The following is a 72,089-nucleotide window of genomic DNA, read 5'->3' as shown; positions in this document are numbered from 1 at the left end:
ACTCAAAACCCCAGAAATGGGGTCCTGAAGCTTTTGCCTTGGGTCTCTTCTATTGATCTATTAAACATGAAGTTGTTGAAAGGAGTAAGTAGCATTGGAAAGGTCTTGGTCCCTTGAGTATAGTGGTGATATCAGAAATCTAATCCGAACCCCGAATTCATAAAGATAGGATCCTGAAATTTTGGGGTCACGTTCATTCTATTCGACTAAAACCCGTGGGATTCTTGGACGCGAGTGGATTTCGTTAGCGAATGGAAAGGTCTAGATTTCATTAGCACATTGGTGATGTCAAAAATGGAACCCGAAGCCTGAAAAATGAAGGTCCGAAATTTTGGGTTCGAGTCCATTCTATTTGCCTATTAAACATGGAGTTGTTGGACGAGGATAGTAGCGTTGAAAAGGTTTTGGTCCCTTGAACACAGTCTAACATCAGAAATCGGGTCCTGGTCTCAAAGCTTCAGACCGAAATTTTGGATTCGGGTCCATTCTATTTGCCTATTAAATGTAGAGTTGTTGGACGAGAATGGTAAAGTAGGAAAGGTCTGGGTCTTCTGAGCACTGCGGTGATGTCAGAAACAGAGGATCGGACCCTGAAGCCTCAGAAATGGGGTCCTAAAATCTTTGTCTCGGGTACCTTTTATTTGCCTATTAACACTACACTGCTCGCGCGGATTACTATTGTAGTCCAGTGGGTTTCAGTTTTCTGGTATCTGAGGATTGGCAACACTTGTGATCTTGAGCGGTCGTTTACCTTCCTCCCCCATTTCTAGAACACCATTAGTCGAGTGATAGCACCCAAAGTCAACGCACTGATGTTATACGAATTGTTATTTTCGCATGGACTACTATTGTAATCCGTACGAGTACTGACGTGATAGTTTGTTTTCTGGCTAACGTTTTAACTGTTCTCGTTTTGAATGTATGACTTCACATTATTCGCTCAAATATATGTGATATATATGCTAGTTTAAAATTTCCGAGCAAGAACAGATACGACAGTGGCTAACAGAAACTGAAAGTGATGACGAAAGTGTTTTGAGTATAGAACACTAAGATGAAATAGAGGACAATGTTGTCCATTAGTGACTGAAGAAAGTGGTAGTGACGATTTGGAAGAAATAGAAAATGAAGAAAGGAACGGTGTCATCCAGGAAGACAGGTTTCACGGAGAATATTACATTCGAAAGGGCAGAATTACCAGATGGACCAATTCAGTGCACCCAAGAAATACGCGAATACAGCGTCATAACATCATACCTACACTGCATAGTTATTACTCCATAGAACAACACTAAATTTGGAGTTGACATATTGGACAAATTGAGTCGCCAGTGTGATAAAGCCAGGAATTCGCAAAGATGGCCACTCACTCTCTTCTTCCACGTGTTAAACGTTGCTGGTGTAAACGCTCTCATTGTTTTCAAAGCAAATAACAATGATGCTATGATCAACCGTAGAGACTTACTGCAATTTGTGGCTATGGAACTTATCGAACCTCTTTGTGGAAGATGAAGAAACAAGAGTACCCGAAAAAAATGTTTCAGGTGCAGTAAGTGGATCTGCTCTGACCACAAGCACTGACAACTCTTTGCACTGACCCCTATGACTGAAGCACCCAAAAGTTTGCCTACTTTTGACGTTATTTTCAAGTGTAGAAGTTAAACTTCCAAACAATTTAACAACTTCTTTTTATTTTTATAACAGTTTTTAACACTTTAAATGCAAATTTCGTCTTTTATTTCAATTTTTAATCAAATAGCAAGAAAATAAACGAGCATTTACAAAAATATAGTAAATTGCATACGCATTCTGAAGTTTTGGCTCCTAATTCTTTTTGTGCATTAAAAAAACAAAATGTTTGCACTGAAATGTGTTCTTTATTGCTTGTAAAACCCACAAAAATAATGTAAAAAATACGAATTGAATAACCACTAAGATATATATATATATTTATCAAATGGACTACAATCGTAATCCGCGCGAGCACTCATGTTTCAACAATTTCATGCGAGTACTGTAGTGTTAAACATGGAGTTGTAGGATGAAAGCGGTGGCGTTGGAAGTCTTTGTCACTTGAACACAACCTTGATCAGAACTTGGTTCCGGGCCCCCATTTTTTATTTGTGTCGTAAACCTTTTTCTAATTTGATCTCAATACCTGATTGTGCAAGATAAAACCATCTTAATAGCTGAATTGATGGTTTTATCTCTCGCAATCAAGTATTGAGATTGAACCGTTGAAAAGGTTTACAACACAAACCAAACTTCGAGACCCGGACCTGATCTCTGACATCACCGCACTGCGGTGGCTCAGTGGTAGAGCGTTCACCTCCGGTGCTTGGGGTCGCGGGTTCTATTCCAGCCCCCACCAAGTGAACTTTGTGGTGGACAAACACCGTGTGCGTGGGTTTTCTCGGGGTTCTCCTATCTCCTCTCACTCTCCTCATCATCACCGTCTCCTTTGGCCTAACCGGCATAACCGTGGGACGTAAAACTCAAAGATTTCACTTTCCTCTAATTTTCATATCTTCATTTTCACCATTGTGATTAACAGGCTTGGGTACAAAGGCGTGATTAACTAAGCAAATTCATCACCATCAAAACACATTTTTAGAGTTTGACCGTTTGACTTTGAAAATGTTCCTGCGTAATCTATAAGACATTACTCGGCACCTTGATATCACATCGTCATTAATAAATCATATATAATTACTTACTTTAATAAGTGAAAAATTTGTGACTCTTATTGGAATGTTTAAGTTGCGACCGGAGCGAGCAAGAAAATTTTTAACAATTCCATTTCTTTGCTAACCGACAATATTGATTTAATAGGGCGTCAGAACTTTTACGGGGCGCCTCATCGTTTATTCATTTTCAACACTTTTCCTTTCTTCTCGCAAGTTCGGTGCCCCTTGCTATCAGCGCCCGGGGCAAGCGCCCCGCTGGCCCTTCTCTAGCTACGGCTCTGGTAGTCAGTGTCCAAACTTTGGGCAATGTACTGTTGTCTTGTTATAATTCTAAGAACATACCATAATGCCATTATACCAGGTGCAGTGGCGTATTTAGGGGGGTGGCTTCCGGGCTTAAGCCCCCACGAAATCTTACTTAGTATAGTAAAGTAAATGAAATATCTTGCAGAATTTTCACATTTCCAGGCAACGCCCCCCCCCCCCGAAAGTTAGCAAAGCCCCTCCAGAAACAAAATCGTAAATACGCCACTGACCGGGTGGAATTAAAGAACAGTTTTAAATAGGATTAACATTTCGTTTCCGTTCTGTTTTTAACTTTAATATATTAGAACGATACACTCCATGTCTTCTTGCTATTTTTGTTATGTGATATACGTAGCAGACAGTTTTCTTTAGTTACATTTCTCTCGAAAATATGTTTCATTTTGTTTGTGCTATAATGCAGTTTCCAAAATAAACCGGTTTATAAATGAAAAGTAGGAAAAAGTTTAAGAGAAGTACAGAACTGTTGCATTATTATTATTATTATTATTATTATTATTATTACTATTATTATTATTATTATTATTATTATTATTATTATTATTATTATTATTATTATTATTATTATTGATATTTAAAAACATTAGAATTACGTGCTTACGAGGATTCGTGTTGGGCCCCCTCCGAATAGCAAACCTGGATACGTGTCTGCACTGAATGATAGACGTATGAGTCAAGGTGTAGACGGGCGCGCTAGGCGATAGACTCCAGAGCATGAACAATAGATTAAGACCACAACTTGCAGATCTTCTTGCCGATTGGTGCTATTTGCAATGATATATCGGATCATACGGTATGTGGAACAAAGGATGGTCGGATAAGCGAGACCATAATGTATTGGTGTTTCACGCACCTAAACCTGTAAAATGTTTGTATAAACAATTATCTTTCACTCCCTAGCTAAATTTGTGGGTATGATCACACACCTTGCCTCATAAAGTATAGTCTTATAAAGAAAAAAAAATATTTTTTAAAGCTAAAACGTAAAGAAAAGCCAACTTCATTTTTTTAAATAATGGCAAACTAGTCCACTTCATCACGATAAATCACGTTTGGTACTAAGATGTCTTTTTCTGTCCGTATATATCCTTCACACTTCGTTGGAGACAAAGTGGTTTTTTCCCCTAAGAAAACAGGATGAGAGAAACTATACAACAGCATGAACAGAAAACAACAGCTATTAACAATAGTTCTCTAATCCTGAATAAATACGTCATTACAGGAAAATATCAGTAAGTTGTCCTTATTATATTGCTTCGGTTCTTATAAACATGAAAATTATAATGTTTTGTAAAAAAAATGGGATGGGATGGGATTCGATGTGGTGTAAAAATAATAAAATAACTACCACTCCGCCACTCTACCCACTGAACCACGGAGGCTACGTGGTGTTAGCTTCTTTTTTAAAAGAAATAATCTTCATAACCATGGTCCGTATCACTTCGAACCTTAAGATAAGAGATTTTCTGTTTAATTCTATATTTTCGTACGACATCTTAGTTACAGAAGCTAATTTATATTTGGCAGGCAATCTACACACTAGATTTTAACCAATAAATGCAACGTTTTAGTCCATTATCCAGTTCCTTGATCCAACACCTCGACTCCCCTACTGAATTCCCTCCGCAATTGTGATCTGCTACTGAAAAAATCCCTAGAAATCATCGTTGCCAGTATACACAAAACCGAGCTTAATTTTGTTTTTTGCTTATATTTTTATTTTTTATTATATTTTTTTGGAAATATCTCCTTAGATGGATTGCTTTCTATTATCTCCAGTAGTAGAAAATGGATCGATCTGGGCCAACATAGGACAACATCAATCAACTCACAAGCCACTGAGAAATCGACCACCGTACACCGCGAGCCCACGGTCTTTTACGACCTCTATTTTAGGGGTGAATTTACTCCCTTCTATGAGCACTTTTAAGAGGGTGTATTCGTTCTCTTTTACGAGCACTTTTTAAGGGGTGAACTCGTTCTCTTTTACGAGCCCCCTGAGTAATTGAGCACCGTACACCGTGAGCCCGTGGTCTTTTACGACCTCCATTTTAGGGGTGAATTTGTTTCCTTTTATGAGCATTTTTTAGGGGGTGTATTCGTTCCCTTTTATGACCACATTTTAAGGGGTGAACTCGTTCCCTTTTATGAGCATATGTTTCAACCCCTATTTTAACATATCAGAAATTACACTGAGACTATGAACTCATAGCAGAACAGATAATACATAGCACAGCTAATAAAAGAACATGGCTTATTTTCCAACCCCTTTTTTAACATAGCAGAGCAGATAATAAACACAACAACCTCCATTTTAGGGGTGTATTCATTCCCTTTTATGAGCATATTTTCCAACCCTTATTTTACCATAACAGAGACTACGAAACATAGCGGACATGGCACAGGGGTGTATCATTTTCTCCACCCCTAATTGAACATAGCAGAAATTACACTGAGACTACGAACACACAGCAGACCAGAGAATACATAAAATTCATTCCCTTTTATGAGTACATTTTAAGGGGTGTACTCGTTGCAACCCCTATTTTACCATAGCAGAAATTACATAAGATTTTTTTTCAACCCCTATTTTAAGACAATGAATACCTATGTAACATAGCGATTCGATACGCTCTTTGAACCGATTTGGATGAAACTCGGCATATGGGGGTTTTCGACCATGCTGAGTACGAATATCATACTTATTTTTACCTGGGTCCTATAGTTTATGTGGCATACGCCCTTTCTATGACAATTTTAACCAATTTGGATGAAACTCGGTATATAGGGGTTTTCGGACATACTGATTACAAATATCATACTTATTTTTACCTAGGTCCTATAGTTTATGTGGCATACGCCCTTTCTATGACACTTAAAACCTAATAACTCAAAAACGAAGCAACGTATTGAGATGCTGTTTCCACATTTAGTAATCGACCACCAACTACTACAAGTTCCAAAATAATGATCGTCGGGGTCAAAGGTCAACATACTTAAAACCTAATAACTCGAAAACGGAGCCAAATATCGAAGTGGTGTCTCCACATTTAGCAAGAGGTCATCAACTAGTACAAGTTCCAAAATAGTGGCCATTGAGGTCAAAGGTCAAAATACTTAAAAACCCAATAACTCGACAACTGAGCCACATATTGAAGTGCTGTTTCCAAATCTAGTAATTGCTCATCAGGTACTACAAGTTCCAAAAAAAAATGACCAACGAGGTCAAAGGTTAACATACTTAAAACCTAATAACTCGAAAACGGAGACACATATTGAGATGGTGTTTTCACATTTAGCAAGAGGTCATCAGGTACTACAAGTTCCAAAATAATGGCCATCGAGGTCAAAGGTCAAAACTCGAAAACGGAGCCACATTTAGTAATTGGCCATCAACTACTACAAGTTCCAAAATAATGACCATCGAGGTCAAAGGTCAATCTCGTAAATGAAACCATTTATTGAGATAACGTTTCCTCATTTAGTAAATTTGTGTGATCTATTCAATTTTGTACAAAGCAAAAAAAAAGTGAAGAAGGAATAAATTTGAGTGGCTTATTTACTTTTGTATTAATGAGAAAGAAATCAAAGAAACACAATTTTAACTAGCGAAGAATTTCTGTAACGCAAAAATTAATTTGGATGGAGTAACAAGAAAGCAAGCAAGGATATGCCATATTAACTATTTAAATAAACGAAGGAATATACCAATGAGAAATGCCATTTCCAGGCTATGTTTTACTATTTTAAACAAAACGAAGGGCTAAATTTGAGAAAGCGAACATGAACCATTTTACTCAAATTTGGATGGAGTATTTATCTTTGTATGAACCAGAAAAAATGAAGAAGATCCGTTTTAACTAGTTCAATATTTCTGTATAATTTTGTACTACCCAAATAAACGAAATTTTATTTTTGTATTAATCAGAAGAAAATCAAAGAAGGGTCATTTTATACCTTTTTGTGCTATTCAAATAATAGAGGGAACAAATTTCAGTGGTCTATTTTATTTTTGTACCAATCAGAAGAAAAGCAAAGATATACCATTTTAACTATTTAAACAAACGAAAAGATAAATTTGAATGACCTATTCAATTTTGTACCAACGAGAAATGCCATTTTATACCATTTTGTACTACTCCAATAAACGAAGGAATACCAACCAGAAAAAAGAAGTGAAGATTAGGTGGATTATTTTCTTTTTTACCAACTAGAAAAGGGAAGAAGATCCACTTCAACTATCTCATTAGGTACTGTTTAAACAAACGAAAATTGACTATTATGTAACTTTTGAACTACTGAAATGTTCTACTTTTGTATCAATCAGAAAAAAGCGAAAAAAGACCATTTTAACAATCTGAAAATTTATATACATTTTGTACTAATCAAATATACGAAAGAATAAATTTTAGTGACCTATTTAATTTTGTACCCATGAGAAATTGCATTTTAACTGTCTCAGAATTTTACTACTCAAATAAGCAATGGAGTATTTAGTTTTATACCACCGAGAAAAACAAAGAAATTGTATCATTTTGGAGTATTCAAATAAACAAAGGACTTATAATTTGTGTTAACTCTAAAAAGGGTCATTCTGTATTATTTCAACAAACAAAAGGAAAAAGCAAAAAAGGACCATTTTAAACTAGTCTAATAAACGAAGGTATAAATATGAGTGAGACCAGAGAAAAAAACGAAGAAGACCCATTTCAACTAACTGAGAATTTCCGTACCTTTTTGTACTATTTAAACAAACGATGAGATAAATTTGAGTGGCCTTTTTTTTGTACTAACCAGAAAAATCGAAGAACGTACCTTTGTACTAGCCCAATGAACGAAAGAACAAATTTGAGTGTTCTACGTTTTATACCAAACAAAGAAGAACCATTTTGTACTACTCAAATAAACGAAAGAAAAAAGTGAAAAAAGACCAATTTAACTAGCTCAGAATTTATATACGTTTTGTTTAGGTGTCCTACTTTTTGTACCAGCGTGAAATGCCTTTTTAACCAGCTCAGTAGTATTCAAATAATCAAAAAACCGAAGAAGGATCATTTTAACTAGTTCAGAATTTCTGTACTTTTGTGACCATTCAAACAAACGAAAAAAAACTAAATTTGGATGGAGTATTATTTTTTGTGCCAAGCAGGAAAAGAAAAGAATTTGTACTGACCAGAAAAGGCGAAGAAGGGTCTGTGCTATTCAAATAATAGAGGGAACAACCTTGAGTGATCTATTCAATTTTTTACCAATCAGAAGAAAAGCAAAGAAGGGCCATTTTAACTAGCTGAGTATTTTTGTGCTACACAAATCAACAAATGAATAAATTTGAGTGAAATATTCAATTTGGTATCAACAAGAAATACCATTTTAAATAACTCAGCATTTTATACCTTTTTGTGCTATTTAAATAAACGAAGAAAGCGAAGGAGGTCCAATTTAGTTAACTCAGAATTTTATACCATTTTGTACTAATCAAATAAACGAAACCTATTCAGTTTTGAAAACAAGCAGGAAAAGAAAAGAATTAACATTTTGTACTAATCAAATAAACCAAGGAATAAATTTAGATGGGTTATTTAGTTTTGTTCCAACCACGAAAAAAAAGCGAACTAGCTCAAAGAAACGAAAGAATAAATTTTGAGTGGCTTAAGCAAAGAAGATCAATTTGTTCCTTTTGTGCTATTAAAACTGAGTGACCTATTCAATTTTATACCAAGTAGAAAAAAAATTTGTTTGCAATTAAAAAAAAAACATAGGTCTATTTTATGTACATTTTAGACTACTCAAATAAACAAAGAAACACCATATTCTGCTACTCAAACAAACGACGGAATAAGCTCAGAATTTCTATACCTTTTTGTGTTATTCAAATAAACGAAGGAATAAATTTGTGTGACCTATTCACTTTTTGTAACAATCAGAAGAAAACAGCTCAGAATTTTATACCTTTGTGGTGTTACATTTTGTATATTTTGTGTCATCCAGAGAACAATTTAAATTGACTCTCACTGACAATTCAGTTGCCAGAGTCCAATGTTTGTAATATTACAATACTACAAATTGATTCATTTAACAGTTCAAGTTTTTCTATTTTTACACAATCAAATGCATTTACAGAATTAAATAATTGTTTATCTTTCTCTAAAAACATTTCTACTACTTTGTTAATATAATAATCACACTCTGTAATGTATTCATATACCAGATTAATTTTTTTCTCCAAAGTATAAGTGTTCTTAATATTACAACTTTTAAAATGCTTCTTTATATAAAGTTTATAGATTTTTTCTCTCATTTCACGTTTAATTAAGTTCGTCCACACCTTTTGCAATAAATCGTAATCATGCTGCAGCAAATAGTTGTGATTTTTTTTCATTTTCATTACGTTTAGAACATGCTTCACATAATAATACTGAATTAGGTGTATACTCATTAAATAATTGTATAACACATGTATCACTAATAGTTTCCCTAGTACAGTCGCACTCATTAGCTTCCAGTTCAAAACAGGTAATATTTGAAACACTGTCATCATCACTTTCCGGGAGTATTTCATCATTATATCTATTATACTGTCTAAAATAATACACATCTTCTATTTCCTGTGTTGGATATATGATTCTCACTTTATCACGTAATTCATCTGGCAAATCAGGGTCAGACGGGTGAATTAACAGTATAGGTTTTTCGTTTTCACGCTGAATTTCTTTTTCTCTAGGTGAAACATAAACATTCTCCATGCTCTTCAGCAAAAACAAATCAAATAAATAATTTTATATACATACAATACAAGCATTCTATGCATTCTCCGTGTTTAATAATATATTTCAAGGCGATATAACATCATGATGTATGTCCTATTATTTTCCAAATATACTCCATAAACTTATATTCCATTATAATAAAATACATAAATGCAAAAATATATATATTTGTCTTTTTGACTTAGACGAGGAAGGAAAATTTAAAATAATAATTGAATCGTTGAACAAAAGGCAGTACCTTAGGACCCTCACTATACTAGCAGTACAAATGTTAGGTAACGCATTCGTAACGTTGCTTAAATATCTGCAGCACTGTTTATAGATGGTATGGAACATGAAACTTTGAAAACGTTTTTTTTTCCTTGATGAGCTGATTCTTCTGTTGTGATAAAAAAAATAGTCAAGCATGTTGTTACGCTAATTGCTATGGAGTCTGCTCTACAGAATTAAGTTAAAATTCAATGTATAACGCAACTCTGGACGTTCAAATATGTAGTTAATGACCGGAAAAATTGAGACTTCAGTGTAACACCATAAAGGTATAAAATTCTGAGCTGTTTTCTTCTGATTGTTACAAAAAGTGAATAGGTCACACAAATTTATTCCTTCGTTTATTTGAATAACACAAAAAGGTATAGAAATTCTGAGCTTATTCCGTCGTTTGTTTGAGTAACAGAATATGGTATTTCTTTGTTTATTTGAGTAGTCTAAAATGTACATAAAATAGACCTCCTTTTTTTTAATTGCAAACAATTTTTTTCTACTTGGTATAAAATTGAATAGGTCACTCAGTTTTAATAGCACAAAAGGAACAAATTGATCTTCTTTGCTTAAGCCACTCAAAATTTATTCTTTCGTTTCTTTGAGCTAGTTCGCTTTTTTTTCGTGGTTGGAACAAAACTAAATAACCCATCTAAATTTATTCCTTGGTTTATTTGATTAGTACAAAATGTTAATTCTTTTCTTTTCCTGCTTGTTTTCAAAACTGAATAGGTTTCGTTTATTTGATTAGTACAAAATGGTATAAAATTCTAAGTTAGCTAAATTGGACCTCCTTCGCTTTCTTCGTTTATTTAAATAGCACAAAAAGGTATAAAATGCTGAGTTATTTAAAATGGTATTTCTTGTTAATACCAAATTGAATATTTCACTCAAATTTATTCAGTTGTTGATTTGTGTAGCACAAAAATACTCAGCTAGTTAAAATGGCCCTTCTTTGCTTTTCTTCTGATTGGTATAAAATTGAATAGATCACTCAAGGTTGTTCCCTCTATTATTTGAATAGCACAGACCCTTCTTCGCCTTTTCTGGTCAGTACAAATTCTTTTCTTTTCCTGCTTGGCACAAAAAATAATACTCCATCCAAATTTAGTTTTTTCATTTGTTTGAATGGTCAATAAAATTACAGAAATTCTGAACTAGTTAAAATGATCCTTCTTCGGTTTTTTGATTATTTGAATACTACTGAGCTGGTTAAAAAGGCATTTCACGCTGGTACAAAAAGTAGGACACCTAAACAAAACGTATATAAATTCTGAGCTAGTTAAATTGGTCTTTTTTCACTTTTTCCTTTCGTTTATTTGAGTAGTACAAAATGGTTCTTCTTTGTTTGGTATAAAACGTAGAACACTCAAATTTGTTCTTTCGTTCATTGGGCTAGTACAAAGGTACGTTCTTCGATTTTTCTGGTTAGTACAAAAAAACAGGCCACTCAAATTTATCTCATCGTTTGTTTAAATAGTACAAAAAGGTACGGAAATTCTCAGTTAGTTGAAATGGGTCTTCTTCGTTTTTTTCTCTGGTCTCACTCATATTTATACCTTCGTTTATTAGACTAGTTTAAAATGGTCCTTTTTTGCTTTTTCCTTTTGTTTGTTGAAATAATACAGAATGACCCTTTTTAGAGTTAACACAAATTATAAGTCCTTTGTTTATTTGAATACTCCAAAATGATACAATTTCTTTGTTTTTCTCGGTGGTATAAAACTAAATACTCCATTTCTTATTTGAGTAGTAAAATTCTGAGACATTAAAAATGCAATATCTCATGGGTACAAAATTAAATAGGTCACTAAAATTTATTCTTTCGTATATTTGATTAGTACAAAATGTATATAAATTTTCAGCTTGTTAAAATGGTCTTTTTTCGCTTTTTTCTGATTGATACAAAAGTAGGACATTTCAGTAGTTCAAAAGTTACGTAATGGTCAATTTTCGTTTGTTTAAACAGTACCTAATGAGATAGTTGAAGTGGATCTTCTTCTCTTTTCTAGTTGGTACAAAAGAAAATAATCCACCTAATCTTCACTTCTTTTTTCTGGTTGGTATTCCTTCGTTTATTGGAGTAGTACAAAATGGTATAAAATGGCATTTCTCGTTGGTACAAAATTGAATAGGTCATTCAAATTTATCTTTTCGTTTGTTTAAATAGTTAAAATGGTATATCTTTGCTTTTCTTCTGATTGGTACAAAAATAAAATAGACCACTGAAATTTGTTCCCTCTATTATTTGAATAGCACAAAAAGGTATAAAATGACCCTTCTTTGATTTTCTTCTGATTAATACAAAAATAAAATTTCGTTTATTTGGGTAGTACAAAATTATACAGAAATATTGAACTAGCTAAAACGGATCTTCTTCATTTTTTCTGGTTCATACAAAGATAAATACTCCATCCAAATTTGAGTAAAATGGTTCATGTTCGCTTTCTCAAATTTAGCCCTTCGTTTTGTTTAAAATAGTAAAACATAGCCTGGAAATGGCATTTCTCATTGGTATATTCCTTCGTTTATTTAAATAGTTAATATGGCATATCTTTGCTTGCTTTCTTGTTACTCCATCCAATTTAATTTTTGCGTTACAGAAATTCTGCGCTAGTTAAAATTGTGTTTCTTTGATTTCTTTCTCATTAATACAAAAGTAAATAAGCCACTCAAATTTATTCCTTCTTCACTTTTTTTTGCTTTGTACAAAAGTTGAATAGAACACACAAATTTACTAAATGAGGAACCGTTATCTCAATAAATGGTTTCATTTACGAGATTGATCTTTGACCTCGATGGTCATTATTTTGGAACTTGTAGTAGTTGATGACCAATTACTAAATGTGGCTCCGTTTTCGAGTTTTGACCTTTGACCTCGATGGCCATTATTTTGGAACTTGTAGTACCTGATGACCTCTTGCTAAATGTGAAAACACCATCTCAATATGTGTCTCCGTTTTCGAGTTATTAGGTTTTAAGTATGTTAACCTTTGACCTCGTTGGTCATTTTTTTTGGAACTTGTATTACCTGATGAGCAATTACTAGATTTGGAAACAGCACTTCAATATGTGGCTTAGTTGTCGAATTATTGGGTTTTAAGTATTTTGACCTTTGACCTCGATGGCCACTATTTTGGAACTTGTACTAGTTGATGACCTCTTGCTAAATGTGGAGACACCACTTCGATATTTGGCTCCGTTTTCGAGTTATTAGGTTTTAAGTATGTTGACCTTTGACCCCGACGATCATTACTTTGGAACTTGTAGTAGTTGGTGGTCGATTACTAAATGTGGAAACAGCATCTCAATACGTTGCTTCGTTTTTGAGTTATTAGGTTTTAAGTGTCATAGAAAGGGCGTATGCCACATAAACTATAGGACCCAGGTAAAAATAAGTATGATATTTGTAATCAGTATGTCCGAAAACCCCTATATACCGAGTTTCATTCAAATTGGTTAAAATTGTCATAGAAAGGACGTATGCCACATAAACTATAGGACCCAGGTAAAAATAAGTATGATATTCGTACTCAGCATGGTCGAAAACCCCCATATGCCGAGTTTCATCTAAATCGGTTCAAAGAGCGTATCGAATCGCTATGTTACATAGGTATTCATTGTCTTAAAATAGGGGTTGAAGAAAATCTTATGTAATTTCTGCTATGGTAAAATAGGGGTTGCAACGAGTACACCCCTTAAAATGTACTCATAAAAGGGAATGAATTTTATGTATTCTCTGGTTTGCTGTGTGTTCGTAGTCTCAGTGTAATTTCTGCTATGTTCAATTAGGGGTGGAGAAAATGAATACACCCCTGTGCTATGTCCGCTATGTTTCGTAGTCTCTGTTATGGTAAAATAAGGGTTGGAAAATATGCTCATAAAAGGGAATGAATACACCCCTAAAATGGAGGTTGTTGTGTTTATTATCTGCTCTGCTATGTTAAAAAAGGGGTTGGAAAATAAGCCATGTTCTTTTATTAGCTGTGCTATGTATTATCTGTTCTGCTGTGTGTTCTTAGTCTCAGTGTAATTTCTGCTATGTTAAAATAGGGGTTGGAAAATAAGCCATGCTCTTTTATTAGCTGTGCTATGTATTATCTGTTCTGCTGTGTGTTCGTAGGGGTTGGAAAACGAGTTCACCCCCTGCTATGTTAAAATAGGGGTTGGAAAAGGGAATGAATACACCCTTGTTATGTTAGGTACTCTTATGTGTTATCTGCTCTGCTGTGTGTTACGTAATGTTATGTGTTATCTTCTCTTCTATGTGTTCGTAATCTTATGTGTTATCTTCTATGTTAAAATAGGGGTTGAAAAATATGCTCATAAAAGGGAACGAGTTCACCCTTAAAATGGAGGTCATAAAAGGGAACGAATACAACCCCTAAAAAGTGCTCATAAAAGAGAACGAGTTCACCCCTAAAATGGAGGTCGTAAAAGACCATGGGCTCACGTTGTACGGTGGTCAATTCCCAGGGGGGGCTCGTAAAAGGGAACGAGTTCACCCCTTAAAATGTGCTCGTAAAAGAGAACGAATACACCCCCTTAAAAGTGCTCATAAAAGGGAATAAATTCACCCCTAAAATGGAGGTCGTAAAAGAACGTGGGCTCACGGTGTACGGTGGTCATTTTCCCAGGGGCTTGTGAGTTGTTCTAGTATGAGCTAGGTTGGCCCAGATCGATCATTTTTCTACTACTATCTCCACATACAAATAACTGAATTTTACCCATAAACGTAAGGAAAATGGAATAAATGCGAAAAATCTTGAGTTACAGTATACGCGCATTTTTTTTGCGCATGGGAGTACACGGTTAGAACCAAAACTTTTTTATTCAAAAGGCATTTACAATATCTTCATATAAATCTATAAACAATAAAAGGAACTTCAATTAAATATCTCAAACATGAATTGCATCTAAAAGGAACAAAAACCAAAGTACTTGATTCTTTTGTGCTCTCAATGCACCATATATGACATACAACAAAAACTCAAAATATTTATATGAAAAAACCCATATTGATATCTATATGGACAATTCGAGAGAGTTCTGTGTGTAGTTAATGATAGCCTGTGATATATATTTAGAATTTCACTCTCCTAAGAGTAGTGCGAATAAAATAAAGCCGTCTAACATGTTAAAGCTAGCTAAAGCAACAGCAGGATAGAATATGCATATCATGTAATGCTTCTGAACATTTATTTCACATTATATTTTTTCTCATCGTCTTACTTAGCCGACGGGATAGAAGCATAGAGGGATAATACTAAAAATGCAATACAATCAAATAAAATAATGCCATTTAAAAGGTCAAACTTCGAAGATTCAAAATAACATTTACATACATTTCGATAGACTATTTTTTTATTTCTATTTTTATTTTACAATCCAAACATATTTCACATAAAACGTTCAATTTCTATGGCCTCATCATTATCATCACCACTACCAAGTTGTAATTAATGTACAATAATATATTTTGCTATGAAGCCAAGAGTGCGAATCTGTTACACGCTAATATTTTTTCAATAAGCGTATTGTTTTACTCTGCGACTAGTTTAAATCAATTTCAGTCTATAAAGTTAGTACAATGTAAAGCTTTACAATTACTGTTTCTACTAATACAGACAACTCCTTCTTAAAACACGAAGATTTACTTTTCACATTCCAAATAATCACACAGCTACATTTGCTGTCCTCTTGTGAATAATTATTTATATCTCTACTAAGCCTCTCTCTCTCTGAGTTAACGATGGGCGTGAGTTTTATACACGGATACTCATAGTCACAGAGTAGAGGACACCGCATCCAATCTTCTTCCAACTTTCTTTTAAAGTACTCTTTTGAAAACTGCTGTCACGCATGTTATTGAGATACATGCAATACTGTCCATGGTATCCATTCCGAAATTCCCCACTGCCTGAAAAGAATGAAAAAGATATAATTCACATTTTGAGTACAAAAGTAATATGATACATAGAATTTCAAATTTTCAAAAAATTAAGTATTAGAAAATTGAATTTACTTTGCATTACATCACTTGAGATCTATTAAGCAATGTACTTCAGGCACTCCTGGAGCCACATATCAATGTTTATTCTACTACTACATTGATCACTAGAACATGGCTATGAGGGACAGGAAAACACAGCGGTACAGCACTTACCTCTGGTGCATAGGGTCCTTGGTTCCATCCCCGACCAAGTAACCTTGAAGTGGAGAACATCGTTTCCGTGGGTTTTCTCGGGGTACTCCCATTTCCTCCTATAGAAACGTTTTAGTGAGCGGTATAGTAGTAGAAAATGCACTGATAAAGAGCCAAGAGAAGACCTAAAATAAGTGTGAATTATTGTGAAATCTGGAGAGTTTCTTAGGAGGCAGACATACTGTAGTTTGGGTTTCAGCAGCATTGGATTTCAGTCGCCGTTTATTGCACTACAGAACAAAAGTGTGTATTATAGGTTGTAAGGCGTTGTTTACTTAGTGAATAATACGGCAAATTGCAAGAAAAGCTGTATCATATGCGTATGGAAATAACTGAATATTTTGTGGGGGAAGAGGCATGTCAACAACATAAAGTAGATATAAAAACGGTGAAAGTAAAGAGCCTTAGATACGCCTGAGTGCATAAATATGGTTTGATATGACTGGTGATTAATGTATTCGTAAGTACGGTCGCCAAACAAGAAATTGTAAATAAAACAGATATAAGCAATAAGAAGGCGGAAATGGAGCAGTTTTGAAAGCAAACCCTAACGCTACACGTCAATAAATGCCTTCTCTAAATTAAAGAGTACCAGACAGGATGGCTTGGTGGTATTATATTGCTTATGGATGCAGTTGAGGAGACGCAGAAGCTGACCGTTGATACTAATTTGTGGGCGGGAACCTTCTTGATGGTGTGGTAAAGGTGGTAATGAGAAAGATGAACATGAAGTCATTTGACGATATTTTTCCCTAGGATTTTGGTGAAGATTCGGTTGAGCTGTATCTTGATTTTAAAAAACAAAGAGAAATTTGGATGATTTCTAAGATTGAGCAGTATTGATGGACTTTGTCTTACATGTCGATAGTAGTGATGGGTAAAACGATTCATTTCGGAGAATCGATTCATTTACTTTGATTCACTAAAATGATTCGATCATTTAATTTGTTCATATGAATTGGTCGTCCGCGCATTCCTTTTGCGCAAGTGAATTGGTTGGGAATGATTCGCTAATTGAATCAGTTAGGTTTCCGCGCATCTCTTTTGCGCAACGAGTTATTCGATCATATGAATTGAGTGGGAATTATTCGATCATATGAATCGGTTGGGCTACTGCACTACTTTTATGCGCAACTTAATGAATTCCTTGTGAGGAAGTAGAACCTTGTGTATCATCTTTGCCATAAGACACGGCCAGCATTGCATTGGGGTGAGTGGAGTGGCTAGGAAACTCTTAAGCTACAGTGCAATTATAAAGTTTCAATGATGCTTGTTGCCATTGTTGTTATTTTTGCATCCTGCTTTCATATTAAAGCTTGAGAAAAACACTAAAACTGTTGCAATCTCCACATTTTTTTTCTGCCAACTTCAGTTTTTCGAGGTAATATTTTGTTGAAATATACTCTGTAAGATTTTCACGGGATATGAGCAGTTATTACAATTTATTTTCAACTTCTTATTGTCGTACATATTAATATGGGGAAAAATATAGAGCTCTGTATAGGCGACATTCATGCTTTTGGTTTTAAATACAGAAAGCATTATACAATGAGTCTGTAGTGTTATATTCATTTCTAGTGTGTATTATTTGCCCAGGTCATATAAACTTTGTAAAGTACACATCACGTTAATGGATTTCTTTTGTTGTAATTTAGAGTTACACCTTGTAGGGTAAAGGAGATGCGGATGATTAATTAAAGTAAATTGTTATCTCGCAGTCCATTCTATTCTACCCTAGGCGTCACCGTGGCTCACTGATAAAACTCTTGCCTCGTTTGCGCGGGGTCCCTGATTTGATCCACTGCTAAGTAAGTTTGTGGTGTAGATCATCATGCCCATGGGTTTTGTGGGGTAAACCCACTCCCCTTTCCTTCCATACTCTCATTCCAACTATTCTCTCATCGTCATTTACTTGCCTTAATCATTCGTTTTCCTTAGACTAATGGACAAAAACATAGAACGTTAAACTGGAAGATTTCTATTTTATTCTATTATATTCTAAAACATGTTCTATTTTATTCTTGACTGGAAAAGATACTGATCTTCGAGATAAAGAAAAAGAGGGAGTTCACACATGAACATATATTTAATACTATTGTGATAATTTTAAAAGATTTCGCTCGGGGAGACTATGAATAAACGGAAAATGAAATGAAATTTTAAAGTTCTACGTTCCTTGATTACCATCGTGTAGTCTAAATGAAACGATAATGATGAGAATCAATGAAATGGTGAAATGAAGGAAGTGAGAGAAAACAAGAGAACCCCGAGAAAATCCACACATATGGTGTTTGTCCACCATAAATCCCACTTCGCGCAAATAGAAAAAAAGGGACCCCATCCACTAGAAGTGAACGCTTTACCACTGAGCCACTACATCTTCAATAAGCAAGAGATGAACCTATAATTGCGAAAATACTGGTAATCCCAATTGAATCAAATCTGAGAAATGCTCCGGGAGAAATTTCTTGGCCTGGCGGATTTTCTCCCCGGCCACCCCTGTTATCATCAATGTTTGTCTACATTTCGAAGAGAAAACCGTTAGTTAGTTAAATTTCAGTTGATTTTCAGTTTAACGTCCAGTTCAGCAGCGAGGCTATATGAGGCGTGGACCTACTGATTAATATGAAACCTGAACCATGTGAGCTTCCACCGGGAATCTATCCCGGGTCTCCAACATCTTGTTTACATGGAAGCTCAGAAAACTATTTGTGTCTTCATGTATGTTTCAATAGAAGTAAAGTGAAAAGTAGGTACCACTAAGCTTCGTTCCATGTGCACAAGTGTTTTTACTGTAATATGCAATACACTATCTTCCAGAAAAAATCTTTATTAGGGATGCGTTCGAGTCGAGTCGAGACAGAATTTTTCTGACAAAATTTTAGTCGAGACACAGCTCTTCCAATAGAAAAATATATATTTTTCGAGTCGAGACATCACTTTTACAGCACATTTTCGAGTAGAGACAGTTTCAAATCTTGTCTCGTGCGCATTCCTAATCTTTATTCGTCTCTCTTCATATACATTTTAAAAATCAATTATGTACAGTGCGAATAATTAACAGTGCACTTTTTCTGTGTAAGTACTGTATTTACATTGAATACAATATAGTACTTTGAGTTGATTATAAAATATTAAAATTGACCTTTTGGCTACTGCAGTTGAAAGTGATGAAAATAATGTTATCCAATGCACGTACAGTACCTTAATAAAATGGATAAATGCTCATCAAGAGTATGTTGAAATTAACTACGAAATCGTATTACATCTAATTAAGTAACACTGCCAGTACTTCACGACAAGAAGCAAGCAACAAGAAAGTTTATTCTGAAAGTAATCTAACAACGCGGCTTCCTTTCTTCCTAGGAAACAACCCTACCACGCGGAAAGAAAAAATCGCACGCATCTACAAAAGCAGGAAGAAAAGACGCGCGTTTGGTTTTCTTTTTTTTACACTCCCCGTGAACTAGAAGCGCATTTGCAGAAGCAACCTCACCAATTGTCTCACACAAGCTGGCCGTTTGTGATTCTTAATTCATTTCGATCACGGCAAACAATTCAGTGAGAAGTACAAATGATTCATTAGAAGAATCGATTCATTTGTGAAAAGAATCATAATCCATTTGATTCACGCCATGATTCGTTCATAATGATCGAATCGTTCATGATCGACACAACACTAGTCGATAGATGTAATTGATTTCAGGGTCATTATAACATTTATGATAGATGACATTAGTGATTTGCGTAGTAGACATGAAGGTAGTGAGTGCTTTGTGAGTAGATATGTTGTTATGATGATGAATATGAATATGTGGTTGAAGATGAATATGTGGTGAATTGAAGTTGAAATGGTCTACAGGATGATAATAAAATGCTAAGTGAATGATAGAGGTGTGAAAATCTCCTATAATTAGGAAGCAAATGTTTTAGCTTCTTCTTGGTCTCTGTGCAATTCCTGATCGTGATGTATAAGAGGATGAAAGGTTTGGGCAAATTTACCAGCTAATGCGTTAAAACGCATGTAATATTGCGAAGGGTGTGATATAGCAGAAATTGTGTTTCAAATTTTAATCCATTGTCGTAATTTGTATACTTAAAGATAATTAAACACTGTTCGGTGGAGAGCTCTATGATGCTAAAAAGCTTCGTGGTTGCCAGTGCAAACATATTCTGTATAGATTTGACGTGAGTGTTTAACTAGACGAAAGTAGCGCGGAGGAATTTTAGGATGATGAGGTGATATATATGCGGTTTGAGAGATGAACTGCTCAATTGCGAGTTAAATGATTGGTGGTAAAAAATAGAGTGGATTAACCCTTAGAAAACCAGGCCTACAATGTTAGGTAAAGTGGGTTATTTTGACAATTCCTGCTTCTTGTAAAAACACACACACACACACACACATATATATATATCAAGTTTCATTCAGAGAATTAAAATTTCTAACGTACAATGAAAAGGGCAATGTGCCTGATCGTTCTTTATATTACAGTACATATTATACGCAGTATACACTGTCAGTGACGGCTCGTGATTCAAACAATTTTTTGAATTATAGTACGGTAACATTAGAAATTTATACATAGAAATACGCTAGGAATAAATTCCTAATAATGTCTTTGTTAGGAACAAATTCTGTCACAGATTGTATTATGATTACACCTGAGAGTCCTTGCAGAGCAGTTTGCTGGTACTGTGCTCTTTGGAAGCAAGCGTGTGACAGATTACATACTTTTGAGGAGTAAAGAATCACGTGTTTTGCGGAATGGTTAACGCAGGAATACCTAAAACATTAGCCCACTACCTCTCTTTGATATTGTAGCATTTCTTTATAAAACATCATCTGGGCCAAATTGACCCAGTCTTGGTATTGGAAGGATTAAATACATTTTCAGTAAAAGGAGGATAGTCGCTGACATTGTAGGAGTTCAGTAAGTTTAGTAGCGATCTACATTCCAGAGGATCTAGAATGTAGATGAAAATACTGTGGGCGAGAGATCATGTGATCACTATGTCAGGAGTAGTGTTAGATCAGGAACGGATTGATTTTGGTAATGGGTGAATGAAGCCTGTAGTGGAGGCAGTGATAAAATGGTTTAAAGCAATTTCTCTCGGTCTTAGCGGCTATGGATGTATAAACACAGTAAGTATAAACACAGTAAGAGCAGATATTTTCCCAAAAGAGCTGTAAGTGAATTTGCCTAAGTAACGCTTAATGATGTGTGGAGACTGCTGCATAATTGAAACGTGAATTTCGCTATGCGTAATATACTGCTATTAGGAGAAATCCTGGTTTAATTCCATCTAGTTAAAAAATATTTTATTTTGAGTGCCGGTATTTAAGCAATAAGATAGTCACATAGTTTTCGGACTTAATTTTAACAAGAGAGATATTTCTTCAATAAAAACGTACAATTTCGCTTAAAGCGTATCCACTGTCTGGTGTTTGTATCTAATATTCTAAATATAATACAAATTTAAAATCCAAGTTCACATTTTATCAGACAAAAATGTTCCTGGGTCCAGGATGCAAAATGTTACCATTCATGAAAATTTTAATCACCTTACCAGTATACGGTTAAGAACGATGAATCTCGTGAGGGTAAAGTGTACTGACAGAGCGTAATCCTTAGGGACAAGGGGTATGCTGATAGCGATTTGGTGTGGGGTCTAAAGTGAGGTACTATATATTGCATGAATAAAGGGTGCTGAGTTTGGAAGCGTTTGTTGATATAGGTGAGATTTACTTTTTCGATATAGTACTGTAATATGGGCAAGTTATGCATTGGTATAGCTCCAGAGTGGGACAAGTAATCGGACAAGGAAAGCTATGTGGAAAACTTTTGGTTAGAGGGTAAACAGTCTTTGATAGATTTTGGATAATGCGGCTATCCACACTGTAAATTTGTATGTTAAGTTTGGCAGTAACAAATCTTTGTATGTACTTAGGATCGTCTATGCATAAAGTTCAAAAAGACGGCATCAAACCGCAGAAAAGTTAAAGTTCGAGCTACTGCTTCGGGAAAAATATTTGTGCCATCTCTGTGCTTTATCACTTCCATTGTGAACCCAGTAGTAAGGATACGGCTAGAGTCTGCGTTTGACAGTTCGAGATGCAGTGAAATATCGTTATCATTTATTGGTAGAGAACACTCAATTAAAATAAATTACAATGTTCAACTCAGATAGCAAGAAAAGAGTGAGAGTGACTTGGACAACGTGATCCCACGCTAGGGAAGTGTCCCAAATCAGATGCTTTATATTCTGCATTTAATGTGGTGATTTAAGGGCAGTGAACAAAAAACCACCTTTAAACTATACTACCAAAATGTACAAAGCATTACAAATAATTTTAAAGGCTATGACGTAAATATGGCTGTTTAGTGGTGAGCGAAACATGTCTGAAAATATCGATAAAGAACAGTGGAATGTCGTTTCTCAACCAATTCTCTACATAGAAAAACGACCGCAAGACCATAGAGGCGGATTGATTGTAGTATTAAAATTAAAGGGGTAGCAGGGCACAGAATGTTCTCGTACGTAAGTGTGAAACTATTTGAGCAGAAGTAAGTCTGCCCAAAAACAATCTTCGTCGGGTGTTTCTATAGGAAAACTGCTCAAAGTTTACTTGAAAGATGCCACGAATCATTTCCAGATGTTGTCAGAAGGTGACAAAGTTGTTCATTTTGGTGACTATAACTTGGGCTTAGATATGGATCTACAGTAAACATGGGATAACATCATTTTGTCGACTATTCTACTCAAGCACTCAATTTGAGATAGTACAATTTTGATAGCACGCGTAAAAATAACAGCTTAGATTATTACATCTCTATTCCTCCAACAGAATGCGTCATCTTATATAAACTCTCCCCTCGTGTGAGATTATTGTCCTTTGTGGATTATCATTTACTTTTCAATATGTAAACCTTGAGTAAATGCCTTGCTACGCTCTTTGCATATCTTTGGTGTTTGACTTGTGTTCAACTACATTGCAAGGTATGAGCGTAGACTATATCGTCTTTCACACCTCTTACGTGTGAGGTTTTGGTCCTGTGTTGGATCAGCATGTATGAACGTTGAATAAATTCCATTCCGGAATTTTTGTAAGTGTGAGATTTTGCTTCTGTGTGGATTGGCATGTGTGTAGCCAATTTCGAACGTCAATTAAATGGCTTACCACACACTTGGCATGTGTGATGTTTTACTCCTGTTTGGATTAACATGTGTGCAGCCAAACTTCAACGTATATTAAATGGTACCACACTCTTGGTATATGCGATGTTTTTCTCCTGTGTGGATTAAGATGCTTCAGACAAATTTAACGCAGAATAAATCCCATACCATGTAACTGTACCAAATTTTTGCTTAGCAAATTCTGCATTAGTGCATTATGTGACGTTCATCTGAATTTGTACAATTAGTCTGTTATATGTTTCTCATTGATTGTGCTGCCGCCTGGTGGTGCTAAAAGACAGTGTAGAAGAAAAGGAAAAGGAAAGGAGAGAGAGTTTGAGACGCATTAGTCGGTTTTCGATGTAAGTGTGTGTGTGCAAACGATGAGTCGACAAAAATTCTAAAACAAAGTCAAGCCTAGACCCTAATGTACTTTGAAAATATATAGATATTATTAAACTTTTAAAAGAAACATCAATATTCGCAAAACTGTGTAAACTATCAGTAAAAATAGTGTTGCTGATATGGATGTTTTAATGGTTTTTACGTAAGTCGTTGTCAAAGTAAATCAGCCCCAAGTAATATTTTATAACGACAGGGGGACGTGAACGAGATTACGTGTGAAACAAAGGACTTCGCAAGGTGCACTTAAGGTAATGGACTCCTGATTACCGACTAATGAGAAAAATGTCTGAATAAGTCATTTTCTCCAACAGTAGCTGCAACATAATGCTGTCATCACGTCAGCCAAGAAAGACAGTTTCGTAAACTCTTAAAATTGGAAGAAAGGAAGATTTCTACAAGAAGATTATTTCGGATTCTTAGTGTATATACTTAAAATGTGATCACAAAAGCAGGCGCGCCATGACGAACTAAAACTGTTCTTGTGAATAATTTTAAAGCGTATCTACGAATTGCTACGTAATTGGGGCAACATATCCAAAATACTCAATATGTTACAGGTATGTTTAACTATTGAAAATAAACGGCACTCTAACGTTTAGTTTTGTTTGTTTTCTTTTCTAGATCGTATGACGAAGTAAGAACATGGTTGTTATGTTACTTGTGAGCAATCTATGAAAGTGGGTGATGTTCTCATCTATTTTTCATAACACGCCTTAGGTCTTCGCCCAGGTGATTCCGTTCGAATCTGGACCATTACGGTGAGGTGTATCGCGCCTTCCTTAAACCATTGTCGTGGGGTCGAACTTTCTGAATCCACAAATAAAATAGTGCAAAGCTATATTATTTGAGGGCGAAGAGTAGGGAGTTCTCCGCGGTGGCCGGTTAAGGTTGGTGCGTACCGGGCAGCACTATGCTGTACCGTAATAACCACACTATTAGCATGTGAGGCGTTTTAATCCTGTGTGGTTTAACATTTTTAGTCAAACGGCGATTAAGTGACTCACCAGACACTTGCCATGTGCGATGTTTTTCTCATCTATGGATTAACATGTGTAGCCAACGTAGATTAAATGCATAACCACACTCTTGGCATGTGTGAGATAACTCTTGTTTGTGGATTAACATGTGTGTAATCAAATTTGAACGACGTTTATCCCAACCACACTCTTGGCATGTGAAAGTTTTTTCTTCGGTGTGGATAAACACATGTGTAGCAGAAATTGAACGTCCATTAAATACCTTTTCACACATGCCAAGTCTGACATTTTTTCCTTTGTGAATTATCATGTGTGTATCCAAATTTGAACGTTGATTAAATTTGTACCAGACTGTTGGCATATGTGAGCTTTTCCTCTTGTGTATTAACATGTGTGTAGCCAGCGTTGAACTTCGACTAAACGTCAACCACACTTAGCATACGTGAGCTCATTTTCCTGTATTGATTAACATATGTGCAGCCAAACTTAAACGATATTTAAATCCGTTAACCCCACTCTCAGAATACGTGAGCTTTTTCTCCCTTACCGATTAACATATGTGCAACCAAACTTGAACGATATTTAAATCCGTCACAACACTGTTAGCACGTGTGATATATTGCTCCTGTGTGGATTAACATGTTTGTAGCCAAACTTGGACGTCGATTGAATGCCTACCATAAACTTGGCATGTTTAATCTTTTTCTTTTGTATGGACTATCATATGTGTAACAGAATTTGAATGTAGTCTAAATCCTTTACCACACTCTTGGCACGGGTGTCTTTTTCTCGTGTGTGGATTAACATATCTGTAGTCAAACTTGAAATTTGTTTAAATGCTTCTCCACACTCTTGGCACGTGTGAGATTTTTCTTATTTATGGTTTAACATGTGTTTAGCCAAATTTGAACGTTGATTAAATGCCTTACCACACTCTCGGCACGTGTGAGGAATTTCACCTGTGTGGATTATTATGTGTGTAGCCAAATGTGAACGCCGATTAAATGCCCTACCACACTGATGACATATGTAATCTTTTTCTCCTGTGTGGATTAACATGTGTGTAGCCAAATTTGAACGACGATTAAATGCCTTACCACACTCTTGGGACGTGTGAGACTTTTGTCCTGTGTGGATTAACATGTGTGTAGCCAAACTAGAAGGTTGATTAAATGCCTTACCACACTTTTGGCATGTGTGAGGCTTTTGGCCTGTGTGGATTAACATGTGAGTATCCAACCTTGAGCGATGAGTAAATGCCTTACCACATTCTTGGCACGTGTGAGCGTTTTCTCCTGTGTGGATTGTCATGTGTGTGCCCAACTTAAGACGTTCATTAAATGCCTTACCACAATCTTGGTACGTGTGAGGATTTTCTCCTGTGTGGATTAACATGTGTGTAGCCAACCTTGAACGTCGATTAAATGCCCTACCACACTCTTGGCATGTGTGATGTATTTCTCGTTTGTGGATTAACTTTTGTGTAACCAAATTTGAACGTCGATTAAATGTCTTTCTACAATTTTGGCATGTGTGTAGTTTTCCTCCTGTATCAATTACCATGTGCGTAGCCAAACTTGAACATACTCTAAATTCCTTTCTACATACTCCACATATGTGAGATTTTTCATCTGTATGCACTAACTCACCAATTGACATAGTTGAACTTTGACTAAAGCGTTTATCACTCTTTTGGTACGTATGACGCTTTTCACTTTCCTGTGTCACCATATTTCTTGTCGAACGTGATCGATGAAATCCTTTCCCAAACTGCGTCGAAGTATCAGATTCCTCATAAGAATGACAAATGGCTTCATTTAATGTAGTAAATGTATCCCCGTCCCCGTGGAAACCTAAGATGTTATCGCGCCTGTAAGAAATTCAACAAACAAGGAAATGTGAATGGAAATAATGATTAAGTAGCAACAAAAAGTGTAATCATTCACTATATTAATGATAAATTTACGCTTAAATTGTTTTTTTTTTCTACATTAAATATTGTTGAAAACTGAAATGGACTACCACTGAAAAGTCACCATATCATTATTGTCTCAAAATAAGGGGCTGAAGTTTGTTTCACTATATCATATTGAACTATCACTTATATCGTGCCGGTATTAAGTCTATGACCAGGTATTGTCGGCTGCCTTGACACAAATGCACAGTATGAGAATTAAATCTGTCTTATCTGTAGTTTCGTGTGGAGAAAAAACAAACTTGCGATCCAAAGGTTTAAGAACAACTCAACGTATTAATAGAAACTGTAGCGAAGAACAATCATTTATATCATCATAAGGGAAACACGAAAGGCGTTTTGAAACGAATTAAAAAATTACACACGACTTTCCAAGCTGAGGCAGAGAAACTTAAAGTAACAAGACTAAAGACGAATCATTTAAAGCGTTGTGATCGTGGTTCAGTGGTATAGGCGCTTAACCAGTATTCTCGAGGTTCTTCGATAGAATACACGTCAAGCATTTTTTTGTTTTAGAAATTTTGATGGAGATAGATCGGCAAAAACACACGCTTCATTTCATTCAAATATTTGAATACTCGTTTGCTTCAACACCTGAACTATCAAATTTTCAGGAACAATATTAGTAACAATAACAATTATCTCGAAGAATATTTAAAAATTAAAAACTTATTATCGCTCAGGTCGTACCATTACAAGCAGAGACGTGATATTAGGCAAAAAAAAAAAAATCGGTTTTGTGTAATGTTGCCCATCAAAAGACGAATTTCTCATCTCGATTCTAAAACAAACGAAACAAAATCGGGATGAAACATTTTAATTCGAGACGGGACAAGGTTACCTCACACTATCGTCATGTTTTGGAGATGCGAATCGAGACGAGACGAACCTGTCGTAAACATTTTTCATCTTACCTCGATTCTCGAAATAGTGTATGCTACACTTTAAGCAACAATTGCTCTGTAGACTGAATCTTATATGTTACTTTGTTAGTTTGTATTTCAGAGCTCACTGAATTATGGTCTGTGCATATATCTTTGTAGCAAAGCTTTTATAATTACATTTGCAAACTTCACAAGTTAGTTTATTACAAGCTTTAGTGTTCAATTATACTCAGTACTTTTTCTACGGATATTTTCCTGAAAACGTACAGTAGAATATATTCTACACGAAATATTAGCGGAAATATTTCTTTTAAATTTGAGTAGCTGTAGAGGTGTCTCATGAAGGTACGGAACCCTTTTCCCGAAACCCCTTCGACATCTTCTGTTGCTTAGCCGGCATAACCATTACTTAAAAACAAAGTTTCTTACGGCTTTTGTGAGTTCAGAATCCCTACTTTCTACACGAAATTTACCTTGAAACTTTCCATTATAACATTTAACTAGTTGTAGGGAAACTTTCCTTTATAACATTTAGCTAGTTGTATGGAAACTTTACGTTATAACATGTAGCTAGTTGCAGGAACGTATCGAGAGGGTATGTGCTGTTGGTCCTGACACTTCTCTCCAATCCCGACTATTTTGTACCTTATGGCTTACGCTACGGGCGATTTTACAGGCTTTAATACAATGTGTCCTCATACGGAATTTGTTACCTGTATTATTATTATATTATTACTGAATATTTGAGGCCTCAATATTACGTCCTGTCGTAGCAAAGCTGGGATAAACGCAATAAACATGTGAGAAATCTTTGGAGAAAGACGAAAATCAATGTGAAGGTTACGATTATATTTACAAGAATCTAACAACTACCAAAAAACACGATATCAACCACATGACGACCGTTTTCTGGATTAAATTATAGTAATCTTCCTACAACTGCTTTTACAATATCATTAGTTATACAGCCCTAATAGCATGTTGGTTTGCAGCAAGTCTTTCATTATATTTGATTTTAACTTGCTAGACTTTTCGTGCACTGTACACCTGCTGCAGGCTTTTTGAAAGAGTTACCCGCAAATGTCGTAATTTGATTTTCACTTGCTAGATTTTACTTGCCGCGGAGGCTTGCTTGAACTTTGTAGCAAGTGTATCAGTTCTAGTTTCTACCAATAGGTGTCACAAAAGTCTAATCTTAAAAATCTCCCCGCCAGGTCGCCATTTGTACAGGTGCTAAGTGTAGGTAATTAAGATAATTAAGAGAAGAAGTGGATAATTAACCCTACAACCACACCGTGCTTTTATTAGGACATGTATCACACCGTGGGGTCATATACGACCCCAGTCTCGAGAGTCGTTTTATTAGACTAGATACGGTTATATTATCTTAGATTAGATAATATTATGTTAGGTTAACTTAGGGTAGATAATGTGTGGTTTGTTAGATTATATATGTTTATGTAGGTTATGTATATATGTTAGATTATATCTATATGTATTAAATTAGGTTGAGTAAGGTTAAATGTGTTGAGGTTATGTTAGGTTTATTAGGTTATATAATCTTATACATTTCACGTATCACATTTTATATATGTTGACATAATTCGTTCCTTTACCGATTATGCAATTAGTCTAAAATACACAAGTTCTACATTATAACAATAGTAAGAAAGGAATTGTAAGCTGTGAATCTCTTCTTTCTTTTCCAACATACGGTTTTGCTGCACACATATACGATGTTTTGGCGTCACACATTATAATAACTTTTTTCCCATATTTATCGGGCTGGCTGGGAATGTACATTTTCAAAGGGCATCTACCCCTGAACCCCAATAATTGTTCACCTATCGTGACATATTCTGAAGGAGTATAATATTCAGAGCAGTGACGCACAAAGATATCCCACTTCACGGATGGCAGCGAATTTGTCTACAGATTTCCTTTGGTCCCTTGTAGCTTTATCGTCAAAGCGCAAGCAGTTTATAAGAAATTCAAATCTATTTCATGACATAGTGCTCCTAAATGCAGGTGGACCAAACGCTTCAGACCACATATCACTTACTGTCAGGTGAGAATTTTTTAGAACACCGGCTAGATAAAGCAAACCAAATAAGACACACAATTCAATTTTGTCAGTGGGGGATAGATAACTCTGATCTGATTTGAAGACACATTTTTGTCTTTCTATTTCTTCATTGGTAAAAATCACAATTGTGCTCAAAATGTCATCTGGAGAAAACAGTAGCCAAATGTCCTTTGCATCGGTTCTTTGCTTCGCTTCCTTCTTGGGCCCTGGGAGATGAATAACAATGTTTTGTTTTTCAACGTTCTAGTGGATTTTTGGTGGAAGGGTTTAGTGTACCACTTACTGCCATTCTTCCCATAAATGACTTTACGTCGTAACAAGTGGGCAACATCTTCGTTATCAACATCAGCTTCAAATTCATCCTCCGATTGATCATCCTGCTCCTCATTATCCTCATTTTCACATAACAGTTCATCAGCATAGGATAGATCATAATCTGATTCTTCTAAAATGCGTACAATATCTTCCTGGTTAGAAAACTTCCTTGATGCCGCCATTCGTAAAAAAATCGCCCACTAGAAAATGATTTGTTATATGGCTATTCAAAACAAACTATGTTTCATTAATCACACCGTGTGGTCATATATGACCCGAGCACTCAAAATAACACAGAACTTCCCGCAACAACACAACAATGCAACTTGCAGTGTCAACAGCATGCTTCGAACTGAAGCTAGACGAAGTGTTGTGTTTCCGTCTCACAACGACGCTGGCGCAGAACGCATTTTATATGCACTGGGGTCACCGGTGACCCCACGGTGTGATTGTAGGGTTAAGATAGTTACGTAAGTATCCAGATATAGAGATAATTTATATTTTAAACGTGTATTGTTTGACTAAGTTCTTGAGAAAAATATACTGAGTGTATGTTCGTATACAGTAAATATTCGGTTTGCAAATAGCATTCAAAATTAATCAGTTTCTATAGCAGAATATGTCTTTATATGCGTAAACACAAACACATATATCTTAATTATCTGATATGAGCCGTAATTCCTACTAAAAAAAAGATCAAAATAACTTATCACTGGTCAATCTCTATCATTACTCGATGTTACTATATATTGAATAATAAAACCAATGTAAAAATATGTTTTATAACATTGTTTACAATGTGACTTATGTATTTAATATGTACTCGAACTCATGTTTAAATACTGTGCTACTGCAAGTGAAGATTTACTGTGAAGTTTACTTGCATTATACCCTTGTGTACATTGATAGTTAATTGAATACTTATTTAATTGTAGCTTTTTGATCCTGATTTCCACTCCATTAAAATCGAGAACGGGGGAGAGATACCGATGGTAATTGCAAATAAAGGCTTAACTTTAATTATTCACCTCCACTGTCAAACCTAGAAAAAAAAATCGAAATACTTAATTCACAGAGTACTATTACCTTTTAGATGTATCCCTGCTCTATCAAACCTACGAAAAAGTTCAATAGCCTACTTAATTCACCAGTGGCGGCTGGTACTATATGTTGCATGGTTGTGCCACCGGATATTTTTTTAATACTAAAGATATTAGGTATTAAAAAGGTATTAGGTATTAGATATTATATTTTTCGGTATTAAAGTAGTGTATCAGTAAAAAATAAATCTTTGCTCTTGGGCGCAAGACAGTATTGATGCATTTCTAAAAAATTGAATTAAAAAACTGAAAGAAAGAGAGAGATTTACATTTCCAGTTGGAGCGAGAGTTGCCACTGGAAGCAGTAACGTTGAGCATATAGCGGCGAGCGCCTATCTCTTAACATTAGGAGCCTGTTTGCCGTTGCAGCTCGTTGCGCAACTGGTGTATCGTCAGCTTCTGTAATAGTTACGAATTCCTCCGCTTGGCAGCACCTGACACAATTGATAGGGTAACATACAGACGCTTGGAAGAATTAAGTTATTCACAAAACACTCATAAAGAATAAATACGCATCTAGTGGTAGTATTGGTTCTTTCTTTCTTAATATCCGGGGAGTTTTGCCCTCCCGAAGTTGGGTGGTTGTGGTCCTAAGTATTCATTATGATTAAAAAGGGGAATTATCAAAATATAAAATAATTCTGTATTTTAATTTTGTGCTTGTATCGGTGCAGTTTTTAAGAATGTTTACTGCCTCAAGAACTGTCCTTATCGGTTCTCTTTCAAGCAAGATGTTTTCCTTTTTTTCTGGGGGGGGGGGGGTATTGTCATATTACCAGCCATGAAATCAAGAAATCCCAACATGGAACACTAGGAAGTGTGTATAAATATAGTAAACGGGACTTAATACTGTATTTATGATATTTCTTCCCACTCCACCCAGTTAAGTAATTTGTAATTAATTTCTCATCAATACTTTTTATGGCCATATACTAAAGAAGATGATGGGAATGAATGAAATGTTGGAATGAAGAAAGTGGGAGGAAACACACATATACGGTGTTCGTCCAACACGAAGCCCACTAGACGCGACCTGGGATAGAACCAGGGGCCGCAAGTAATTTACAATATAGGAAATAATTTGTGACACTGAAAGAATAATTATCTTACTATGCACAGAAGTATACTTATTATTTTTGTTTAAGAGGTTGCTTGATTTTGTTCTCACAAAATTTGTCCAATTTATAACATCGTTACAGTTTAGAACAGAAATAAAGAAGACACAATACCGTTAATCAAATATACATATAATATAATGTACAGACTGAATGGTAAACCAAATCAAATCAAATAAACATTGATAATAGCAGAAATATCTAGTCCTTGCAATCGCAATTCGTTCTTTTTTTCTACTTTGCGAAATATACCCACCATTCCCAATAGAGAAATTCCTATATTCAAGATATTTTCAGCATCAAATTCAGTGATTTCGAATTCACGGTTAATTCCCATCGATCGAAAACTAACAAATCTTTCCAAATATTAATATTTAGTAAACCATGTCTCGAAGGAGAAAAAGTCCTATCATTGGTCTAATTCCTAGCTCTGTGTCTTTCATGCACATGATCCCATGTTCGATTTCCTGCGGAAAGCATAAAAAATTAATCTCAAATCATTCACTTTCAATAATCATCTGTCTTCTTTAGCCTAATTTGTTGGAATGTTAAACTATTTTTTAATTATTATCTTCGAAGGAAAACATCTTAGGTTTCATGTTTCTTTATAGTAAAAGAGCAGACAAAAATACGTGGTTACTGAAAATGGACTTTTTGTCCCTTATATTCATACAAAGAAATGCTAACAAAATGCGTATTGTCGGAGAGACGTATTTCCGTACCCTAAAGAAAATAAAGCGGAAAATATTTGCGGTAGCGATGTTTTTTATTCAGAAAAACTTGGCGAGGAGCATTTCAGATTTCAATGAAGTCATATAAAAATTTGAAGTTCGAAAAGAACGAAGAAAGACCTTTTATTTTAAAATAACGCATAGTTCATTTAATTAAATAATTTTTGTTTAACTGCTTGCTTGAATATATGCAATTTCCTTGCTTTTTCTTCTTTTGGGTTAACGCCATCATTCAAGGCTTACAGCACATACTATATATTCAATTTATCTCTTGTTCAATAACACCAGTGTAGAAGTTTTGTACCTGGGTATATAAATATTTTATGAACGTACATTTATAGTGGTTGTTTCAAATAAAGAAAATAGCTTATAGCTATATTAAATCAATATTAGAGAATACACTTCAATCAATAAATATACAAATATAGCTTAAAAGGACTTTCCTCTTCATATTTCCTGAATATTTTTTTGGATAAATCTCAAGAACGCTGTGGGAGGGAAATACTTGCGCGCATCTACATACCTTCGATATTGCAACCGGTGCTTCTACAGACTACGAACCGCTACTGTAATTCACACAGTATTGCCGAGCGAACGAAGGTGGGTTAGTAGCCCCGCAACGCTCGTTGTGTTCTTGAAATTCATTACCGTGGTAGTAGTAGTGGTAGTACTAGTAGTAGTAGCAGTAGTAAGAACTCGAAATTACCATTCCTTACGTCATTTCTCAAACAAATTTTGCAGATGTCTTGTCAAAACGGAGGGGATTAACTAAAGTTAATCCAAAATAATGGAGAAGTCTAGGTACGCCCCTCCAGTTTCGCTGTGCAAAAAGCTGCACCATTACTCGAGCAGACGGCTCTACCAAATTTTCACACATTTATTGCGTTTTCCGATTTCTTCTTGCAGAGCATGCACATTAATGAGGAGCTAATCCATAACCCACGAACTAATTTGTGCAATGTGGTCACTAAAAGCACGAATGCTATCTAACCGAGTCAGGGCAGGAGCGCAGCAGGGTACCCGAGCGGAGTGAGGGGTGCGTCCGTAGGGAGCAGGCGCGTCAGCGACGGGGGGCATACGCAATTAACAAGAATAGTGGAAAAGTACATAAGACATCCGCTATAATTTTCACCTTCAAAAACACTTAAACAATTGTAATAACTCTTACTTTCAAAATGGCTTCACTGGTTTCCCGGGTACAAATGGCCCGCTGCGAGGAGAAATTAGTTTGTTTTGAATTTTTACTTCTTTTTCACACGTTACACAGTTGATTTTACGTTTCAACACACCATGACGCTGCAAAAACTTTATAATACGACACTCCTTATCACCCAAACGACATAAATGTATTAACCGCCTGCCCGGAACACCGACATATATTGCTACAAAAGTGCCGAAGCCCCCCTTCCCTATCATGCTTGCTCTGGGACGAAGAGCAAGGTTCTAGAACACTCTCTTTCTCTATTGAGTTGTAATAAACGTAGAAGCAACGTGCCGTGCGGGACTTCAAACGCACTTTCACTCGCTTGGCAATAGTTCGTGTGGATTAAGTATTGATTTGTTGTACAGAAAGCAGCCAATCTGACTCACGTGAGCGACCAGTGTTCTAAAACCTTCCCCGAATTAAGCTAACTTAAGGTCGTAATTTGTTTGGGAACTATGGATCCGCTTCCAAATTACCCCAGGGCAAACAAAGGCACAAGATGATCGAGTAACCATAGGAAACCAGGAAAGGGGGCATGTGTTAATTTTAGTCAACGTTTTGAGAAAATTACCGTCCGAAATGGAGATTTTGTCGTTTGTATGCTTGATAATACGTGAAGTATTTGTTTCAAGAGTGATGATGGAATAACTTAGCGGAATGTTACAGCATCGTTGGAATGTGGGAACTTTCCGAGCGGGACGTGCTAATATTTAAGACCGACACCGCGTTTGTTAAATCGAACAGATATTGAACGAGTTCCAGCAAAAGGTGAACTATTTGTATTTTCCAAAATACAGGGTAAATAATCATAGTGAGTTTTTTTAGCTACAATAACTTTTATCACATCTGTTTACACAGCACATTTAAATAAATAAATGCTATGTATTAGTTACAAGTTTTCATCTATTTTGTCGCATAGGGTGACCCTGTCTTTCAGCCATCAATTTGATGGCATTCTTTATATGAACATACTGTTTGACAGTGACATAATCTGACGCGTTCAAGTACTTCGGCAAGCATCATATCGTTTGACACAGAATGACATTGTAATATGCGCTTGTGGTTTTATAATTTATTAATATTTTATATTTTTTTTTTAAAAAAAAGCTTTACTTTCATTTGGAAAGAATTAAAGGAAGTCTGAAACAAATACCTTATAACCCTCTATATTAGCACCTATCCAGGACGCGGAGCCGTCTCCGAATAAACCCATCTTTTTTAAAAGTTAATTTTGTGGACTGTCTCATCAGACCCTTACAGGCCCATGGGATATAACACTGCCATATTCTTCTCTGAGTACAGGGCCGCGGTGGCTCACTGATAGTGCTCACTTCTTGTGCGTGGGGTCTGGTTCTATTCCAGCTTGCGTTAAGTTGGCTTTGTGGAGAACAAACACCATGTGTAAGGGTTTTCTCTTGGTTCTCCCGTTTCCTCCCACTTTCTTCATTTCACCATTTCATTCTTATCATCACCGTCTCCTTTAGCCTTGGAGCAAAGTTTTGGAACGTTAAACTCAATATTTAATTTCATTTTCTGAGTACAGGAGTTCTTCCTTAAATACTTCGGGTATTGAAGTACCATTTTTTTGTTGATATCTGAAAGTTAATAATCGAAACAACTTCCGCAACGTTATATGAGAATCGGTACTATTGAACTGTAGCATCTTCTTCAATACTAGGGTGAACAGCTATTTTTTTCTACGAAAACGGAATAGTAGAATACATTATCTGCCACTAATCGATTTGTTACTTTCATTCTTGTTAAAAGTTCGCTTCATTCGTATTTAAAGTTATATAGCCTAATCTCTTTCATTATTACAACTATTCAGCTGATGATGTAGGGATAGTGTGTCTGGTTCCCAAGCATCGGTCGGTAGGTTGAGCGTGGGCACCAAGCTTGCTCCGGGCAGCCGTCTTGACTAAAGTTTTCCTAGTTTCTCAGTGCCACCAGGCGAATTCCAAAATAGTACCTTTTATAAGGCCATGGCTGCTTAATTTCAAGATCTTTGACCTTCTCATTTCCCTAAGAATTATATGCGTAAAGGACTAGAGAAATTTTATTCAATTTATTATTACTATCTCAATTATTTATATATTGGGACAAGAGGGGATGTGGGAAAAAATCGTCGGAGCTGATCTTTGATTTGTAATCTTTAGTTGGGCCGAATGACTTCTTGATATGTCTTCAAGTTCCCAGGTGTGGCAAAAACCAAGATGTCAACTAAATCTAATATAGCCGTCACTCTGTCACTCAGGTTTAGCGTTTCTCTCTGTAACATGGAGATTTAAAGCACATACAGTGGCTAAATCTCAACAGAACACATTACATATTGTGCTGGGTCAAACAAAGAACGTTTGTTTGTTTTCCATTGTTGAGCCTTTAAGATTCTTCAAGAAAAAAGTGAAGCAATAACGAGTTAACATAGTTAAATCACATAATGCTTATATGGTTGAATATTGAACGCAAAATATATTTCTATTTTCTTCAACTTATTGTGCTAGACAAAAGTAAAAGAAAGAAGATATTGCACATGGAACAAGGCAAAGAAAAAAGTAAAAACAAATCATCCTTTAGCCAGCACAAGTAGCTACTGCAGCAAGAGCTAGAATAATAACAGTAATTCCAAAAAAGATATATTTTAAGGTTTATACCACATATATGTATACTCATCGCCAGAATTACACTTGCGTCTATGTATTTCTTACTTTCTTTGCCTCAAACCTTCTGCCCACGACCAATATCTGGGAGTTTATATGCAGAGTGGTCCGATTATCATGTTACGCTCTTCTAACTTTTAAACTAATACACAAAGAGCGCTGAAATTTCGCACCCTTAAAATAACGGCAAGGAGACACAGTCTGACGTACTAGCTAATACCACCAGACTAACAGTGTTGCAAACCCAACAAAAAGTTTTTTCAAATTGCACTACGTCACGTTGTTACAATTTTGAAATCTATATACAAAATAAAAACGTACAATACCGCACTTAATGTTCAGTGTTGCAAACGAAGAGTACTAGAGTATCACAAAAATCAAAAAGCATTTCAATTTTGGAGGACAGTACAACAGTAACAATGCAAGTGGAACGGATGGGGCAATGCACATCGGAAATACGCTGGTGCAGAATACTACGACCACTATATGACGTATTTCTAATATTGTGTTTTCGTTTTGTATATAGATTTTAAATTTGTAATAACCTGACGTATTGCCACTTGGAAAAAATATAACTTATGTTGGGTTGGCAACACTGTTAGTCTGGTGGTATTAGCTAGGACGTCAGACTGTGTCCCCTTGCCATTATTTTAAGGGTGCAAAATTTCAGCGCTATTTGTGTATTCGTTTAATAGTTAGAAGAGCGTAACATGATAAATGGACCACCCTGTATACACGCTAGTCATCAGCTGACGCTCAAACCATTCTGAGGAGTCCTAACATGAGTAGTGGTTTGAATCCCACTTTAGGCTGTAGAACCCGTTTCTATATAGCCTCGCTGCTGAGAAGGGACGCCAAAAGCCCTAACAAACGAAATCTTTCCCTCATTGCAGTCGTGAAATGTGATGTTATGCAGAATATATTATGCGTATACAGAATATGGACGAAGCCGAAATGGCTTAGTTCACAATTGTGAGTTTCTGGACTCGAATTCTCGTACCGACCACTCAGTTAAAAATAATTTTATGCTTTTCTAGTGTATATAATTTTGCATTAATAGTTAGTTATTTAATGTACCAAGCCACATTTTTAAAATACTTAACATTAACAAATATCTTAGAGAAAAAAGTTGCAGCACAATTACACTATGTTTTCATGTGCGAATTCCTTATTTAGTTTTTCCTAATATACTTGTAGGCTAAGAAGCAAGAATGGCGACGAAAGATTACGCCATTGCAAAATTTGTGGATGAAAATGATGCACCAGGAGTTGTGCCAACAAATTGGATATTCGCAAACGAAACGCAATGCCTGTATCCAAATGTGAAAACGGAAGAAGCCAAGGAGCGACTGGTAAAGCAAAGGGCAAACCCGGATATGTCTTGGACTGTGCACGCCATAAAAATATTGCACTAATGTGGTTGGTTTATTATACATTGCATTATATTTTTATGATTCTGTTATTATTCGGTTTCATGCAACAGTTTGGTAACATAAGAAGGAGTCACAAAAAATTTAAAATAAAAAGAAAACCGACTTCAAAAATCAAGATTTAGAGAATTCTGAAATTGGGTGTGAGTTACTACGCATATGTTTGAGTTAGACAGGCACCTACTTCACAATTCAGCTTAATTTTGAATTTTGAAGTCGGTTGTATTTCTGTTTAAAATTTTATTTTATCAAGTTGAATAGATAAGGAGGGAATACAAAGAGCACAGTGGTTAGCATACTCAGTTCTGGTGGTATTGATGTTAGATTAGATTTCTGTATGGATGTCAAAGCTAAAATAGTATTGCAATCTGAGAAAGTAAGGTTTTAGAAAGCTAGGTAATCTAGGCATAGTCCAGAGAAGAGAATGCATAACTTATGAACGCAAGAGAAACACAATACCAGGTTGAAAATGCGTAAGTGTTGCGGTTATTTACTGTTGTAATATAGGATCCCTAGTATAATACAAAATGAATACAGCAACTACATTGTTAATGTTACTGACACATGAACTTATATTGAGAAAATTAAACATTTTGTTTGTATTTTTAAAGGCCCCCGGAATACATTCTTTTCAGCTTTATAGTGCAGTACAGGTGAATTTCAGCCTGCAATTTGTTTGGAATTTCGGTAATTCGAGACTCCCTAAGTTTTTTCAGATACATTTTTTAGAGTTCGGACTTTAATTACTAAAAGGCTTTAATCACATAGTTGTGGTAAAGATGCGAGTTTCAGATTAAAATGCGGTCATTCAGATTGTCCTTCAAATAATAATATAAAATACTGAAATTTGTTTTAATGATAAAACCCTTTTCATTTTAATCCTGGGATATCGTTCTGGATATCGTTAAAAAACAATCGATATTAAATCAAACAACCTTGTGTTCTACTAACATAATTTCTCTACTTTAGTGTGCCTTTATACGCAAGAGAATAATCATCCACATTCTAGTAATTGGTAGTTTATGTTGCTTTCCACGTTTCTTTTGCTTTTTAATTTAGACAGTGCTTTCATTTTAATGTCAAAATTGAGGGTATCTTTTGTGCCATATGCACATCCTGACATCTGTTTATACTTGTATTATTATTATTATTATTTAAATAGATACGTATTCTGCTGCGAGGCTTTCTTTGAGGACAGCAGAAGAAACTTCGGATTTCGCATCAGATGATGACTGTGATCGACTTCGGAAGAGAAAGCCCAAGGATGTCATCCTTCCCAGCGAGGAAGAATATATTACTGCCACCACTCCAGTGGAAAGAAAAAGGAAGCGAGTGACCAGTTCTCCATTTCCATAATTTCCTGCAACAAGTTCTTTCCTGTCTGATACAAACTCTATGCAAATAAATACTGAAGAAGCAACTAAGACAGTATGTGCTACATCGTCCTCTCCAATAACAGTATGTCATAATAGTTCATCTTCTGGTCAATGTGATTTAACTTCATCGATAGTTTACTCACGCACGACTTCACCTCTCAGCAGCTTAACTCCAAATGCATCGTTGATGAGTACAGATTCTTCATTGATGTGTAGCTGCTGTTCTTCAGGTACTTTTTCCCTTAATAGCTACTTGTAAGTGTTTCTTTTAAGCTTGCCAACATGTATGTTCAAATACATGGGTGTTAATGTGAGGGTAACCAACTCTTGGAAGATGATTCTAGAGATCAAAAAGAGAGAAAAAATTATTTGACACTTTTTTCCATTTTAAATTCTTTCCTGTGAGGCTCCGTAAAGAAGCAATTTGAATTTCATTTTTGGATTTTAAACTATTTGACTCAGATGGATAAAAATGTACGATATCGGAAAGAAATATTAATAGGGCGGTTCATTTGAAAATCTTTTACTGAGTCCAAACTGACAAATACCGGGATCTTACCTTACACATATTTTCTATTCGACCTCTTTCTAATATCTTACACTTTTCCCTTCCCCATAATGTGCCAAATTTGTCATCAAACTAACAATGAAATTCGAATTATTTACAGGGACTAAAAGAGAAAAGGGGTCATAAAGGAAAAATACATTTTTTTTTATTTTCTCTGTATACAATTCTCTGTTGATTCCTGTTTGCTCCGTACAAACGGAATGTTCGTTCGATAGATCGGGGTCACGTTGTGTCCTGGAAATAGGCAGCATTCACCTTCACGTTGTTTTCCACCATCCAGTGTAGACCTTCCTCGCGTAACTTGATTGGGCGACAATGATGAATCTGCTCTCGAAACTATATACACCTTGGAAAGTTCCTTGTCTATCCTCTAACGGTATGTGTTGGCTTAGATCTGTCTGTGATGTGTGAGATAAATGATCACATCATTTAATGTGACCAACCACTTTCATTTTCATGCATGTTTCAGAGTTTGGAGTAAGGAAGTTACTTTAAAAAAAAAAAAAGCTATGCAACCTGGAGTAATCATCAGAACGTAATCGGCCATGCAATTCTAATTCCACTCATGATCATTCAAACGTTATGCCCTATTGTCATTTCACGGTTCAAACGACGCAAAAGTCATTGAAGCGTCTGTGACCGAATAGTTTCAAAATCCTGCCACTAATGGTGCTCTGATAATTAGATAATCCGGGTTACATAACTCCTACTTTTTATTTTATTTTATTTTTATTTATTTATTTATTTTTTACAATAACTCCTCCACTCCAAACTCTAAAACATGCAACAATTTTTACTCCGCCGTTTTTCGCATAGTGTAAAAATTGAACTGTTACATTGTGTTGGGGAATTCGGCTGGACTTTAGTTGGTCGAATCCGACACTTAATTGGTAATCTCTAACGGGCAAGTTTGGCTGACATATTTCTGAAGGGCCTTATTGTGTTTGCCTGGCTACAGGATCTTTATTAGCTGTTGTTACTCGGATGGTTAAGCCATTTTCCTGTCAGCTCCATTAAAATAGGCGTGGTAAAATGATCTATGTTTTTTTTCTTTATTCACTGATAGAAGTCATGGGGAACCTCTCCGATATTTCGTTCTCTCATACAGTCTGAAACTACTTGGCACATACATTATGTGCTTCCCATCTAATGCTGTATGGTAAACCGTATTCCTCAAAGTACTGTTTACGTGGGCCTGTTCGAACCAGGGTCCCATGGTGGCTCATTAGTAGAGTGCTTGCTTCTGGTTTCAAGGATCCGTGTTCGATCGCAGCCCCTGCCAACATCGTGCTCGTGGGATATATCGGGGCTTTCCCATTTCCTTCCATTTTCTCATTCCACCATTTTCTTCATCCATCCTTTATCGTCTCTTTCACCCTATGCTGGCACAACCATTTGGAGCTAAACTAAATATTTCGTTTCATTTCGCTTAATTTCCTTTTGAAGCAATGTTAGCTTTAAACAGTCCACGGAATCGATTTAAAGTTAACTTTGAAAGGCGTGGAGCGTTGGGTAATCATTCGCTAGGTTGTGAGTTCTAATTACCTTTATAGACATCCTGATTTTTTTTAAAGTTTTTTATAGGTCCATGTAGAAATTTCCGAAGTGCATCACTGAAGAGGAACGAGGGTTTATTAAACCCAAGATTTTTTTGAGTTCGACAGTTTCCACTATAGCTTGAAAAACAGAAGGGCAAAGATTGGCATGTGGGAATTGTCCAATCAAATTTATTAGTGCCTAATACATTATGGAATATTTCTATCTTTCTTTTGTAGATGCTAGTGATAACATGAGCAACAGGCACAATATATTTGACATAAGTATTGTATATTATTATTATGATGACGATGATTGCTTGAAAGTTTGCTTGTCATGTAAACTTGTCATGTCATGTAAGCTGCGTACTAGATTTTTACAAAGAGAATTGGATTATGCTTACTTTTAGGCAAATACGATATTTTATTTCTGTAGATATTTTTAGTTTATTAGAAAAGTGAAAAGATGACTAATTGTTAAAACCTCTGTATAGTCTTTGTTAAACAGGTTAATGATCTAGCTTCTTCTGCTGCATGCTTGCAAAACGTGCAGAAGCTTATTCGGAAATAATTTCTCTATTGAAAATTTTTATTACATTACCAAGCTCCAGTTCCTTTACTGTTGCTTGAAAAGGGCAAGGAACTATCTCCGATTATCAGTTACTGCTGATGGCCATCACTCGTAATGATTTTATTTGTGCACCGAAAAAGAGAAAGCTTATATACCGGATGGCTCTACGATTAGATGGCAGAAACCTCTCTGTATTTTTTTTTTAACTTGGTTCAAAATTTCAGAGAAGGAAGCTCATAATCATGTAAAGGGTTCCATTTAATTTCCATATTCTCCGTTGTTAAAATCAGTTGACTGATTCGTGATTAGCAAATAATTCAACAGTGAAATTGTTGCAGGAATAAACAAAATAGAAAATCATAATACGCCATGCATTAAATCCTTTATGTGGATAGGAACAGCCTTCTCTGCAAGCTTATACTCTCTAGGTTTAAATGTGTATTAGCCACTATTGTTTAATGTGAGTGGGAAAAACACGTTTTAGAGGAAAAAGATAGTTCTTAATAAGACAATTTTAGTCTCTTACATGTAATACGTAAGCATGTAGTTGCTTATTGTGGAAAATAGAAGCATTAAATATCTGCATTTTTTAGGATCAAATGTTAATCAGTACTGGTGGTCGTGATGAGAAGACGCTCATCAATAATATGCTCCGACGCCTCTTACATGATGAATTGGGCCAGATGTTCACATTAAGTGGGAGATCGACGAAGAAATTGGATAAGAAAGCGTTCATTGGGACACAAATTGGGAATATTGTATTACGTAAGTACTTTATATAAAATTTTCTTTATACTCATACCTATAAATCTCACTGCTCCGATCGGACTACCTGATGAGCTTTCCTAAGTCTTTAGTTCCAGCAGACGAATGATGGGATGGTAGATTCTGGGACTGTGCCTGTCCACATTCTCCCCTTCCCTTATCCCGGTCTGAGCCTTAGATGCCCAAGAGGTATAACTACATTCTTTCAAGTTTAGTTTGTGAATATGTCTAAGATTTTAAAAGGTGAGGGCAGTAAGCTATAAATAATATATTTTAAAATTTTTGAAAGATTTTGCAACTTTGTTATGCTATCTCCCACATCGTATATTGCACCAAGACACCAACATGGCAATTCTTCATTAAGATGTCAGGTAGGTGTTGCTGAAAGAAATTGAAATAATTGCTGGGAGTAAATTAACTTTGGAACATCGGTGATTCTTGACGCTATATTCGAATTATTGAATTAGGCAGCTGTTTAGCGTGATTTTATTTTAAATACATATTGAAATAGTTGTCATGACTTATGGCTTAAACCTCGTATAAAAAGAGGTTCCATAAAAATATTAAATGTAGTTTTAAAATATTTATATAGGATTGTGATTTACTCACCAGAAGGAAGACATTTTTCAGTTTTACCTATATATTGTCTGTTTACCAGAAATGAGGAAATCTTTGCAAATTTGTGTAGCTAAAAATATCGGGCCTGAATTTTAGTCGTAATTTTTAACAAATGAAAAACCTGTAAGACGAGTCCGAATTTCTTTCAACAAAATGTGTCGTTGGAAGTTTAAATTTTTCCTATTCTTTTTTGTTACTTTATACGTAGGACGACCTTTGGTTCTTACAAGTTGTCTGTTGCCGTTTAAATAAGTTTTCGGGGCCAATTTACTGCTGAAATATTCGCCTGTCGCCTGCGGTGACGTTAGTGTTGGGAAGTGCTTTCTCCCGTGTACAACAATGATCCGGTAACTTACCTTGATTCGAGGCTTTGTTTGCCTTTAGAGGCGCGTAAATATTGTCACTAACGAAGACGTAAACACATCCGCTTCTAACTCGAAAATATGAATTTGAGAGAAAAATCGATAAATAAAAAAAGGTCCGATTATCGAAATTCGAGAAAAAACTTCTGAGTTTTTCTCGCTTTTACAATTTCAAATTTGATCTTTCTTTGAAAGATACAATCGTGGGAAGCGTTCTCATATAAATCAAATAATAAATCTTTATATACTAATGATAGTGGTCTCCACGCTTTTCCCTTCGAAAGTTTTTTTTAAATGTTTATTTTATTTTTAAACTTGTTTTGCATAGTTGTTTATAAAAATTTAGATTTTAATTCTCACAGCCAATAGAACTACATATTGTATGAATAAATTTTATATTTTTTTTCGCGCTACAGTTTGTGAACTCTGCAGCAATGTCCGTGGTGCTTACCTTGTATTTTTCATTTAAAATGAGAAAAATAAAGGGATGGAATTAACTCCACGTCTAAGCTGCTTCGTACAATATGAATAAATAATTCCAGATCTTTCTGTCCTTACAAAAAAAAAAAAAAAAAAAAAGTGAATATATTGATGTAGTTTTGTTCATAAAACTTCGTCTTTACCAGTGTCTTGCATTGCTGTGTATACTCAAATACAATTTTTTAAAATTAATTATTTCTGTTTTCAGATGCGTGCAAAAAAAGTGTACATTAGTACTACTGCTGAGAAAGTGAAAGAAAACATAGGCGATTGGCTGCACAAAGTTAAAACTAGGTTGATAAGGCTGTAAGTAGTATGCAATTTTATAATTGATGGGTTTGTAAATGGAAAGTAGATTTTGGGCTTCGTAAAACTAAACTAGATTGGATAATTAATCGATTTCTTAATCGCCTCAGCGAATGATAGATCTCTGTATTATAACGCAAATGCCACCTATAATGCAGCCCTTTATTACAAACTTAAAGAAATCTTTAATAATTGTCAAATATCATATAAAGGTTTTACGTACTTCTGCTTTGTACTAAAAGTTATGTGTTTCGCTTTTTTATGCTGATTCGTTGAATGGCTCGAGGGCTGATTAGATACGCAGTAAATCTGTTTAAAATATTGTCGAGGACCCAAGTTTTGTCCTCGAGTGTACCAGCTAGATTCAGAAGGATGATGAAGTCGGAGTGTAGTACTGAAGTACAAGATGGTCATACAGGTGTCTTATTTAGGATTGAATTTAGAAACAAAAGTAACAAACTGGACATCTTTTATCAATTTGTAAGAATGAAACGGAAACACACTTGAGAATAGGTGATTGTTTGAAGATAAAGAATATAGTTCGCTGACTGGACATTCATGAAGTCACATTTAGGTTTCTTAAACTGAACATTTTAAGAATACAAGACTCGGAGAAGAAACAATAGGTGACGAAGATAACAGGCGACAGTGTTGTCCACCACTGCCGCAGCACAAACCAACAAAATACAACAGTGCAAGGAAGTGCAAGGCGGAAAAGAAACCGTAAATACTCTTGAATTCGAGCCGGCCCACGTTATGAACGATATGTGCCAAATAAACCAGAAAGTCGATTACAGTCAGGAAAAGGAAACATGCAGTGTAGAGATAGCGAAAAAGGAAGAATAGTTACGTGTACCTGTAGACAATTGTTTCTAATGTAATTGTTTGCCGGCAAGGGATACCGATGTTTGACACATCATAAGCGGTAGCATTGAGGTTGCGCGTATGCGCCTTCTCGAAGAAGCCAGGGAAGGCTTGAGAGTTCAATTGATGATTTTGTGTGATAACGAAGATACAGCGTAGTCGATTTTGTGTCGCAAGCAAATGGTTTTGCGCGACTTAACGAATTCAAATTTCTTTTTGTAACCATGTATGTCTAACGTAAGTTGCATTTTAGTGCTGCAAATCCATTCCGACTTTATCAGCTTTGAGTATTGTAGAAGGAAACGACTTCAAATTCACAGTTTAGAGTGTAAACCCGCCAAGCGAACCCACTAAGCGAATTATGTAGTGAACGTCTCGTACATAATATATCGGTCGGAAATGTTTACCGTAAACAAGTGCAAAAGCAACACTTTCAATAAAGCACACGCAGTCGAAAGTATATTTCCGTTATAGAACCCAAATGTAACACCAAGGTTAAGAAGGAAAATAAGATGGCCAATAACACCCAGTTGAGTTTTCGTAATACATTATTAACGTAAACTCGATTTCGAGGAGCATAATCAGCAGAAATAAAATGAGCAGACGTGATCATAATATCAGTATACATCAGATGCAATATTTATTAATTTTCAGTTGCCGAAATGTTTGAATTTTCAAGCTAGTACTTCACTATTGCGAGATTGTAAAGAGCGAAAATTTAAGTGTAGTGCTGCTCAAATTTTAGACCAGTTGATTGCTCGTGATGATAACAATGTTCGTCGACCTCCACGTACAACGTATTCTCAGCGCGCACAACCACGCATTAGGCGTGAAGTAGGAAATAAGTCTAGAATAAAAGGAAAGTGCTTTGTTAAGCGTAATTCAAAACGAACTAAACTCGGTCAAAAACGAACTACATGCAAATAAAAGTCGAGCTGTAGGCGAGGTTATTCCGAGTCAAACATGTGGAAGAAGTATACATCGACTCCGAAGAGTACTAAAAAGCTTAAGCGAAAATACGAACGAACATTTTATAGTAAACTACATGGTAAAATATAGTAACAATAAGCGCAAACGTAAAAAGAAATTTATGACAGATATCGCAATGCAGCGTAAATCCAATTGTCGTAAAGGAAGGCGTGTCATTACGTGGAGAATTAGTAAATGCGCTGTAAAAAAGAATAAAATTCCGCAAATTAAGCAAACTAGCTGGAGAAGTACATGTAAACGTGCTAATTTACAGCTTACAAGCGTAACCGGCACAGATGGAAAATTAAAATCTTAGCCCAAAAAAAGCGTGAACTTCACCCGAACTCGGACTAAACCCAAGGGATGAGAAATCAGAAATACCGAATTTGACGTTTTAAACTTTTAGAGAATGAAAAAAGGACTATTCTTTATTTATTTGATTATTCCCACGAATATCGAAGGTTGCTTTTCAGAATCAAAGTGTGTGCCCAACGCCCCTTACCCACCAGTCCAAGAAATCATCAATGTCGCTCTACAATCAGGTACGTTCACTCAGATGTCATGTTTTATGGTTTCCTTACAGCTTTTGGAGATGAAAGATGAATGTGGAAAGGAAAAGAAGGACAGCATTGTAAATTTTAGACAGGTAATTGATTGAAAACGCAATTTCGGACTTCGAAATTGTAATAATACCGCACCACTTTTGAAAACTATGACTATCCCGTTTTGGATTAGAACTTTCAGTATCGAATTCTTGTCAGAATGTTTAAATTTTGTATTTTTTTTTCTTTTCAGGTGTTTCCAGTTTTGGGAACCATACTTCATAATAAAATTTTATTATCAAATCTTGTTTTGAGTTTTTATTCATTCTCCTTTTTGTTTATATTAACATTTAGCTGTCCCCATACAATCAAGCATTTAGAGACATGTTAGGCAATTAGAGATAATTACGAACATAATTAAAGAACTGGTACAAATAACTACAATTAATCATAAAGTTAAAATTTTGGGTAATTAAAAAAATGTGATCTTCAGATAGTTAATTTTTTCATCTGATGTTGCGATTGTATAATAGAAAATATGCCAAATTTGTAATGTAAGATTAAGTCGCTGTCAATATACTGTAAATTACACACAATTTAGTAAAACATTAAAAGTAATTGACAATTACCTTGAATTTGAAAAAGTTGTTCGTTGATTTGTTCGTCGTTCGATATATATATGCCGTCTACTATGAAAAGTCAATGTGCATTCAATGTGACCATTGATACCTGAAGTTAATTTACTTCAGAGAAAGCGATATTATAAGTTAAGAAAAGTTGAATGTTAAAATATAATTCATCCCCTAGGGTCATCACTACTTTCGTTATAAAGTTAAAGAGATGAAACCAGTGCGACGCTTGGTTGGGCCCCAGCTAATGTGTAGATTCGGCAATTGACTACAATTTCAAGATTTTTCTAACTTTTAATGTTTGGCATAATTAGAGAAAAATTTAATAGTAATAAAATTGATGTTGGGATTTAGGATTTTGATATATAATACTTAGGTTTGATTTGGATTTATAGAAAATAATTAGAGTTTTGATTTGGATTTAGAGAAAGTAAATTAAATGTTATCCTTATTTATTTTTGAAAATAACTCTTGGTTTCTTGTGCCGGGAATCATAAACCGGTCTCGAGAAAAACAAAAAGGGAAGCCCGTTTACGATTACACGGTACCATTTACTACGATAAACACCGGATACTATGATGTATCGATAGTACGGAGTGCCTATGTCAGTTAGGCAGTATATAATAAAATTAAGGTTTATGTTTTGAGAACTTATTAAGATTGCTACGTACGAGTAGGCCCTGAACAACAATAATGTTTAATGAACAAGTTAATATTCCTGTTACCTTATATTTCACTATTGTCACAAATGCTCTCGGATGTGATTTTATTCTCGATAAAGATAAGTGCAATTGCTAGTAAGCCACACATAAGTATTAGCTAGCGCTCTTTAAAAGGTTACATTTGGAAACCTACCAATTTTGTGGGTATGAGCGGGCCTCAAGTAATACTAATGATTAAAAGATTGATGAATTGAAATGCATGGCTGTAGCATTAAATCTCCTCCCAGGGTATATTTCTTGTCATCCTTTTCCTTATATTTATTTTCTTAAAATGCGTCCTCAAGGCCTGAATGTTGGCAGCTCAATTGGGGTTGGGAAATTAACCCAGATGTGTCATGACTACAATGCCGAAGGCACGCAACCAGGGTGGTATGTAAGGTCTTAGGGTAGAAGCGATTCATTCGAATCGTCAGGGACCGTGCAAGCTTCAACTGTAAGAGATTGTCAGCGCCGTTGGTTTTAGGAACCAATTCATTAATCTGTATTTTTTATGAATGACTTACAACCTGTGTTGTCAACCAATGACGCACAGAATGGCACTCCTTAGGGCTTAACCGCCGTTTAAGTCATTTATTTGTATTAAAATGTTCAAACGGTTATTAGTTACGTTGTATAATATAACGAAACTGACTTAATATTGACGGAAAATCTTTTAAAATTTGGCGGTTTTTACAGTGACTACTTTCTATATAACTACAACAACAAACCCTTCCTGTAATTAGAACTGATGCTGACCCCCAACATTAACGCTAAAATAAAGTTACATGTTCTATCGTAGAGGGTAGTTGAACTTTCTGTATACAGTTCATGGTTTTACCTACAGAGGACTGTGACACTCCTTTCATATTTTGTGCGAAGTAATGCCCGATGTGCAAAGTAACCCAGTGTTACGGTAGCTAGTAACCACTGTAAGCGAAATGAACATCTTTTCTATGATATAGATGAATATCTTTAGTGTGATCTTTCTTTGTAATGTAAATATTAAGATTTATTTGAATTTTGAAGTATATAAAAACAGATACAATTTATATTTTCTCTAAAAATACACTTTTAGTTTTATTGTTACGTATATATTTTGTATTATTATTATTATTATTATATGTTGTATTATTATATATATATTTTAAATAAATGTATTATTAATTGTAGCGTTTCTCTTGTAATTATGATTATTATTAATTGTAATAGTAACTGTATCTGATGACGAAGCCATGAACGCTAAGTTCTTACGGCGGAAAATGAAATAAATAAATAAATAACTATCAAAATTCAATGTGACAAATCATAACACGGAACTATAAAAATGTTTGGGAATGAAGGGATCCATATAATTAAGAAGTTACTTAACTAATGTATTGTGTTACTTTGGAACACAAAAATAGAAGCAAAGAAAGCATTTAAGAATGTTACCTATAAAATACTTAGGAACGTACTAGAACACATTCAACACGTAAGACATGTAAGCCATCCTAAATACAGAATTTTGCGCTATCTTCGTTTACACACATTCTGCGTAATGCCCTAATCTGCATAGCAATCTTATTTTTACCGTCCATCTAGCACATGCTAGTGGCGTTATTTTTACAATATTTCATATATCATGTACGCTCACTAAGCTCCTAAAGTGATCCCATATTGAGAAATGGAGGTCCATACCCTAGAAATGGTTCCTGGGAATGTATAAGGTCGACTTCCTTGAAAAAATGAGTGCAGCTATGAAATGGACTGATGTATGGACCTCTACAATTAATGAACATCCATTGTTGGTTAATATATTCTTCATCTTGTATTTTGCTTACGTTTTTCGAAGCCCGACGGAAAAATGAGGCTATGTTCGAATATAGTACATTACAGGTTTAAATTTGTAAAATTTTAGGATAATTACCATTCTCACGATTTTTTATTTTACATAACACACTATATAAATAAAACATATGTGCCACAATTAGTGAGAAATGTGTAAGCAATAATAAAGAAATAATTATTTAACAAGATATGAACAACATAAGAATTGTATGGGTGGTATCAATCTTATTATTATATTTATTTAGTATACAGCTAGTCTATGTGTGCCACGCCATTTCGAAATTGTAGGTTACTAACTTACGTTCATGATATCTAACATACCAAAATACTTCTCGTGCAGTATTGCTTTTAACCAACAAAGTTTCCGAACCCATGTAACCGTATTATCAATCTGAGCCATTTAATATATGAAAAATTGAACATTACCTTTCTGGTCGAACTGAATTTAAACTTTTTGTTGTTAATTGTTCGGAGTCATTAGAGTACGATGCGCAAGTCTCCTCAACCACTATTTTTTTTTTTTTTTTTTAGCGTTTCTATATTACTTTCAAATGCAGGATCTTCTACTGCTAATTCTGATTTCACTTTATCAACATCCAGTTTCACATCCAAAGAACACATCGGCTCGAGCTGGTTTGGTTGGGATAAGCCATCTGCTCTGGTCGACTCAACTGAGCGAAGGCCTCAAGCCGACTCGGTTGGATGAGTTGTTGGCTCAGCTCACTTCTCGCTTTGAGTCGATAGTGAATGAGCTGTGAGCCGATCTGCTCGAGTCGTTGACAATTCTAAACCCGGGCCGAGCAATTTTGAAGATATTTGGCCAGTGCCCTATAACTTTTAACAACGTTTGGCTCAAGCCCGAATACTCAACCTAGACCCTCAACCCAAATTCAGAAGCTCGTGAAAAATGTCCTTTACTCCTAGACTTCACGACTACCGAGGTTGGCAATCAACTACTTTTTTAGTATTCATATATAAACCGCCTATCTTTCATGTTTATACACAGTGTTGTTATAATAATAATAACAACAATAATAATAATAATAATAATAATAATAATAATAATAATAATAATAATAATAATAATAATAATAGAAGAAGAAGAAGAAGAAGAAGAAAAAGTTGTAGTAGTAGTAGTACCATTGATAATAATTATATTGTCTATGTAAGATACTTGAAGAGAGTACTCGAAAATATACACCAGATTTGACTCGAAACTCGACCCGAATTCGAGTCGAGTTGGAGGAAATTTTTCAAGCCGAGTTCTCGGGTCGAGCTCAAAGATGTCTGTTTCTGGTCGAATCGAGTTTCAAAGAAAACTTGCTCGAATTCACTCGTGCCCATCCCTACGAGTAACGCAGAATGGCATTTTAGTCAATGTTACATTACATTAAAAGGTTCATACAGTTGTCAAGTAAAAATTTGTCCTTGCATTTACATAAATCGATTCAGAACGTGCAATAATAATAATAATAATAATAATAATAATAATAATAATAATAATAATAATAATAGCGGTAGTAATAGCAGTATGGAAAACTGAAGTAATAAGATTTTTTCCACATATTCAAAGTTTCGGACCTAAAAGTAACGCGTTACTTTCGAAGTAAAGTAACAGTTACTTTTTTGAGACAAGTAACGCGTTACATTTTAAGAGAAAGTAAAGTAACTTGTAACGCGTTACAGTTTTACAAGTAACTTTCCCAACACTGGGTCCACGAGTGAAGTTCTAGAAGAGCGTCGTGCAAAATGCTCCACTATGTTGGAAGTTTTGACATATAACAACATGTCATCACAGTATTGTAGAATACGAACCAGTTTTCTAAGTCGTTGATGGAGAGAGAGTGTGTATATGTTAAATAAAGTTGGATAAAGACTAGAGCTTTGAGGAATACCCAATGATGTTGAACGATAAGAAGAATATCTGTTATGGTATTTGATGCAGATGCGACGCTGTACCAACCAGTTTTGTTAGCGACATTGCTGGATGTATCGTTTATACATCGCTTGCGACTGGCGATAGAACACATATGTTTGTTGACTCTTTTCTTTAAAAAAATGCCTTTTGCTTCTGTTTACTATAATTTAGGAGTTGTTGACAACGCCTGTTCTACCAAGGAAAATGGGAGCGGGATGCTTGGGTTCGAGTCCGGCCAGGAATTTGAGAAGTAGAAGAAGAGTCGCAATCGGGATAAAGTCAAATTTCACGTTCAGGTTCAGGTTCAAGGTATTTTCCTTCCTTCTCTTCGGAAGTTTGGTTCCTGAAAAAAAGAAAGAAAGTAAGTACTGCTCTTTTTTTCATTTAAAGTTTTCCATTTTCTATTTCCACTAAAATTCAAGAAGTTCTTTGATATTTCTATTTCTTTCTCACTTACTTCCCTTCCATTTACATTAAAGCCTAGCCTCCAAGCTAATTTAACCAAATTCCCTTCCTTTTTCATTTCATTGATTTATTTCCATTTTTCCCTGGTTTTTAGGGTTTCTTCACATTTTAACAATAAATGTTCTAATGTTTCATCTTCTTTAAAACATAATTGACATTTTTCGTTCACTTCTTTAAATTTTTTCAATCTTACCCCTGTTTCAAGGCTCCCTGACCTGGCTTTGAAAATGTAAATGCTTCGCAAATCATTGTTCATATAATTTATTGTCTCATAACGCCTTTTATATGTGTATATTCCTTTCTAACTGCTCTTCTTGACACCTTCTTCATACCACTTTTCCTGTGCTTTCTCTTTAATAGTTACTTCTGTGATTTTTTGGAGAGAAGTATGGTACAATAGGAAAAGATCAGAATAAGGAGAGAATTTCGAACAGATAAAGGTGGCTGAAGGCCAAGTTCAACAGAACAAGAGGTAGAGAAAATTGAGGAGTGTAAAATGACTGGGAAAAAGTGTAGAAAAAAGAGGGAATCTATGAACGTGTAAAGGAAAGAAAAAGTGTGTAAGTTCAGTAAATATGTATAGAAAACCCAACACAACTCTCGTCATCACAGGATACACAAAGCACGATGCACTCGCCATAACGGCCACTCTACTCGATATTTCATGGATACTCTCCCGGCAATTATAGACGGTACTTGCAATCAAATATACGATCAGGTTTTAATATGATAAAGAATAATTGCTTATTGAAAAAATTAGTTCTTCTTCTTCACAAATATAAAGCCCCACTTAACAAAGACCATTGGAAGTATATAATGTGTTTAAAGCCACTGTTGTATAGTTGTTGAAGGCATGAGCTACCACTGACCTTGTATATTATTATTATTATTATTATTATTATTATTATTATTATTATTATTATTATTATTATTATTATTATTAATAATAATAATAATAATAATAATAATAATAATAATAATAATAATAATAATAATAATAATAATAATAATGCGTAACAATGAACGAAACGTGTTTGGTGTGTTTTCTTTGTACTTTTGTTTTGATATCATTATTGTTTTCCACCGTAAATTAAATTGCACTAGTTATTTTTTTCGTTTATTTTATTCGTAAAATGTTAACCTTTACTAATGTCAACTCATTCAAGAATAGTGATGGGCAGTGGGAATATTTCCGGTGGGAAGGAAAATAAAAAACGCACTGTATGATAAGTCACTCCAGTGTAAAACTCGTTTTCCGCCGACCTATCCTACGAAACACTAGCAGTTAAATTCATCGTTATAGGTGCTGAGTGATGATCAGTCTGGCGGGTCAGTGTCTCGTAGTAAGCTCAAATTAGTTAGTGTTAGGTGTGTAGTCAGTGTAAAAAAAAAAATGGGGCGGGCTGCTGACATTAACCTCCTTCATGTAAGTGAATTGTTAAAAGACAAACTAAAGCGCAGATTTAAGAATCAAATATCAGTTGGAGCAGAAGATGAGTCATTTGCGACACTTTGATGCAATTTAATTATCAATGAGTACGAAAAGGAGTTAGAAATGATCATACACATATCGACACTCGTCAGAAATGATAAAGGATACTGGGCCATATGCAGAGTCAGTAGTAGTAGGGACCCCCGTATGGCGAACTGAGTCAGCAAAATTTTTTGTGACGTCATAGGTCAAAGGTCAATGACCTTGGCCCGGGGTCAATGACCTAGGGGTACCTAGGACCACCCGCTCTAAATTTTGGCAGGGGTACCATGGCCCACCCCCTAAATTTTGGCAGGGGTACATAGGACCACCCCCCTTAAATTTTGGAAATTGCCAAATCTAAAAATCTGGTATGGTAGCCTAGGACCATAGTATGTACCTCTATCAGTATTGGGTGTCTATGTCGTTCCCTTTCATGGGTAAAAAATTGCCAAAAATTCAAATTTCGGGGGTTTTTGACCTAATTTATCCCCTTGGATGAGGTGTTATTACCCTATATAGTTATATGGGCGTATACATGGGTCCATTACCTTTCATAAGACATGGGTATATTAATGCACCCCTTGAAAAATTTGGGAGAGGTACCTTGGCCCACCCCTTAAATTTTGGAAATTGACCAATTTAAACATTGGGTATTATAGCACAGGACCCTAATATGTATCGTGATAAATTTGGGCGGTCCACCTCGTTCCCTTCTAGGGGTACAAAATTCCCAAAATATAAACGTAAGCAATACGTTATACCACGTGTTTGGTTTTTGGTCGATTTTATCCCCGTTGATGAGGTGTTATTATCCTATATAGTTATATGGTCATGTAAAGGGGTCCATTCCCTTTCATAAGATATGGGTATATTTGTGCACTCCTTTAAAAATTTGGGAGGGGTACTTTGGCCCACCCCTTAAATTTTGGAAATTGACCAATTTAAACATTTGGTATTATAGTACCGGACCCTAACATGTATTATGATAAATTTGGGTGGTCCACCTCGTTCCCTTTTAGGGGTACAAAATTGTCAAAATATAAACGTAAGCAATACGTTGTACCACGTGTTTGGTCTTTTGGCCCAATTTAACCTCTTGGATGAGGTTGTATTACCTTATATGGTTATATGGTTATGTATAGGGGTCTATTTCATATCATAAGACATAGGTACATTTGTGCACCCCTTGAAAAATTTGGGAGGGGTACCTTGGCCCACCCCTTAAATTTTGGAAATTGACCAATTTAAACATTGGGTATTATAGTATAGGACCCTAATATCTATTATGATAAATTTGGGTGGTCCATCTCATTTCCTTCTAGGGGTACAAAATTGCCAAAATATAAACGTAAGCAATACGTTATACCACGTGTTTGGTTTTTGGCTCAATTTATCACCGTTGATGAGGTGTTATTACCTTATATGGTTATATGGTCATGTATAGGGGTCCATTCCCTTTCATAAGATGTGGGTATATTTGTGCACACCTTGAAAAATTTGGGAGGGGGCACCTTGGCCCACCCCTTAAATTTTGGAAATTGATCACATTTGGTATTATAGTACTGCACCCTAACATGTATTATGATAAATTTGGGTGGTCCACTTTGTTCCCTTCTAGGGGTACAAATTTGCCAAAATATAAACGTAAGCAATACGTTGTACCACCTGTTTGGTATTTTGGCCCAATTTATTTCCTTGGCTCACCCCTTAAATTTTGGAAATTGATCATTTTATATATTTGGTATTATAGTACTGGACCCTTACATGTATTATGATAAATTTGGGTGGTCCACCTCGTTTCCTTCTAGGGGTACAAAATTGCCAAAATATAAACGTAAGCAATACGTTATACCATGTGTTTGGTTTTTGGTCGATTTTATCCCCTTTGATGAGGTGTTATTATCCTATTTAGTTATATGGTCATGTATAGGGGTCCATTACCTTTCATAAGATATGGGTATATTTGTGCACCCCGGAAGGGGTACTTTGGCCACCCCTTAAATTTTGGAAATTGCCCAATTTAAACGTTCGGTATTATAGTACAAGACCCTAATATGTATTATGATAAATTTGGGTGGTCCACCTCGTTCCCTTTTAGGGGTACAAAATTGACAAAATATAAATGTAAGCATTACGTTGTACCACGTGTTTGGTTTTTGACCTAATTTATTCCTTTGGATGAGGTCCTATTACCTTATATGGTAATGTATAGGTGTTCATTCCCTATCATAAGACATAGGTACATTGATGCACCCCGGGAGGGGATTCAGTATCATAGTACATGACTCAACATGTATCATGATAAATTTGGGTGGTCCACATCGTTCTCTTTTAGGGGTACAAAATTGCTAAAATATAAACATAAGCAATATGTTGTACCATGTGTTTGGTTTTTGACCCAATTTCTCCCCTTTGATGAGGTTTTATTACCTTATATGGTTATATGGTCATGTATATAGGTTCATTTTCTATCATAAGATATGGGTACATTGATGCATCCTTTAAAAATTTGGGAGGGGTATCTTGGCTCATCCACTCGGTTTTAGAAATTGTTTAATATAAGCATTTGGTATCATAGTACAGGTCTCCAATATGTACCACTATAAATTTGGATGGTCCACATCGTTCCCTTTTCATAGGTAAAGAACTACCAAAAATCAAATTTCGGAGGTTATTGACCCCTATTTAGCATGTTATATGGATATGTACAGAGGTTTATTACCTTTATATGTTTATGTTCCCTTTTAAATTTGGGAATTATCAAATAACAAAATTCGGTAAACGTTTTCTAAGACCCATTGTAGATGTTGATGTTCCTCTTATGGCCAAATATTCAAAATTTAAATGTTATTGACCGGCTTTATTATTGAATAAGTACAGGATTTATTACTTTTTCATAAGACACAGGTGTATTTGTGTACCAATCTTAAATTTTGGGAGGGGTACATTTCTTATTGTCATATCAATAATTGGTAATGGTTCTTAAAATTGGATAGTATCTCATTCATTGGGTAAATCATTGTGAAATATGAGTATGATCACGTAATCAGTTATTGACCTATGATGGAATTAGGAGTCCAGGACATTGGAACATTGAAACTTTGTAGGATAATTTGATAATGCGTCATTGGTTTTGATTATTCCCGCCAAATATAAACGTAAGCAAGACGTTGTACCACGTGATTGTCCTTGATGAGGTAGTGTACAGGGATTCATTTCCTTTGTTGTGGTACTTCTTAAGTTTGAGTACACACACACTTCTAGAAAACAGTTGGTTCTACTCAGGTAAACAATTGACGGACATTATTGACCTTATTGAACATATAATGATATGATTAACTCTAAGACTTAGGTATATCAAGAGAAGTATTCTTTAAATTTGGGAATGGTGATAAACAGAATTTTAACATAAGGTGCGAAATTTGAAACAATACATTGAACTTTAGTCACAGCTCATAGTCTAAGATCATTGGTGGTGATTGATTTGAAATCTGATAGCTAACCTTATTGAATCTTATGACTCATAGGCGAAAGGCAATACATGCTACAACATTGGCAAAGTTATTGTTAATGCAATTTGATTGGTTGATCACTATCTTTCCTGCAATCTGATTGGTTGATCACTATCTTTCGTGCAATCTGATTGGTTGATGATTTTCAAATCTTTGCTGTATTCAGTTTTAAGTTTTGTTTAACATTTAAAAATTTTGGTTTCGTTCAACATTTTGCACTCACTGATAAATATGATCAAAACCGTTTATTTGTTAATCGAATAGTTAAAAACCGGATAAAGTTTGACGGTTAACCGTGAAACGTAAATTTTTTTAGTTTGAAATTTTTTTGCTTGAAATTTTTTGTTTGAAAATTTTTTCGTTTCCAAATTTTTTTGTTTCAAAATTTTGTTTGAGATTTTTTCGTTTGAAATTTTTGTTTGAAATTTTTTTCGTTTGAAATTTTTTGTTTGAAAATTTTTGTTCGAAAATTTTGTTTAAAATTTTTTGTTTAAAATTTTTCGTTTCCAAATTTTTTGTTTGAAATTTTTTGTTTCAAAATTTTGTTTGAAATTTTTTTCGCTTCAAAATTTTGTTTGAATTTTTTTTGGTTTGAAATTTTTTGTTTGAATTTTTTTTCGTTTCAAAATTTTGTTTCAAAGATTTTTGTTTGAAATTTTTGTTTCAAAGTTTGAGTTGACATTTTTGAAAGTTTGTGCATTTATTAGTAAAGAACTGGAACTGTTTAGAACAAAAACCTTTGACAACATTGTGGTGCAATAGTACACGTCAGAACCTGGGGTTGTACTTGAAATGAAAAAACACAATTCATTGAAATGGATCATTTTATTACACTCCACATACATCCATACCAGATAGTGGTTCTGGATATTGTCCATACAATGTATTTTGAACTTCTTGCACTAGTTTGTCTTTAGCATATAATTTTAATTCCAGTTGAAGTCTTTTAAGATTTATTGCAATATCAATTGGTGGAAACTCAATGTCCATTTGATCACAAATAAACTGTTTATCAATACAGGTATGCACCCACGAACGATGTTGACAACCATCACAATATCTAGATACATGTTGTACAATATGCATAACACATTTTTCAAAATAGTACTTTTTCAGGAATATACTTGTTTTGTTGCACACTTCCACTGCATGTTTCACACACTGAAATACGCTGATGAATTTGTTCCATTCCGTTTCCGTTAGATACACCATGTTGCGAGGGACATGGAATGTACTCTTTTTACGTAACAGCACCATCTTCTCTTCGAGGACTGTACGCAGCACCACTTCATGATTTGAACCTAATGATTTGACTATGGTCACATTTAGCTCATCATGAAAATAATCGTTCATTTGGTCGATTCGTGCCATTCTTCACAGGTCAGTTGTACACCAAATTGTTCTGCTTTGCCCAATCGAATCACTGGTTCAAATGTTCTAGTACTGATAGCAATCATCACATGTTTTGTTTGAAATATATTTATTGGATAATAGCTTGCGAAGATGAACTCTTTATCGTTAGAAGTACACATCTTTCCTCCTGAAAAGCACTTGCTCAAATGATTTCACGGTATTGGTTGATTTATAGAACTACGGCTGACGTCATTGGAAAGGAATGTGCTGACATTTGAATTCATGATTTCATCACAGTTGCTGACGTCATGCTGACCAACCACATTCATACAACTACGTCTGACGTGTTGATGTTTGAATTCATGATTTTGCTGACGAATCCGGCTGTGTACTAAATTCAAATTGATGACTTCGACCCAAGAGTCTTTTATAGCATAAAGATACAGATCCAGTATTTAAGACACGCAGCAGTTCTTCTTGTTTTGATGCTTCCATGGGTAAATATCTTGCTGGTAAAATTATATTCTTATCATTTGCAAGCTTCACTACAATTCTTAATCCAAACTCTGTAGGGATCATTTGGCTAGCTAAGATTCTATAAGGTACATTCTGTTGTAAATCAGTAATCTTGGTAAATGATTTCATCACATCACGTGTGTTTAGAAACTGCAGACAAGTAGCCATGATGATGTTATCATGAATACTAACGCGAACGATACTTATATATGATGCAAAACTGATGACGTTGCATCATCATGTTCTGACGTGTACTATTGCACCCCAATGTTGCCACAGGTTTTAGTTCTAAACAGTTCCGGTTCTTTACTAATGAGTGCACAAACTTTTAAAATGTCAAACCAAACTTCGAAACAAAAAATTTCAAAAAAAAAATTTGAAACAAAATTTTCCAAGCAAAACTGCTCAAACAAAAATTTTTTAAACAGAAAAAAATTTTGGAAACGAAAAATTTCAAACGAAAAAATTTTAAACAAAAAAAATTTTGAAACAAAAATTTACAAACAAAAAAAATTTCAAACAAAATTTTCAAACAAAAATTTTTCAAACAAAAATTTCAAACGAAAAGTTTCAAACAAAAAATTTCGAAACAAAAATTTTTAAACTAAAAATATCAAACGAAAAAATGTCAAACCAAAGTTTCAAACAAAAAAAAATTCAAAACTTTTTAAATGTTAAAACAAAACTGAATGCAGCAAAGATTTGAAAATCATCAACCAATCAGATTGCACGAAAGATAGTGATCAGCCAATCAGATTGCACGAAAGATAGTGATCAACCAATCAAATTGCATCAACAATAACTTTGCCAGTGTTGTAGCATGTATTCCCTTAATACTATGAGTCATAAGATTCAATAAGGTTAGCTATCAGATTTCAAATCAATCACCACCAATGATCTTAGACTATGAGCTGTGACTAAAGTTCAATGTATTGTTTCAAATTTCGCACCTTATGTTAAAATTCTGTTTATCACCATTCCCAAATTTAAAGAATACTTCTCTTGATATACCTAAGTCTTAGAGTTAATCATATCATTATATGTTCAATAAGGTCAATAATGTCCGTCAATTGTTTACCTGAGTAGAACCAACTGTTTTCTAGAAGTGTGTGTGTACTCAAACTTAAGAAGTACCACAACAAAGGAAATGAATCCCTGTACACTACCTCATCAAGGTCAATCACGTGGTACATCGTATTGCTTACGTTTATATTTGGCGGGAATAATCAAAACCAATGACGCATTATCAAATTATTCTACAAAGTTTCAATGTACCAATGTCCTGGACTCCTAATCCCATCATAGGTCAATAACTGATCACGTGATCACAATGATTTACCCAAAGAACATTTACCAATTATTGATATGACAATAAGAAATGTACCCCTTCCAAAATTTAAGATTGGTACACAAATACACCTGTGTCTTATGAAAAAGTAATAAATCCTGTACTTATTCAATAATAAAGCCGGTCAATAACATTTAAATTTTGAATATTTGACCATAAGAGGAACATCAATGGGTCCTAGAAAACGTTTACCGAATTTTGTTATTTGATAATTCTCAAATTTAAAAGGTAATAAACCATATAACGTGCTAAATAGGGGCCAATAACCTCCGAAATTTGATTTTTTGGTAGTTCTTTACCTATGAAAAGGGAACGATGTGGACCATCCAAATTTATAGTGGTACATATTGGAGACCTGTACTATGATACCAAATGCTTATATTAAACAATTTCTAAAACCGTGTGGATGAGCCAAGATACCCCTCCCAAATTTTTAAAGGATGCATCAATGTACCCATATCTTATGATAGAAAATGAACCTATATACATGACCATATAACCATATAAGGTAATAAAACCTCATCAAAGGGGAGAAATTGGGTCAAAAACCAAACACATGGTACAACATATTGCTTATGTTTATATTTTAGCAATTTTGTACCCCTAAAAGAGAACGATGTGGACCACCCAAATTTATCATGATACATGTTGAGTCATGTACTATGATACCGAATCCCCTCCCGGGGTGCATCAATGTACATATGTCTTATGATAGGGAATGAACACCTATACATTACCATATAAGGTAATAGGACCTCATCCAAAGGAATAAATTAGGTCAAAAACCAAACACGTGGTACAACGTAATGCTTACATTTATATTTTGTCAATTTTGTACCCCTAAAAGAGAATGAGGTGGACCACCCAAATTTATCATAATACATATTAGGGTCTTGTACTATAATACCCAACGTTTAAATTGGGCAATTTCCAAAATTTAAGGGGTGGGCCAAAGTACCCCTTCCGGGGTGCACAAATATACCCATATCTTATGAAAGGTAATGGACCCCTATACATGACCATATAACTAAACAGGATAATAACACCTCATCAAAGGGGATAAAATCGACCAAAAACCAAACACATGGTATAACGTATTGCTTACGTTTATATTTTGGCAATTTTGTACCCCTAGAAGGAAACGAGGTGGACCACCCAAATTTATCATAATACATGTTAGGGTCCAGTACTATAATACCAAATATATAAAATGATCAATTTCCAAAATTTAAGGGGTGAGCCAAGGAAATAAATTGGGCCAAAATACCAAACACGTGGTACAACGTATTGCTTACGTTTATATTTTGGCAAATTTGTGCCCCTAGAAGAGAACAAAGTGGACCACCCAAATTTATCATAATACATGTTAGGGTGCAGTACTATAATACCAAATGTGATCAATTTCCAAAATTTAAGGGGTGGGCCAAGGTGCCCCCTCCCAAATTTTTCAAGGGGTGCACAAATATACCCACATCTTATGAAAGGGAATGGACCCCTATACATGACCATATAACCATATAAGGTAATAACACCTCATCAACGGTGATAAATTGAGCCAAAAACTAAACACGTGGTATAACGTATTGCTTACGTTTATATTTTGGCAATTTTGTACCCCTAGAAGGAAATGAGGTGGACCACCCAAATTTATCATAATAGATATTAGGGTCCTGTGCTATAATACCCAATGTTTAAATTGGTCAATTTCCAAAATTTAAGGGGTGGGCCAAGGTACCCCTCCCAAATTTTTCAAGGGGTGCACAAATGTACCTATGTCTTATGATATGAAATAGACCCCCATACATAACCATATAACCATATAAGGTAATAGAACCTCATCCAAGAGGTTAAATTGGGCCAAAAGACCAAACACGTGGTACAACGTATTGCTTACGTTTATATTTTGACAATTTTGTACCCCTAAAAGGGAACGAGGTGGACCACCCACATTTATCATAATACATGTTAGGGTCCGGTACTATAATACCAAATGTTTAAATTGGTCAATTTCCAAAATTTAAGGGGTGGGCCAAAGTACCCCTCCCAAATTTTTAAAGGAGTGCACAAATATACCCATATCTTATGAAAGGGAATGGATCCCTATACATGACCATATAACTATATTGGATAATAACACCTCATCAAAGGGGATAAAATCGACCAAAAACCAAACACGTGGTATAACGTATTGCTTACGTTTACATTTTGGCAATTTTGTACCCCTAGAAGGGAACGAGGTGGACCGCCCAAATTTATCACGATACATATTAGGGTCCTGTGCTATAATACCCAATGTTTAAATTGGTCAATTTCCAAAATTTAAGGGGTGGGCCAAGGTACCCCTCCCAAATTTTTCAAGGGGTGCATTAATATACCCATGTCTTATGAAAGGTAATGGACCCATGTATACGCCCATATAACTATATAGGGTAATAACACCTCATCCAAGGGGTAAATTAGGTCAAAAACCCCCGAAATTTGAATTTTTGGCAATTTTTTACCCATGAAAGGGAACGACATAGACACCCAATACTGATAGAGGTACATACTATGGTCCTAGGCTACCATACCAAATTTTTAGATTTGGCAATTTCCAAAATTTAAGGGGGTGGTCCTATGTACCCCTGCCAAAATTTAGGGGGTGGGCCATGGTACCCCTGCCAAAATTTAGAGGGGGTGGTCCTAGGTACCCCTAGGTCATTGACCCCGGGCCAAGGTCATTGACCTTTGACCTATGACGTCACAAAAAATTTTGCTGACTCAGTTCGCCATACGGGGGTCCCTACTACTGAGTCTTTCTGGCGTGTAAATAGTACCATACTAAACCGTTCGACTTACATATTCTTCCTACAGAAGTAAGGCATTTAGCATGACGCTAATCATTTGTCAAAACGACTATGCATAAGGCGGATTAAATTACTAAATGTAATAAACAAATTAGGTTGGGTAACTGCCAGAACATAGATACCCCACCATTTTTTTTTCAACATTTGCGCTTAAATATGTATGTTCACAATATTTGCATGTCTCCTTTTTTTTTAATTTTGCATGTAACATTGCCACACACGACTTTTCTTCCTGCTTATTTCTCGAAATTCCATGCGTGAATTTACATGTAAAAGAAGTTCGAGTACCTCTTCAGAAATTCGAGTCAGAGAGAGGAGACAGACTGACGTCTATTAAAAACGGTGGTTCAAGGTATATTAGTAGTACTTCATTTCTATTTGTACATAACTACATTAATGTACATTTCTACATTACTTTACAAAATTGTTTCTTTCCATCATTTGTAAATTAGTACTTTGCTACTTTTGGAGATTTTTTAGCGTTGACGGGTCAGATTTTGCACCTACTTTTTTGCGATATTGTATTCCGAAGTTATTGTTTTATGGTTTCATACGTTAAAATACGTTACAAACATTAAATTGAGAGAGCGAAGGCGGATTAGAACCCCGCAGGGCACCTTTGTTTTCTATCTTCGTTACCAACAATTCAATTTCTTTTCTCACATAAATCACTTCCACTTACCTTTACGGTTTATAGAAATCCACTACTGCCCTAAAACTTATGTTGGATACTTTCTTGACTACTTGAGCACCACTATCAACTCATTTTTTCCTTAAATCATTATACTTTTTGCTAGTTTTCGTGAGAATTCATAGACTCGCAAAAGTGTGCTACGCCACTGCTCCGAAGTGGATCAAACCCAGGGGTGCCCACAAGGGGGGGCTATGACGCAAACTGCGTCATTGAAATTTTAAGGGGGGGTTAAAAATCTATATAAATATGTTTGAGGTGGTGTAAAAATTAATCGAAAAGATTTTTTTTCATGGAAGAACACCTATGGATAGACAATTAAGGGGAGGTGCGTCATGGACATAAGGGGGGGTGGGCACCACTGATCAAACCAAACATTTATTTGTATTCCGCTGCTCATCTGGTGTTAAATTAGCGTATGGATCCTCTGTTCTGTATTTTGTTACAGGTTTTAATAATGTTGGCCACAGCTTGACACGGCAGTGATGGTGGGCACACGACAAATACCTAGTTTATTATTACGCCCGGATCCTGAGGCCGTGGGAGAAAATTCCTGTTATGTTGCCATTATTTCAGTTCGTTAATTTTATCTTGTGATCCCACTACAACGTGGAACTGAATAATATCTTGAAGTGGTTTTCTCAATTGAAAGGTCCAAGGTTCGAACCCGTAATCTTATATCTAGCTTTCCCAATCTGGGACATGTTTTTTTCGAACCCAGCACCATTATATCTGAGATATACAGGATTCCAACCCCAACTCCCATTATACACTCACATAGTATTCATCAGTACTCTAGAATGACAGTGAACTGGATTTCAGATCTTGTACTCAATCGATGTACTAAAAAATGAACATTCTCGACGTTACATATCTTCTAGATATTTCATCCACTTGTTCAATCTTCTAAATTATTATAAAATATATCCTTTGGACCAAGCATATCCATCTTCTGTGACAAAACAGAATGCTACGGGCTACTAAGGGGAGCTTTGAAGCTCCCGTAGCCTTTCCCTTGACTTACGGGTAGGTTGCGGGCTGGTTTGACCCTGGGAGAGATTTCTGCAACGCAAATTATCAAGTGTCGCGTAAGTGGCCCTTAATTACCCCACAGAATAACTATGCATATGGCCCTTCGCCCGCCTACAGAAAACACTCCAAAGAGATGAACCCTGCATTTGTGTCGTCCTCCTCATCATAACCCATCTGCCACAAACAAAGAAAACATATTATTTCGTTTGTACCACATTTGTTCTAATTTCTTCCAAAGCAACAGAATTAGTTCTGTTATACTCTCAAAGTAAATTGCCAATCAATAGCGGTGGAGCTAGAACGACTTCGTCAACCTTGAAATCATTAGTTAATGTATGAAAGCATTTTAAATCGTTTGTGCTCCATTTGGTCTAGTTTGTTCTACACTATCAACGTTTGTTATTTAACAGTTTCAGAAAAATTAAAAAAATTGTGCCGCTAGAAAGAGGGCGCTCTGCCCACCCATATCCTAGAAATCAACGGTTCATATCTATCTATCTATCTATCTATCTCTATCTATCTATCTATCTATCTATCTATCTATCTATATATATATATATATATATATATAGATAGATAGATAGATAGATAGATAGATAGATGGATATAGATATAGATATAGGTATATAGATAGATAGATATAAAGACTTATCGTTTGTTCTAATTTGTTCTACAGTATCAAAGTTTGTTCTTTAACCGTTTCAAAAATAAAGAAAAATAATTGTGGTGGGGCTACAAAGACGTCCGATGTTTAAAATATTAGGAAGTTGAAAAACAATGATGTAGAGGATCTAGAGAGTAGAATTGTCTTCAGAGGTATATTTAGGGGGCTATGGGGCTCAAGATCCCCTGAAATAAATTTGTTAGTTTTTTTGCATTTCTCGTAAAACAATAATCTTTCTTACCATTTCTAAGAATGTCATTGATTTTCCATTTTCTTATGCTCTTATGTTCAGAAATAATGCTGTATTTGTCAAATTTCATTCCATGTAAGAACTGAGTCATTTTGCTCTTTCTTTCGTTCTTTCTACTTTTCTGTATCTTTTTCTTGATGTTATTTTCTTTCTTTTCGCCTATGATATTTTATCGGCCGTTGTCAGTTGTGATTCAAGTCGACCGTCATCAGTAACACCAAAAGTAAGAGGAGTTGATAAGTGAAACCGGTATTCCACACCAACTTGCACGGATATCCACATGACGGGACTTTAGCTATTATAACAAAGAAAAAATTATATTGTTTAGTTATTTTTAAAAGAAGGAAATGTTTGAATTAAAGAAAATCAAAACTGGGTAATAATTAGCCCGGGAAATTAGGTAGGCAAAGACAATGCTTCCTTTTTCTTGTATGAATAGAATAAAGGGTTAGATTCACTCCTAAATTTTTGTGTCATATTATATAGGATTCTCAAACTCAGGTAGGCAATATCCTTCCTTGTGTTGGGCATAGACCCTCGAAAAAAATCCTAAATACGTCTGTCTTAATATTGGGAGGTGAGCAGATTTGAGGCTTATTTTAGGGAAGGGAGATGACACTCAGATTACGGTAGATGAATCTGATTTCTGAAGTGAACCTGTTATATATTAGGCGATGTAGATGAAAATGAAATGAAATCTTTAGTTTTACGTCCCACGCTTATGCCAGTTAGGCTAAAGGAGACGGTGATGATGAAAATGAACGAAATGGTGGAATGAAGAAAGTGGGTGGAAACGGGAGAACCCCGAGCAAAAACAGGAGTGCGGCGTTTGTCCACCAGAAAGTCCACATGGAGTCATTCGATGAAGATGAAGTAGTAGTACTTATCAGTATTACAAATCACTACCGTGAACACATTCTGAACTCTGAATACTTGAATACTTATAATTGGTATGTTTCTAATTAGGCATCCAAAAAATCCACGTTAAAATTGTTTTAAATTAATATAATAATATAAATAATGACTTCCAAAACTATGAAGAAAGAATATCAATTATGTATGATGTAACAATACTCTTATTTGAGCAAAATGATGATAATCTAAATAGCATTACAAGAATCTTTACAGAAATATGACGCATGTTATATTCTCTTTAGTTAACAGATGTAACCTTAAGATTGTGGAGAAAAATATTCCAGTAATTGAATTCTTTTCTTTGCTTACGAAGTATCCTCTTCCAAAAGAAAAATTGGTACACGGGGAAATATGTAGGAGCAGACCATGGTTCGACCAGGAATACATTAAACTAGAAGAGAAGAGAAAACAGGCAAAATTACGTTGACTACAAAATTCCAAACAAATAACTACACAAAATTTCGCTGACATCAGGCGGGAAACTTCGAAAAACTTTAAAACAAGGAAACGCGATTTTTCTTTCACTTCTCCCCCTTTCTCACGTACACACGCACTTCATGTGCGTGTGCATGTTCAATGTTAGCAAGGAGAAAGAGGTCGATACACCTGGTCTGAAAAATGTAATTAACTGGTAACTTCAGCGTCAAGTTTTCAGTGCTCTGGGGATAACATCTCCAGTATTGGTCACCTCTGAATGAAATACTGTTTAAACGCAAGGGAATAAGCAAAATATCTTTTTATCATCTGGGTTACCGAGTCTCTGTTGAATTACTGGGTCACTACGGGTTTGAATCCTCGACCCAGTTTTGGTCCATAAGCTAAACATCATCCGACTGACACTATGATCCGTTTGAGCTTTAGCGTGTTCATTCTCCCTGTACAAATTACGTTATACCCGCAAGAGATGAAAGTGATGCTGGATATTCGAAACACGTAAATCTTCGGAAAAGACTAGAAAAAGGCCATTTCTTTTGTTACTTGAAAACAAAATTTTATTTATACTAGTTCGACATAAATTTGTTTCCATCTTATAATTCAATGTGATTTATTCACGTTGAAATTTGAAACATGCAGTCTGGTGCATCTATAAGGAACATCCCACTTTCCATTTGAACATTTGTAACTTTTCATTATGATACGGTTCGGACTTTTAATATAGGATATTCTGATAAAAACTTACCAATAAAATGAATTCATTCAATTTTATCTTTCTTCCTTTTCTCATTTTGCATTAGTTATCTTGAACGGAAGATATGACCTACCTACAGGGTTTATTAGAATGTAGTTTGCATCAGTACGTCCAATGAACACTACCGAACCACGCAGAAACAAAGCGTGTGCGTTAAACTTTTGATATTGCCTTAGATGTGTCTGTGAGATCTACAGTTCTACTGGAAATTGAGTATGTTATCCTTTATGAAAGAGACTTTATGAATGTTTCAGGCATCCTCTATATATTCGAACAGTCCTGAAAAAAATATACAAAAACAAACGTTATTTCTATATTACTGTTGGATTTCTGGTAACAGAACCTTATAATGTTAGGTTCTTTTCTTACTAAGTTTAAAATTCCACATTTTTATCTGTTCTCTTTTTTCTTTTTTTCTTCTCTCTCTCTTTCTCTCTCTCTCTCCCCCTGTCTGCCTCATTTCTGAACCTCAGTGTAATAGACATCCATTGGTTTCAATTTTTCATTGTGTGTGTTTCAGTTTGTCTCTAAATCAACTTATGAATCTTGTCTCATCTCTTTTTTGTTATTTCCTTTTATCGATAGTAATACATGTATAGTTTGAAAATAAAACTGTGTTCATGTTGTTAGCTCATTTTAATATGAGAGAGAGGGTTTCTTTACCAGACACATTTATGGGATAAGAATGTGTATATTGGGTGGCCTAGCTGCACGGCGTTAGCTGTCGCTATTGTTTTGATGCGGAGTATACAATGGGATCAACAAATTTAAGAAAGGCTATCAACCTCGTGGTTACATATTAAAGAAAGTTGACAGAATAGTTCTCACTGACACAGATAGAATCTTAAATAGGTGGAAAGATTTCTTTGACGATTTGCCTAACACGCAGCCAAAAACTAACATGCGTGGAAAAACGGAAATACACACCACAGAACCGTATATTCCAGAACCTAACCGAATAGAAGTAGAAATCGCTATAAAGAAACACAAATCTCCGGGAGTAGACGAAATTCCGGCTGTTAATTTACGCTGGAGGCGAAAAATTGTGGAACAAAATACACAAATTTCTCCTTATCTGGAACAAGGAACAATTACCACAAGAGTGGAAAGAATCAACCATTGTTCCAATCCACAAGAAAGGCGACAATACTGACTGTAATAATTATCGAGGCATCTCTCTTCTGTCAACTTCAAATAAAATCCTTTCAAACATTCTATTAGCAACATGGTAGTAGCGGTACATCAACTAGTTATTGATTTTAGAAAGGCTTACGAGTCGGTTGTACAATGTTTTTACATAATTTGGAATATCGAAAACAGCTAAGTAGATTAATTAAAGCATCTTTAAATGAATCGCAAAGTAAAATCCGGGAAGGAAATTTTTTGTCCACGAGCTTTTATGGCCTGAAACAAGAAGATGCGTTGTCGTCATTATTATTTAACTTTCTCCTCGAATACGCTATAAGGAAAATCAAAGATAGCAACCAGAGCTTAGAGTTGAACGGTATTCACCAGTTTATGGCGTACGCTAATGTAAATTTAATAAGGGATGATAGGAGAACAATAGAAAGAAATGCAGATGTCTTATTACACGCTTGCAGAGACATGGGTTTAGAAATAAATCCAGAGAAAACTAAATACATGGAAGTGCGTCAGAACTGTAATACGGAAAATTATGAATGCGTTAAAATATTAAATAATACCTTTGACAAAGTGGATACTTTCAAATATCTAGGATCAATATTAACAAAGAAAAGTCATATTCACGAAGAAATTAAACGCCGACTAAAAGCAGAGAATTCGTGTTATTATTCAATTCAAAATATCTTGTCGTCGCGAATTCTGTCGGGGAATATGAAGCCTAAAATATATAAAACTATAATCATGCCTGTTGCTCTCTATGGTTTCGAAACATGGTAGCTTACTCTGAGGGAAGAACATAGACTGAAAGTATTTGAGAACAAGATCCTGAGACGAATATTAGGAGCCAAGAGGAACGGGAATGATTAATGGCGGAAACTTCATAACGAGGAACTACATAATTGATACGGATTACCAAACATTGGTAGGATCATCAAGTCTAGGAGGCTGAGGTGGGCAGGCCATTTAGCTAGGATGGAAGAAAGCAGGAACGCTTTCAAACTCTTGACTGGAAGACCAATCGAAAAAAAAACATAAGGGAGACCAATGCGCAGATGAAAGGACAATATTAAGATTGACCTCGAAGAAATAGGAATACAAAGTAGAAACTTAATAAAGTTGGCTAAATATAGAAGTCAGTGAATAAATTTTGTGTGCGCGGCATTGAACCTCCTTGTTCCATACGCCATAGAGTTAGTTAGCTTACGAAGCATGAGTAGATGTCTAGGGTGATACAACAAATAGATGAAATACGCCTTTATGAAAAGATGGGTTCTATTGACATAGGGTGGTCTATATACTCTTCGGTGCTAGGGCCTAGGGGAGAGGAGGAGATAAGATTTCAGATCAGGTTACGTCATTCAGAGTGGTAAACCTTCATTTTCATAAAAATGAAAAGGCAAAGAGAAGCCAATTGCATCCAACTTTCCTTTGTGGCAGTCGGGCACAAAAAATCACACTTATCTGCAAAAAGCATTTTTCAAATCGGATTATTGGGAAAGCCTCCAATTCCAATGTTTGAGGGACATGCCGCTCCATTTCCCCGAATTTGTGCCCGTACCTAGAGCTGAGACAACTTTCCAGCATGAGGAGAGGTGCATGTCCTCTTCTGGCATTTATTGCTATTTGTGCCCAAGTAGCGGAAGTGAAATTAATACATATTGATGAGACTACTAAACGCACTACAGCACGAAGTTCCGTTTGAAATACTACAGAATACGATTCTTTTTTTAAAAAGGGAGACACCAAGAGAAAAAAAAGTTTATCTCACTTTCCTTTGTGGCAATAGAAAACAAATCATAACTTTTATCCCAAAAAGCACTTTTCACATCAGATTATCGGCGGGACAGTCCCCCCAGGTGCAAAATTGGGAGGATATGTGCCCCTCATCCTCCCAGTATTTTCGCCAGTCCCCCCAGAACCTTGAGATGATCAGTTAATGTAAGGAAGCAGGTTAAATCCTTTGTGCTCCATTTGTTCTAATTTGCTTAATGGCACAAGGCAACGTTGTAGTAGTAGCCGCACTATATCGAGCCGAGTCAGCAAACATTTTCTCGATTCTGATTGGTTGATAGAGGTCACGTGACTTTAGGCCCCACGCACGCGAGAATTTCAAATTTCCAGGTCACGTGGTATGATGTCATGAGTTACCCCGCAAGGAAATCCTCCATTCTCTTTTATGACCGGGATTTTTGAAATTCGTTCCCTTTTACGGGTTATATGAGTTCTTTGATACCTGATTCTGATTGGCTGACAAATGTCACGGGATTTTAGGTTCTGTGATATTTGAAACTCGTTCCCTTTTACAGGGTAAGATGGATGCTTTGGTCCCACGATGCTGATTTTTTGATAGAGGTCACG

At 35.4% G+C, this 72,089-nt stretch overlaps 1 long non-coding RNA gene across 2 annotated transcripts; it reads right to left on the bottom strand.

Annotated features, from left to right (window-relative positions):
- Positions 1 to 15,391: 15,391 nt before the first annotated feature.
- LOC145676080 (uncharacterized) lies at positions 15,392 to 51,395 on the bottom strand. 2 transcript variants are annotated; one of them, XR_014129276.1, is made up of 3 exons: positions 50,842 to 51,395; positions 26,455 to 26,675; positions 15,392 to 15,959 (listed from the first exon to the last, which is right to left on the bottom strand). It is a non-coding gene; the product is annotated as an uncharacterized LOC145676080 (long non-coding RNA). The 2 variants fall into 2 exon arrangements; XR_014129277.1 differs by having other exon boundaries at positions 24,833 to 26,675; positions 50,842 to 51,389.
- Between the last annotated feature and the right edge of the window lie 20,694 nt (positions 51,396 to 72,089).

Source organism: Thermobia domestica, chromosome 18 (assembly GCF_964235325.1).
Source record: "Thermobia domestica chromosome 18, izTheDome1.hap1.1, whole genome shotgun sequence".
NCBI classification, from domain to species: domain Eukaryota; kingdom Metazoa; phylum Arthropoda; class Insecta; order Zygentoma; family Lepismatidae; genus Thermobia; species Thermobia domestica.
The sequence above is the reverse complement of the archived record's forward strand: the minus strand, read 5'-3'. Positions and strand labels throughout refer to the sequence as shown.